The sequence below is a fragment of the Phragmites australis genome, chromosome 18, assembly GCF_958298935.1.
Source record: "Phragmites australis chromosome 18, lpPhrAust1.1, whole genome shotgun sequence".
Lineage (NCBI taxonomy): Eukaryota > Viridiplantae > Streptophyta > Magnoliopsida > Poales > Poaceae > Phragmites > Phragmites australis.
In genome coordinates, this window is record NC_084938.1 from 19,267,264 (window position 1) to 19,338,165 (window position 70,902).

At 40.8% G+C, this 70,902-nt stretch overlaps 5 protein-coding genes and 1 long non-coding RNA gene across 13 annotated transcripts; 4 read left to right on the plus strand and 2 right to left on the minus strand.

Annotated features, from left to right (window-relative positions):
• Window positions 1–3,437: 3,437 nt before the first annotated feature.
• LOC133898478 (uncharacterized) lies at window positions 3,438–6,242 on the minus strand. Its single transcript, XR_009906243.1, has 4 exons — window positions 6,057–6,242; window positions 5,855–5,917; window positions 5,695–5,760; window positions 3,438–3,634 (listed from the first exon to the last, which is right to left on the minus strand). It is a non-coding gene; the product is annotated as an uncharacterized LOC133898478 (long non-coding RNA).
• Window positions 6,243–8,926: 2,684 nt separating this feature from the next.
• On the plus strand, window positions 8,927–13,806 carry LOC133899809 (uncharacterized). 5 transcript variants are annotated; one of them, XM_062340875.1, is made up of 7 exons: window positions 9,245–9,385; window positions 10,418–10,541; window positions 11,006–11,066; window positions 11,167–11,280; window positions 11,736–12,452; window positions 12,541–12,754; window positions 12,840–13,806. In XM_062340875.1, the coding sequence occupies exons 2-7, from the start codon at window positions 10,483–10,485 to the stop codon at window positions 13,370–13,372; spliced, it is 1,698 nt and encodes a 565-aa protein (XP_062196859.1). In that variant the 5' UTR covers window positions 9,245–9,385; window positions 10,418–10,482; the 3' UTR covers window positions 13,373–13,806. The 5 variants fall into 5 exon arrangements, with proteins under 5 accessions (XP_062196858.1, XP_062196859.1, XP_062196862.1 ...); XM_062340876.1 differs by lacking the exon at window positions 9,245–9,385 and adding an exon at window positions 9,901–9,915; XM_062340874.1 differs by lacking the exon at window positions 10,418–10,541 and having other exon boundaries at window positions 8,927–9,385; window positions 10,972–11,066.
• Window positions 13,807–24,193: 10,387 nt separating this feature from the next.
• LOC133898313 (heavy metal-associated isoprenylated plant protein 26-like) lies at window positions 24,194–30,548 on the plus strand. Of its 4 annotated transcripts, XR_009906226.1 has the most exons (8): window positions 24,200–24,500; window positions 24,586–24,667; window positions 24,801–25,097; window positions 27,310–27,432; window positions 28,655–28,800; window positions 28,961–29,000; window positions 29,258–29,849; window positions 29,980–30,218. XR_009906226.1 is itself a non-coding variant. In XM_062338962.1 (3 exons), the coding sequence occupies exons 1-3, from the start codon at window positions 24,489–24,491 to the stop codon at window positions 24,983–24,985; spliced, it is 279 nt and encodes a 92-aa protein (XP_062194946.1). In that variant the 5' UTR covers window positions 24,325–24,488; the 3' UTR covers window positions 24,986–26,005. The 4 variants fall into 4 exon arrangements, 1 of the variants encoding a protein (XP_062194946.1); XR_009906227.1 differs by lacking the exon at window positions 29,980–30,218 and adding an exon at window positions 30,230–30,548 and having other exon boundaries at window positions 24,194–24,500; window positions 28,961–29,849; XR_009906225.1 differs by having other exon boundaries at window positions 24,195–24,500; window positions 28,961–29,849.
• Window positions 30,549–46,344: 15,796 nt separating this feature from the next.
• On the plus strand, window positions 46,345–49,393 carry LOC133899249 (formin-like protein 9). The gene is made up of 4 exons (XM_062340229.1): window positions 46,345–47,922; window positions 48,005–48,195; window positions 48,267–48,502; window positions 48,574–49,393. Exons 1-4 carry the CDS (start codon window positions 46,382–46,384, stop codon window positions 49,288–49,290), a joined length of 2,685 nt encoding a protein of 894 aa, XP_062196213.1. The 5' UTR covers window positions 46,345–46,381; the 3' UTR covers window positions 49,291–49,393.
• Window positions 49,394–49,872: 479 nt separating this feature from the next.
• Window positions 49,873–52,735, minus strand: LOC133899722 (dihydrolipoyllysine-residue acetyltransferase component 4 of pyruvate dehydrogenase complex, chloroplastic-like). The gene is made up of 6 exons (XM_062340771.1): window positions 51,742–52,735; window positions 51,450–51,641; window positions 51,273–51,360; window positions 51,104–51,174; window positions 50,925–51,008; window positions 49,873–50,199 (listed from the first exon to the last, which is right to left on the minus strand). Exons 1-6 carry the CDS (start codon window positions 52,630–52,632, stop codon window positions 50,095–50,097), a joined length of 1,431 nt encoding a protein of 476 aa, XP_062196755.1. The 5' UTR covers window positions 52,633–52,735; the 3' UTR covers window positions 49,873–50,094.
• Window positions 52,736–53,293: 558 nt separating this feature from the next.
• On the plus strand, window positions 53,294–54,047 carry LOC133899802 (NADH-ubiquinone oxidoreductase 20.9 kDa subunit-like). The gene is made up of 2 exons (XM_062340865.1): window positions 53,294–53,549; window positions 53,633–54,047. The coding sequence occupies exons 1-2, from the start codon at window positions 53,396–53,398 to the stop codon at window positions 53,785–53,787; spliced, it is 309 nt and encodes a 102-aa protein (XP_062196849.1). The 5' UTR covers window positions 53,294–53,395; the 3' UTR covers window positions 53,788–54,047.
• The last annotated feature ends 16,855 nt before the right edge of the window (window positions 54,048–70,902 follow it).

Sequence of the window (70,902 nt, forward strand, 5' to 3'; positions counted from 1 at the left end):
CGAATCTTTGGTTCAAAGTTCTAGAGATTTTGATTCAAAATATGGACTTCAAAGCTGTATGGTCCTGTAGTTCATAGTTTAAACTCCCAAGTTCAGAGTCCTTTTATTTAAAGAATCCGATGAAGTGAATAGACGAGGAGGAGGGGAAGTTGCTTAGGGCTAACACAAGTCACACGTACTCTTATGTTAGCGACCTCCCTTTTCCAAAAGTACAACATGGTACTAATTCAACACTTACTTAACTGTAACTAGTAACTAGATTCCAAAGTACTTCTCTCAAATTTCAAGAGTCGTTGGTTGTTGCTAGCTCACTACTGGGCGGTGGCATTGTTGCCAAATTATGAAGTAAAAGGTCAAATTTTCAATCGGAGCTTTTATCCTTGATTCGTGAACACTAAACTATAACCGTCCCATTTGCAATGTTGAGGTGCTGAATCCATACTCTTTAACCCTACCAACCAAAATGGGAATATATTACATATATTAAAGGGTCAAATTTAGAGCGATTATAAGCTACTGGAGACACTGTTTATGCGGGTCTCACATATGTGTGCATATATACGGATACGTATATGTATATGTACATATATATGTACCAATATATATTTATATCTATATATACGTACACATACATGTATATATGTACACATATTTTTTGAAAATTCCAGAAAAATAGCGAAAGGAATAATAGTTATATTGATAAATTGGCTGAATTAATTTAAAATGTACAGTAAAATATCTAAAACTAAAAAAATATATGAAACATGCGACTAATTTATGGGACAAATCAGCAAAGTATAGTTACTCTAGATCTACTCCTAGGAAAAACTGAAAATAAATGAAGAAAATAGATGTGTTTTGTGTTTGATAACTGTGTGTGTTTTCCAATCGGCTTCCATCTCCTTAACTATTTATAGGGAGAGTTTGACTTGACCGTATGAAATAGGACTCTATCCTTAAAACCTATCTAAACATACCTTGTTCAGCCAAAACTACCAAAAGAATCCAAACAGATCTAAAAAAACAAACTCGACTCGGACTCGGACTGAACACCGGGTGGTCTGGCGAGAACAAATTTTAGAGCGTTGGACCATCCGGTGAGTTTATTTGGCCAAAAACCCTAAAACTCACTCTAATGTGCACTGGATATTCCGATGTGTTAAATGTACTCACCGGAGAATATCGTCAAACCAGTATTTGCAGAGAGCAAATTTTCAACAAGAAAACCCACTTGTTCACTCCGGATAGTCTGACGTTCAAGTTGTACTCACCGGAAGCTTGCATCAGACTAATATTTTCATAGAGCAAATTCTTGTGGAAATTTCGCCATTGAGCTGACCGGATGGTCCGGCGCTACCTCGGATCACACAATAGACTATTTTTTGCAGAGATCAATTTTCTCTACGTGATTCAAGCTATAAGTACCGGATAGTCCAGCGTTTGCACCGGAACCATTGCTAGACTATTCTTTATAGAGAGCAATTCTTTTTGCAAGAAATTGACTGAACCTCATCAGATAGTCCGACATTAACTAAATACCTCACCAGACTAATTCTTCCATAAAGCATGTTTTTGGCAAATACTAACCTATAAGCATAGGATAGTCTAGCATTTTCACAGGAGCACTCGCCGAATCAATTTGTACAGAGAGTATATTTCCTACACGAAATTCTCTTCTACTCACTGGATAATCTAGTGATGACACGATCTTAATCACCGGACTATCCGATGTGCACATAAAATCTAGCCATGTCATTTTTTACTATCAACATATGTATAACACAGGTAGAGAATAACCTAAGTCACAAAATATATTCTATCAAGCAGCATATGAAGGGTTGTAGTGAAAAACTATGTGAATAAGATGCAGCAAATTATCCCTTAACGGCTCACTAAAGACTAATCAAAAAATGCCTTTCTCATATACAAAGCTATCAAAATGTAGGGGGGGGGGGGAACCCTGCATCCATGAGTTCATGATGTTTTTGTTGCAGAAAGAAAAGGAGCCCATGGTTTTGCCTTAAGTTTATACTACAAACTTTAGTTTAGCTCTATACCTTATGATATGTGTTATGTCATGTCAATTCTTTGACCATTGCAGCAAATTGTGATATCTTCTGAGAACTTCCCTAGAACTCATGTGCACGAATGGCAGTATCACACCTACATAAAAAGGAAGAATCACATAAAAGTTTCTACCGCCACATATTCGCACCAAAGATGTTTACTCAATGATAACTTTTCTGATTCACTCAGGTGGAGTTTGGATGTAGCACGGGAAAGGGAAATAAAGTAGGACAAAATGTGGTGAGTATGAGATATGATTGTAAGATTTTATTCCATGTTCTTTGTTTGGTTTGACTTGGGATAGGGTTAGAAAAATTAGTTCGAATGATCAAAATACCCTTTCAAAACAAAAAGACAGCCAATGAAGAGCATCATAGTGAAGAGCGATTATGGAATTTCGTATGTTTCTCACCCTATCCCACCCCTGCCCTTGGGTTTTGAATTGTGGGATCCCATCCCTAAACCCCTCTGATTCCCTAACCCTCCATCCAAACAAAATATTTCATTTATTACACCTCTAATTTCCCTTTCCTTGGCCCTATTTCCCACTTGCCAAATGCCATATTAACTCTTAGATTTGGGAATTTTCTTTTCACAATCCTTCCTGTTGAATCACAGTCATAGCTTAGTACATTGATGCACAATCCAACCCTATGCTAAAACTATCTCCAACAACTTCTCTTTCTGAGTCCCGTTCTCTTAGTAAAGGGACTCTTGTTCATTTTAACGCTCTAACGGTTTTCCTTTACGAAAGGATTCTCTCTCTCATTCCTTCTGTCTCGAGATTTTCTCCTTTTCTTTCATGAATCTCTTCGAAAGAAAGTTGTTAAAGATAAGAGAAAATAAAAAGCATGAGAACAGGGAGAGGAACCAGAAAGGGAACGAAATGAAAGAGATATTGTTGAAGATGCTCTAAGACATGGCTGGCAAATGCAGTCTGGATATCCATAAAGTTTTCTCAAATTCCAAGGCCAAAGTTAACCACTCCTATTTTTATACAAAAAATCGTAAAACTACATTTATTTACCAATTTCCTAAAATCTCAATCCCCTTTCCACAAAAACACCCATCCCTCTCCCTCCAATAAAAACACACATACCTCTGTTTACCAAATTGTAAAAGGGACAGTCTACCTATCTTATGATAGATTTTGTAATAAAAAGTATGTCAAATTTTTGAAAGAGTCCGACAATGATCATTACAGGTGCAATAAAAAAATAGAAAACTAGAACCCAATAACATTTACGTGGAGCTTACATAAGAGGAAAAAAGAACTCTAGTTGACTACACTGGTCATACTTGCATAGTTTGTGTGCAAATTTAAATGAGTAGATTAGATTGTAGTTCTCAGAGAGGGGGGGGGGGGGGGGTACACATTGCAAGAGAGAACTACTAAGGGATTGAACCGAAATAACATTGTGATGCTTATAGGTACATCATTGAAAGGAAAAAAACTGAACTACAATGTTCCTGTTGCTTCCCCTAAGCTAATTTTGCTTAGCGTAATCGCAATCATTCACCTTCTTTTCCCCAAAAACTGAGCTGTGGTTCATGTAAACCTAGATGCCTGCAACATGAACAATGAGAAGTCACAGAGACAAAATCACAAAGCAAAAAAGACTAAACAATTTTTGCATATTTTTTTTAGCAAAAATGCAAACAAAAAGTAGAGGCATATGTCGTTCACAATTTGAACTCGAATGATAAGAATATCATCTTGAGAGAACTCATCAACTTAGTTCCAAAACACCACATTTCCATAAACTTGGTCACAAACACACCACATAGGGAGATTTAGAAAAGAAAGAGGCATATAGAGAGAGAAATAACTAGATATATCTTATAAAGAGAGAAAGAGAGAATAGTGTGACAAACACACACAGAGTCAGAGAGAAGCAAAGACAGAGATAAAATAAAGAGAGACATAAAGAAGCAAAGAGAAAGACACAAATAACTAATATAGCGTATAAACACATAGAGAGAGAAACAGAGAAGCAAAGACAGAGAAGAATTAAGCGAAAGATAGCGAAATAGAGAAAAAGGGAGAGAAATAAAGAGATAAAGCAAGTTAGAACAAGAGAGAAACAAAGAGATAAAGAGAGCCAAATATAGAACGGAGAGAGAGAAGCAGAGACAGAGAAGATTTAAACGAGAGATAGAGAAATAGAGAAAAGGGAGAGAAATAAAGAGATAAAGCAAGTTAGAATAAGAGAGAAACAAAGAGATAAAGAGAGAGCCATATATATATATATATATATATATATATATATATATATAGAGAGAGAGAGAGAGAGAGAGAGAGAGAGAGCACGAGAGAAAGAACAAGATAAAGAGAGAAGCAAATATAGAGATAGACATACATAGAGAAAAAGAGAGGTAGAGATAATAGAGACCTACACACATGAACACAAAAGAGAGGGAGAGAGCAATATTCAGTACCTGCTACATAACTGAAAACACACACACAAGCACACATAACTGAGAAGCACACAAACTACGTAACTCACCATAAAGAAGACCTGATATGACACACTGTGTAACTCAATATATAACCTCATTATGTAACTCACACTACATAAAAAAAAACAAAAACTATGTAAGTCACTACATAACTTACAGTAAAAACTACACGTTGTGTAACTGAAGAAGCACTAACAGATAAACAAAATAATCTAAGAGCAAGCACAACTATGCAATTGAAAAAATATAAGTAGATATAGAGAAATGAGAAGGTGGACATAGTGATACATGTAGAAACATGGGAGATAGACCTAGACAAAGCGAACAATATAAACAACACATGAGGAGAGAGAGAGAGAGAGAGAGAGAGAGAGAGAGAGAAGAGAGAGAGAGAGAAGAGAGAGAGAGAGTGAAATAGTCAGGGAGCTATATTTGTGGTGAGGAAATCATCTGGGAGGTGGTTACTGTACAATTGATTCCCAACAACTAATGAAAAGGGTCAGTAATGCAAGTTTTATGTCAATGTTGATGGTTCTTAATCTATGAAAAAAAGTTGTAAGCCTCAAAATCAACTTCAATAACCTAAACAAAAGAAACCAAATGAAGCACCAACATGCAGAAAGTTTGTTAGCTTCTCACTTCTCAAAATAAATATATGTATTATGATGAAAAAAGTATATAGCACCAAAGATCAGTGTAGTAAAAATATTTAGCTTTTAGTTCACAATGAAAAAAGAGCACACATAATTTCATATGGAGTTAGAACGTTGAAACAATCACAAACTTTAGACAAAGACATAAGCCACAGACAATGAATATATATTTTTATTTAGTAGATTGAAAAACAAATCAATAAAGAAATATACAATGCATCATAGACGTGCATGTGATGAATGTTTCAGTGCATCAGATGAAGAACACATAGAAAAAAAAAAGAGTGATATCTCATCAATATATAAATAATTATGGAATACAATACATGGTATTTGTTGGAAAAAAACAACATTCATATCGAGCAATTTCTAGAGCATTCAAAAACACAATTATATGATATATATACTAGGCTGTTCATACTGGAATTAGAAACACCTCACAAGCCATCAGAACACATGAGTGTGATATGAAAAAAGAACCCTAAACAACTATGAAGAACAGATCACCGCTCACCAGTGAGATGCTCGCTCCAACAAGCAAAACAAAATAGCAGCAAGGTCTTGTAACACCACGAGATACCTGCACAAAGATCATAAACACAGCTGTGGAAAATTCATGCAAAAGAAAAGGAGGATCTGACACAAATCTTCATGAAAATGAGAGCGCTACTCACCTAGAAACAGATCTGAACTTCTCGATTCTTGCATCGTGCTCCCTTGCTCCAACTCGACTAACCCTAAAACACAACAAAATGGCACTACAAATCAAACCCTACCCCACATGAGCTCACAAAAATAATTGGAGAAGTGAATGAATCGACAATCAACTTGAGTAGATCATGAGACATAATGGAGCAAACATAGATCAAATCGAACCTTCAGATCACAATTTCTGGATTCCTACACCAGGCCCCCTATGCTCCAATTCGATTGGACCCTAAAGAACACAACAAAATTATACAATGAATCAAATCCTAACCATAGCGAGCACCGAAATAAACAGGTAAATGAACGAATCACCAATCAAATTAAATAGACCAGGGGAACAAATGGAGTAAATAAAAAAAACTTCGAATCGCCGATGCAAGCCGACGGGAAGGGATGGAGATAGCGAACAGTTTGTAGAGAGACAGACAGACAAATTGGGACAGAGAGAGACGTGAGTTACCGCTAGTGGGAGAGAGACGGTTTGCTGTCACATTAAGAGAGAGAATGGGAGAGATGGAAATAGACAACAAGGAATAAAAAAACAAAAAATGGGTCTCTAACCTCCACCCAAGTTATGGTGCATATCCGATGCCCTCCAAAAACACAAAAAATCCATCACAATTCATCAAAACTTAGCACAGATTTAAAAATACATCTAAAGGCTACAAATTAGACATATTTGAAAACAAAAAATCTGTCCATCAATAAATAAATGGACAAAATTAAAAATTAGACAATATATACACCATATATTGCAAAAATAGATAACAAGTTACTGTATTTACAAATTTAGCATATGTATTCGATAACTTATTTACCAAAAACGTAATTTGTCTCCCGTATTCAGCACCTCAGATGCCAAAAATAGACTGTATTCGGCACCTAAGGTGCAGGTGCCGAATACGGTGCATAGTGCCATATTCGGCATCTCACCTACCGAATACAGCTTGTGCAAATGCGCAGCGCGCAAGAAGAATAGGAAGAGAAGCTAGAATTCGCATGAAAAGTAAAGTTTTTATTTAACTCATGATTTTATTTGGGAGTACAAAAATAGTTTAAAAATTCTAAATATTTTCATGAGCAAACTAGAGCTTACTAGCAACACATTTTAATTAGTTTGATCACAAAAGCGTGAGCCAATATTTAATTAAAATTCTCCAAATAAACCATTCTTTATAAAATCTAGAAATTTTTAATGCCTCAAATAAATTCTCAAAAATCTAGAAAAAATCACTAATATTCTTCTCTTATGATGTACTAATTTATAAAAATATTTCCAATACTAGGTTATTTGGTGAAAAAATGAGTTCTTTTGTAATGCTCTATTTATATGCATTTTTGCCATTTCATTTGATATTTTCTTTTTAATTCAATTTGACTGAATTATATGGATTGTATGTCATGTATGACAACGCAAAAGTATGTTTGAATCACACAACAAGTAGTAATTAATAATTTAATGACTTTTGAATTTTAAAAAACAGTTTAATGGATGTCAGCAATGTGAATTTTAGTTCCATAGGCTATCATTGCTTACATCCTTTCACCTAATCAGCATCATATCATGATACTTGTTTTATTTTTTCCGGGTTCTTGGTACAATACAAATCTTGTTCAAGAATGAACAGAAAAGAGAAGTTTCTCCATGGCGAAAAAATAGAAATATCAACTCAAATGTCTTTCTTTTATCGTAAAAACAAGAACAACTTTTGACTTTGCGTTGTTTATTCAACTTTTTTTTGAGGATTTGTTGTTTATTCAACTTTTAAACTACACTTCTTCTCGAGATCTGCTAATTCGCGCGCGAGCCAAGCCTCTCACAATGCTAATAGTCAGTGGAGCATGGCCTCATTGTGTCGGCCCAAGTTTGAGGCGCGGCATCATCTTAATGACAACTTAGGGTCAAGTCTGACCCTTAGCGTGTCATTTTTTCACTAATATTTTTCTCATATGATGCATGACAGGTTAACAACAAATACTAAGATGATAAAATCAAGACACTTAAGAAGCATATAATTTTTGCAATTACGAATATATATTTACATTCATCTTTTCAAAGCATGTAGTAATACAACAAATTTTAATATTTATTAATTAAATATGAAAAATAATATATCTAAAATTTAAACAACCATATAATGAGCATGCAGATGGAGATACTATATCAAGCAAGAAGAGAGAAACAAAGAAGAAATGGAGCACAAATAACAACAAGAAAAGGCTTAATATCAATATGAGAGGTTGCCCAAAGTTTACAGTTTGGCGCCAGAAATAGATTAAATGGAGCATGTTTGAATTAATCTGAGAACAAGGTTTTGTGCATGTTGAATTTGTTTTATTCAAATTGAATTAAAAAGAGAATATCACATAAAATGATAAAAGGCATATAAATGGAGCATTACAAATTCTTAATATTAATATGAGATTCAAGGTTTTGTGCATGTTGAATTTGTTTTATTTAAATTAAATTAAAAAGAGAATATCATATGAAATGATAAAAATGCATATAAATGGAGTTACAAAACAAATCACTTTTTCACCTAATAACCTAGGGTTGGAAACATTTTTATAAATTAGTACATCACATGTGAAGAATATTAGTGATTGTTTTAGATTTTTGAGAATTTATTTGAGGCATTAAAGATTTCTAAAATTTATAAAAGTTAACTTATTTGGAGAATTTTATTAAATATTTTCTCAAGTATTTTTTATCAAACCATTTAAAATAGGTTGCTAGTGAGCTCTAATTTACTTATTAAAATATTTAAATAAAAAACTTCAATTTTCATGCGAATTCTAGCTTCTAGCTTCTCGTGAGCACGACGAACGGGGCATATGCTGTATTCGACATCTCAGTTTTCAGTAAATTAAGTTCCGAACACACACGTTAATTTTATAAATACGATAACATATCGTTTATTTTTATCATATATCGTACATATTTTGTATATTTTTTAATTTTAGTCCAAATAAATAGCAAAATTCTAAAAAAAATTCGCGTTCAGCATCCCATCCCATTTGTCTTTACTTCCCTGTCCGCCCACCCCCTACGCCATTATTCTCTCCGCAAATCTGACCCTCTCCCCTTCCCCTCGTGCGAGCGAGGACTCACCCGACGCGACGCTAGGGTTCCGCGGCGGCGGCGACTGCGGCCATGGACGAGACGGCGGCCCTGGCGGCGGCGAGGGGGAGGTGGATGCAGTGGGAGGAGGTGGTGGTGTCCAACGACCGGGGCCGGCGCCTGGTGCACTACTTCCTCCGCCGCGCCGGCTCGGAGGAGAAGGAGCTGGCGGTGGTGGGGCGGGAGCGGAGCCCGCGGCACATGTCGTACGCCGTGCAGGGGCGGTTCCTGCGCTCGCTTGCGGCCGCCGCGGGGGCGGCGGCGGTTGCGCCGTCTTCGTCCCGGTCGCCCGCGTTGGCTGGGGCGGAGGGCGGCGCTCCGAGGAAGTGGCGGTCGAGGCGGGAGGTCGTGGACTGGCTGTCCTCCCTCGTTTCCGGTAAGATTTGTGTGCTTGGGTTGTATTCCTGGTGATTTTCTGGTAGATTTGGGTGATTTTGTGCGGGGCTCGTGGCGTTTGGTTCTATTTCTAGCTCGATTTGGTGGAGGGGAGGAGGCGATGTTTGCTGCGGTTCCTGTGCGTTTCGTGTTGAATTTTCGCATGTTTTTTTGGTCGGATTTAAGGTGCCAAGACGCTGCTTCCGTCTTTCTGCTCCGCTTCGCAGCCTGCTTGGATGAATTTCAGGCCGTGAAAGGCGAGAGCGTTGGGGGCTCAGGATTCCTTGGCTGATTTGCGTGGTTCCCGTTTTCGAGGTGCATGTTTCGGATTCCTTGGCGGATTCGCGGCTGATTTTTTTATTTTGCTTTGGGCGCGTCTCTTGTTTGTGCGTCACGATGATTTCCCCCAAAAATTGCATTTCGTCTACCATATTTCGCCCGCTTTGGCCGATTTATGAGCAACGTTTCTCGCCGATTTGTTTTCTGCAGGGCCTTGCGGCGGCTAGGTAACTATGGAGGATTAGGTTTAGGGTAAGGAGCACGGATGCTTTACTACCATTTCCTGCTGCGACTAGCTTAATTTGAGCAAGAAAATCGTCCTCTCGTATTATCCCACATTCCCGGTTCTGAAGTAGAAACACGCATTAGTTTCTGTTCTTGCCATGTTGGGTTCGGTTCCTGTCTAGTTTTATTTGGAAGTGGAAGATCTGCTGGATTTCTCTGCTCTGCTGCAGTCTTTTTGTTTCACCAAATTTGCTGGGCCACTGAGGCAGTGCTTGTTGCCATTCTAATGTTTAGAAAGCAGTTGCCTTCTACTTGATTAGACTGGAAGGACATGCTTTCCATCTCCATAGCTAACACTGGAATTCCGGTCTATTTGGTTAGCTTCTGTAGGTTAATTTTCGTTGTTTGTCGAATCGGGTCTAGGTTGCTTTGCGGTTTCCTCTGGAAATGCCTTCAATCTCGTCTGGTTTTGTCTAGTAAAGTAATATTTTGGTTACCTGCGAAACTCATGCCTTCTCCTTTTCCATAGGATTATGGAGAATACAGGTGTGACTCAGTGGAAGCCGCTGCTGGCTTCCTTTGGGCCAATTGGGTATGCTTGCGTTTGGGAATAGAGAAAAACGAAGCAGCAGCGTGAATGTAAATTCAACCAGGTGCCGTTTTGATCTTACCATCCTGTGGCTTTCCAGGACACCTCCATGAAACCAATCCACAATTCAATATATGATGCCTGTTTCAATCGTACGATGAATGTTTCTGTGAAATAAGCTCCGGCTCTTTCAAGCAAGAGTTCTAGTGGAAATGATTTGTATGGCTTGAAGCACCGAGTTCACAATGGGATGAAGGGGCAAAACCGGGCATGTAACATATGTAAAATGAAAAGTTGCTGTAAATTAAATGTGCTACCATCTTCGGCTCGTTCCTTTTCTTTTTCCTTTTTTTTTTGTTTGCTCTTTGCTGTGCTACTTTGTTTGGGTGTAGAGTTGTTTGCTTTGTTCCATACTTAGGTTTCAATTGAAAGCTTGCTTTGACTCAGTTGTTTTCGTCATTTTCTTATTCTTATGGTGAATGCTGCTTTTACAGGTTCTAATCATGGTTCCCCCTCGATGGCTAATAGGTTCAATGGGAATTCATATGATGACAATGATGTTAACTGCACTGAAGTTACTGCTTCGAAGGTACATAATTGTTTTGGGATATAGTCTTGCCTTACTTATGTGTCAAAAATATTTCTGATAACCCCCATTCTCTAATGCGTATTCTCTTATGTCTGTTCAGGATGTTTCGTCTAGGGAATTTTCGAAAGATTTCACATGGGTAGGAACTGCATGGTATTGCCAAAACCGATGGAAGCACTACAAGTCTTTCTCCCGTAGGGGAATTACTATCTCTGTATGTCCACACTCTGCTCACTTTCATGTGTTCACCTGTCAGTATGTGCACCTCTGCACCTTGCCTAATGAAGTAGCAAAGATAGCACGCTGAACTAAATCCATAGAAATGATCACACTTTTGAACACCATACATAGAGGCTGACATAACACAAGCCCTCAGGAAAAAATGCAGTACATTCCTGAATATTATATGGACAGTTTATGACATAGTGGATGGATTTTAATAAAGAAAAGCTATGACATTTTGTAATTGACTTCTTTTACTTATTTAATATACGGTGTTATTCTTGTTTATTCTTTTGTTATTCATACTGTGAGATGACATGGAAGGACTGGTATCATAGAAAGTTGAAAATAAATGAACATGGAATGTCAATATTTGTTACCTACAGCTTGAACTTTTTGAGGTTTAAGTGTTGAACCTTTGTTGATATATTTCTGCTATGTTCATAGGTGCATAGTTTTGTATACATTATGAGTGAAGAGATGAAGAGACTCGTTGCCTATGTGGAGGATCTCTATGAGGATACAAATTCGTACAATATGGTCAAGGTACGATGGTTTGACAAAGTTGACGAGGTTGGTGTTCCATTGCCCATGGATGTCAATGACAGAGAGATTTTCTTTTCCCTTGGTCGTCAAGATCTCAGTGTTGAATGCATTGATGGATTGGCTGCAGTCCTGAGTGCTCAACAATTTGAAAAGTTCAAGAATGGTATCAAATACAGCAATTGGGAACCTTATCTTTGCCGCTGGCAGATTGACAATGATGAGGTCAAGCCTTTTGACATCAGCCAACTGCAAGGGTATTGGAGCCAGGAAGTACTTAGGACCATGTTCAATGCAGCTTCCTCTCTGAAGGTGCGTTTCAGGGTTACTAAAGTTGGGCCCAGTTGTGATGGAGGGCAGAAGAGGAAGCGTGATGAATTCGACAATGATGCTAGTCCACAGAAGTTCCTTTGCTCTGGTGCTTCCGGTTCTGATTTTTTCAAGGATGCTTTGTATGACAACCGTAAACACATATATCCTGGTTGCCATGCTGAAGTTCTGTCGCAAGATAGTGGTATAAGGGGCTGCTGGTTTAGATGTTTGATTTTAAAGAGGCATAGAGATAAAATCAAGGTGCGCTACCTAGATCTCCAGGATGCTGATGACACGGGAAATTTGGAGGTGTTAAGTTCACTCCTCTATTTATTTACGTATGCTCACTACAGTGGATTTTGATTTGATCTGATCTTGATCGAATTTTACTCTGCAGGAGTGGGTCATGCTAACAAGGGTTGCTAAACCTGATCACTTGGGCATACGCTTCATTGGAAGGCCCATGGTTCGCCCACAACGTGTCCAAGACATCAAGGTCCCTTCCATCTTTGATGTTGGAGCCATTGTTGATGCATGGTGGCATGATGGCTGGTGGGAGGGAATTGTATTGCGGCAGGGGAATGACAGACGTCTACAAGTTTATTTTCCAGGTAACTGCACTCCAGATTAGGAGCATGTGTATGCCTCTCAATATTATTGAAGCTTTGTAATTTACTTTTCTGTTATGTATCACAGGAGAAAAGCGAGTGGCTGAATTTGGTGAAGATGATTTGCGGTATTCCCTTGAGTGGGTGGGTAGCAAATGGAATCCTTTGAAGGAAAGAAAAGATATTGCAAACAAACTGTCCTCTACTGCATATTCTGAAGGTGAAGGGTTGATTGGCAAACAAATTTCACATAAAGGTAACCCATCTCCAAAACCAGAATCACAAATGGAGGGCCTTCAATTCCAGAGGTGTGATGACAAATTGTACGTCAGCAAGATCTCTCGTGATCAGAAACGTGTTCTGGCTGATCTCACAAATGATCTGAAGTTTGATAACCTGAAGTGGAGGCCAAGAAAGCGGAGTAGGAGATCTGGCTCAAAAAGGCAGTCAGACACTAGCAGCGGAAGCAGCAGCCAGGAGAGAGACATGGAGTCATCCAGTCCCAGTGGAAGTTTTGTGCAGCTTAATTCTGCGACTGACGAGGAAATATGCAAGAGCAGTGGAGAGCAGCGTTTTATGGGTGTCCCCGTGCAGGTTTCCAATCTGGTGATGTCCAGATGAAAGCTGACTTATATCATTCGAAGGCTAACATGTTTATGCTCTTCCTTTCTGGAGTTCTGCAGCCTCGGTGAGATGTGATTTTGTGCATCCCCAGGATATTGTCACCACCACCTGGATCCAGATCTTGGGAGTTTTGAAAGCATCTGTTCTGATATTGGTAGTTGGGACTAGTTTACTGCTTGTATTTATGACTGACCCGGATAAGTTTTACCTGTTCTCTGTAACATTCTAGGAGTAGATAGGAGCTTTAACGTCCTGTTAAGGAAAGGAAAGAATGGCTGAGTTTTGATTCCAGTTTCTAGAGCTTTTCCTTTTTTGACAATCCAGGTCCCTCCTAAGTTTGTTCCTCCCGTCTTGTAGCTGCAGTGCTTCTTATATAAAGTTGTACTATCCTATACCCGGAGAAATATCATAGTGCTTCTGTTGTTTCTAAATTTTGTGTTTTCCCTATCCAGATATTGTTGAATTCTGTTACCCAACTGCAGTATGCTTATTATGTCCGCTCTGGGTGTTAATGGAATGGTTGTGAATGAAGTGCCTGCAAGTAGGCTTTGTTACGTCCACTGTGTTGACGTTCAATGGTTGGTAATGGCAGGTTTGGCTTTGCTGGTCTTTTTGGTAGTCAATTTTTCTGTTGCAGTTACGGTGAGAAATCGTTTAAGCAGTATTTTAATTAAATGTGAGGATAATTATTTGTTTAATCATGATTAGTTAGAATTTAGTAGTCTCTATACGTGTTTTGCGTTTAAGATCGGAAAATATGCCTTTCTAATATATAATATCATAATAAAGTATAAGAAAGAGTGATTGATTAAATTATATTATAAATTTTTAAACACTTAACTATTCACATAATTTATAATAAAATGAAGTTAGCAGGGTAAAAAATAGATTACTTCATAACTAAAATAGAAAATTCGAAGCGGAAGTTAGGTGAAACTATATGCCTTTAAGGTTTCGATCAAAAACACGTCACACGAGTAATTTGCGCTACTTATTTCCGCTACCTCTATTGGCGGACGTGAAATAACCAAACACGAGCTCATTCTCATCGGTAAAACCTGAAAGAGCAGCGTGAGTACGAAGATACTCACAAGATTTAATCTATAACGGACACATATAAATAACTCGACTTCAATGATTATGCATTGAATCATTAGCAAGTAATATGCCACAAGTTTAAGTAAATTCACATGGTAAGCCACCTTAATACCTATATGTGAGCACCTATACTTAACCACATATCCTTTTGTGCACTATAACCCTCAACTTGCATATAAACGTAAATGGAACCATCTCATAAACATAACTGTAAATCGGACCATTTCAAACCCATCCCATCCAACCATACCACATATCTCACATTCGTAACTCTACAACTACTGCAAATGGATAAAAGTATTGAAGTACCCCGGGTTATCCCTGGTGCTTAAAACCATTATTATACCAGTCCCTGAATCAGTCGCTGGTAAATAAGAGTCTTACAACAGGTATTATCAATGCCATACAACACGAGGGACGGTGAGCATAATCCACCATCCTAATAACACGTACAACACTAAGCCCAAGTGCATTATAAAAAGAGTCCACGACAACAGAGTACACATCAGAGGTAGCATGACGAACACGCCACTCCACATGCAACTTGGGTGCGGACACGACAAGACCTACTCGTTAGTCTCACCGTCTGCTTCGGTGAAGTCTGGGTTGTCCTCTGAAAGCACAAGCAAGGGTGAGTACAAGAGTACTCAACAACTCTCAACCCTTACCCTACAGCAGGGGTACAAATACATGCATAAGAGGATGTTAAGGATAGGCTGTAAGGTTGAATTTTGCAGAAAGCTAAGTTGTACACATGCAGGGTTCAATTTATGTAAAGCAGTTTATGTAAACGATATCGGTAATAAATATGGTTGTTCAAATTTTATTGTTACTGGACACCTCGTTCACAGCAACCCACAGCACACTGCCGGACCTATATTCCAAAACAGGGCATACCTAGCCCACTCACTCACAAGGAGAACACATGCAACCCATGCTAGTTGCTACGACCGAACCATAGTTCGTCCATGACCGTGGACACGACTATTCGAATAGTTTTACCTCTGCAGAGTTGTACACTTTACCCACAAATTGAGCTCGACAACAATCCACCGCCATGGAAGCGCGACTCAACAAAGCCATTACCCACTACAACATTATCTCACTAACCGCCTACGGGAGCTAACCAGGGGTTCATGACCTTTAGCTAGGCCTCCAACCGGGTTGCCAAGTCTGCATCGCCTGTACCTGCTCCATGGTTCCCCGTTGCACGACTGCCTCCAGACGGTAGTAGACTAGCTGGGGGATTTAGACTAAGCCCTGCCCATACAGGGTCGAGTGGTTGTACTGTATAGACTAGGTAGGATGTCACATCAACTCGGTCCTTAAACGAACCAAGGCAAACCCCTTCACATGGAGTCTGCCACACGGGCAGCACTCCTCCCGAAGCCTGTCATACCGACAGCACTCCGGCTCCCTAAGCATTCCCGAAGGAACCCTGATTTGCTCCGATTCTAACCCCAACTCAGGTATTTATCATTATCATCCAACAAGGCTCTACCCATCCATAATCCACACAACACCAACTCCAAGTTTTACACTTTTGAAAAGCTAGATGTGATTAAGCATGAAATAATGGTAAAGGTTATCGTTCCTAAGCATACTAGCACAAGGTGATCGCGTAGGCAAAAGTAAAGTAGCCATGGCGAGACCCTAGGTTTGCCAAGATTAAGCACACAGGATAAACACGAACGGCTGGCTACGCTACATTAGGTTATAGCTAGATCAACAGTTTAAAATATGCCAACTAGTAATACTGTATGCATTTTATCGAAGTAAAACGGTTGCTACGGGTAGTGTTGATAAAATCGGGTTCAATATAGTCAAAGGGAAACGGATTGAGACTTGCTTTCATTGAAGTCCTCGAGGGGGTCCTGCTCGAATTCCTGGGTTCCTGGCACCTGCTCCCCCTCCTCAACGAGATCTTCGGCTTCTAAACGCGACAAACAACCAAGCAAACACACAAATAAAATATAATTAAATTTGGAATAATTATGAAAATAGTATGAAAATGTAGAGCTTGAATTTAGAAGAATATTGGTGGAAGAATCATCAAAATCGGAGTTGAAATGGAGGATTTATGGGCTTCGGAAGTTTGCCGGGAGAATAAAAGAAAAAAAGGGGAATATACTCGGAATATTCTACTGAAATTTGGTTTTTCTGGAAAAAGAGAAGGGGTACTGTTCATAGTGGCCTACCGTGCGGCTGGTTTCCTTGGCTAACGGGCCGGCCAGTAGGCCGAGGCCCAACTTCGGCCTACGGGGAAGGGGGGGGGGGTGAAGGAGACGGCCGGGGAGACGGCGTTAAAGTATTGGGCCCCCCTAGCAGCTTAGCACAGAGAGAGGGGGAAAGACGGGAGGGCGATGGAGGCCTGACGGCACTCTCGGCCGAACAGCCTCGAGCGGTGCCGTCGCTCAAACTCCGACCCGCGGCGGCGGGCTCGTCGGAAGATGGCCGGAACGGCCTTCCAGGCAACCGTTCTCGACGGTTAAGACACTGGGGGAGAGAGGAGGACAAAGGGAAACCATTTTGGGGCTTCTTGAGCTACGACGATGGGTGAAACGTGCTGGCGGTGAGACACCATAGATGTTACTTGCTGAGCTCGCCGTGGTGCATGGTGGAGGTCAGAGGAGATGCGGAAAGGCATAGGGGAGGGGGGCGGAGGAGTGTGAGTGGGTGCTCGGGAATAGCTCCTTGGTGAGGGAGTCGGCTTGGTGGGGGAGATCGAGAGGGAGACTCGGTGCATGGCCGGAGTAGAGAGGGAGCATCGAGGGAGAAGGAGAGGATCCGGTGGCTTGCCTTGGCAGCTTTGGCGAGCGGTGGTGAGGAGTGGCAAGGCTCGAACACGAGTATTTATAGGCGGGAAAAGGCGAGGGCTTGCCGGCAACGGCACGACGGGCAAGGACGACGGCGAGGACGCGCTCCCGAGCTCGGCGCAGGCGGAGTAAATGCTGCCGTAGGCAAGTGGTTCGGAACGGGCAAGCTCGTACGAACGCGTGCGGTGCTTTGGCGCCACGGCAGGGGGCCAGGGGTGAGCAGGCGACACGGTTACATCCGGTGGCCAGCCTCCCCGGGTTCGGTCGCCGATCATTCTGCGGGGGGTCACTTGCACAAGCGGCCTAGGCGAGTGTCCAGTGCACGAGCGTACGCGTACCGGCGTGCGGTCGGTGCTGACCAGGGAAGAAGAAGGGGGGGGGGGGGTGTGCGCTCGGGTTGGGCCGGCGTAATGCTGAGAGAAGGAGAGAGGAGGAAGCCGAGTGGGCTTAAAGAAAAAGGGGCGGCCCAGGGGAGAAGAAATTGGTAGGCCGACTGTGGAGAAGAGATAGTGGGCCGGTCGGGTGGGGAAAGGGAAAAGAAAGAAAGGAAGGTGGGCCAGCTAGGGTGAAAAAGGGAAGTTGGTCCAAAGGGAAGGGGAAAGAGTTTGGGATTTTGAGCTTTTGGAGGAGAATTTGAGATGGTTTTTAAATTATTTTGAAAAGATTTATTTGAAAATTTTTGAAATTCAGTTTGGCCAAAACTGGGATGTTACAAGTATACTCATAACCGAGAGCGCGACAATTCAAATTATTCTTCCACCCTGTAGGGGTACAACTTACCCACACGACTCGAGGACCATTCGACTTGAGTGGCCACACAGGCCTACACAAGGGGGTACTCGTGTCAACCTTTCTCATACCCAGAAGTACCCACTTGCGCAGGCCCCTATGGCATCGGGTTTACCACGAGCGTGTCTTGGACACCTCCGACTACCCACCACCTTGCTTCTCCCTTTTTTCTCTTACGTGTCATAAGGACGCACGACAAGCATCAGCACGATGTATGGTAATTGGCTTATCTTACTATTAGATCAACATGTGGTTAGTATGGAAAATGCTATAGTCAACTGCAACAACGTACGATGCTTAAATGATGCAAGCGATCCATGGCATCCAGGTTCCTCTCCTAAAATACACCGAGGAACTCCTCCGGTGAAGAAGATACCCTTAGCATCGCCCACATCCCACCTCATACTCACAACTCATACAACCCACATCATTATCATTGTGTTTGTAAATAACAAGTAAGCCCTAAGCTCGCAAACAATAGTTGCACCATCGCTCGACTTCTATCGGGGACCTATGTATTTTTAAGTATTTTGAATGACTCTTAAGTTAGACATCAACAAGTTAACAAGGCTACAAGGATATGGATAATCAACAACTCAAGGTAGAGATCATGCAATTTAATATAGATTCTACCCATATGAACCCGACATCGACTCGCTAACCATGCAAAGGTACACAAGCGACAACTTATCAATTTAGACTCAATTCAATTCAAACGAAGGTGCAATATGCTTAGATGCTTGCCTTGCTGATCCGGTGTTTGACTAATACTCCCTGCGCAACACTCTCAGAACTCAGGTAGATTGGCATCGCTTTCACTCGCTTGTACCGTCGGCGCAACACTCTCTAAACGAATCAAGAATGCATTACATAAACACATGAATGATGGAAAAACGTGCAATTGATGCATGCTTGGATAATAATAGAACACCGCGTACCGAAATCATTTACAAAATACCGCCAAATGATTAGGGTCCCAAAGTTTGAAACCTCGGATGAGATAACCTAAGTGCACAAAGCCTTGAAGAGCTGGCGGTCAGACCGACGTGCAAGTGACAGTCAAATCGTGAGCGTGCAGAGAGTTTAGGGCCCTAGTGGTCAAACCAAAGGCATGGTGGTGGTTAGGCCGCTGACCAACAGTCAGACCGGCACTAACGGTGGTATGACTCCTAAATTCAGATATTTTGAACCGACCTACTGGCGGTCAGACCGGACCTAGTGTCAATCAGACCGCTAGACCCTACTGGAAGCACCTTCGTGGGGGTCATCGGTGAGGACTCCAGCGAAATCTTCGATGATGAAGGGCACAAATAAGACAAAGGGAATGCATTCTATGATTGTTCAAATGACATTCACGATATGAACACGTAAAACCCCTAAAATGAGATCTAGACCTAGTATTCACCAGGGTTTCATGATGAAAATTGAAACGTCAATCACCTAGGGCTAGGAAACGACGGGAAAATGGTAGGAGGATGTTTACCTCAGTGTAGAGAAACTTTGTATTGGATCAGAATCCTCCAGGGAAGTTTCGATCCACCGATTGGACTCCCAGAGGGTGAATGAACTCGTGGAGAAAGAAACGGTGAGGAAACCCCTTCGTCTAAGAGGAAAGGGGGAAGAAGCTCAAGGAAGTCCTTTGGAGAGCTCGTGAGAGTTCCCACCATTGATCTCCGGTTGTCAAACACATCGAGCGGATATCATCTTCTCTCTCTAGGGTTTGGGGAGGGAGGGAGTGAGAGAGTGAAATGAGAAAGGGAGGGAGAGATAGAGACCGGTTGACCACTTAAGGGGCAGCTTTGCTGCGCTCTAGTGGTTAGTCTGCGAGAAGTGTCAGTCAGACCGCGGGAAGCCCACGTGGCAAGCCTACGTAGTTGTCCACCTGGCGGTCAAACCGCAGTTGAGCCCAATCAGACCGCGAGAAGGGTTTTTGCTGAATTTTATTCTAATCCCCTTCTTTTCTTTCTTCTTTCTTTTCTTCTTTTCTGTAAGGTATTTAGGGTCTTCCTATCTCTCACTATATCATTTTCACTCCTAAAATATCCAAAATAATAACTAATCACATAAAACATAACCCCATAATGATTATGCAGGCTTAGTCCCGTAATTAGCATTTTGGAATGTGACAAACATCCCCCCCTTAAAAAGAATATCATCCAGAGATTCAACAAACTCAGGAAGAAGGTGACGGCGGTGGAATGGGAAAGACTTCTCCACAAATGGAAATGAACCTCGTCAAAATTCATCGAGGGAAAGAAAAGACAACTATTGGACCCTCATAAGAGCAGGCGGTCAGATTGCAGCTAGTCTCGGCCAGACTGCGGCTCGGTTAGACCGTCAAAATGATGATAGGACCGAAATCTATACAAAAAGTTTTGGGCTCTAAATGACTCTGACGATCAGACTGACAAACCAACAACAGTCAGACCGCAAGGAGTATGTTCTCCTGGTTCGAAAGGTTTCTAAGTGCAATCCTTTGGGAACACACTTTCCATTCAATATGGTGATAACTATAGACATGTGACATGCTCCAATTATGCAAAATTACAATGACATTTACAAGTTCTCTAAAAGTTCAGAATATTCGGAGCGGATTTTATGCTCATGCTCCTAAGTTGCTTTATCCTCGGTGTGGTTGCTCTATTGGACTTTGATGAATTTAATAGAGTGCCGTCGAGTCTTGAGTTCCGCTTCATCCAAGATTCGAATTGGTCGCTCGTAATATGAGATATCCGGTTGCAATTCTTGATTTGCATCTTCAATGACTTTGGTTGGAACTCAAAGGCATTTCTTTAGTTGCGAGATATAAAACACATTGTGAACGACGGAGAGGGACGAAGGCAAGTCCAATTTGCAGGCCACCTCTCCACGCCGAACAATGATTTGGAAAGACCCTACATAACAAGGCGCCAACTTCCCTCGGACTTGAAAGCATCAAACCCCTTTAAGAGGTGATACCTTTAGATATACAAAGTCCATAATATCAAACACATGTTCTAATCGACGGTGGTCCACATAGCTCTTCTGTCGGGACTGAGCCATGAGGAGACATTTGCGAATAGCCCGAACAAGCTCTTCTGCCTATTTGACCAAATCTGGGCCTAGAAAGCCCTTTCACTGGATTCAGATCAATTCAACGACGTTTGGCATTTTCGGCCATAGAGAGCTTCAAACGATAACATTTCAATGCTCGACTGATAACTGTTGTTGTAGGAGAACTCGGCAAATGACAAGTGAATTTCCCACTTCTTCCTATATGTGAGAGCACAAGCTCGCAACATATCTTTTAGAACCTGATTTACCCTCTTGATTTCACCATCGGTTTGAGGGTGGTAGGCGGTACTATGGAAGAGCCCGGTTCCCATAGCTTCATGAAGTCTCCTTTATAAATATGAGATAAACTGAGTGCCTCGATCGGAGATGATCTTCTTTGGAATCCCATCAAGGCAAATAATTCGAGTGAGGTATAACTCCGCATATTGCTTGACTGAATACATGATCTTGACAGGAAAGAAATGAGCGGACTTTATCAATCGGTCCATAATTACCCAGATTGAGTCATATCCATGAGAGGTCTTTGGCAATCTGGTAATGAAGTCCATTAAGATATTCTCCTACTTTTAGGAGGGAATAAGCCATGGTTGGAGCGTATCGACGGGTTTAAGATGTTCGGCCTTTACTCTTTAATAGACGTTACACTCAGTAACATATCGAGCGATTTCTCGCTTCATGCGAGTCCATCAGAATCTTGGCTTGAGGTCTTGGTACATCTTAATACTTCTCGAATGAATGGATAGCAAAGAATCATGAGCTTCATCCAGAATCTTCTTCCTCGGTTCCTCAACCTTCGGAACAACTAATCTCTTCTCAAACCATAGGACACCCTGATCATTTTCAGAAAAAGCATGTGTTCTTGCCTTCCTTCATTTTCTCTCGTATTCGGGCCATGCCATTGTCATCCTTTTAAGCTTCTTTGATCTCATCCTTTAAATTGTTCTTATACCCTGCAGGGGTACAACTTTACCCACACGACTTGAAGACCATTCGATTTAGTGACCGCACAGGCCCACACAAGGGGTACTCGTGTGAACCTTGCTCATACTCAAAACTACCCACTTGCACATGCCCCTATGGGACTAGGGTTACCATAAGCGTGTCCCGGACACCTCCGGCTCCTTGCCACCTTGCTTCTCCTTTTTTTTCTCTTACGCGTCATAAGGACGCACGACAAGCGTCAGCACGGCGTATGGTAATCGGCTTATCTTATCATTAGATCAACATGTGGTTAGTATGGAAAGTGCTAGAGTTAACTGCAACAATTGCTCGACTTCTACCAGGGATCTATGCATTGCTAAGCATTTTGAATAACTCTTAAGTTAGATATCGTCAAGGTTAACAAGGCTACAAAGATATAGATAATCAACAACTCAAGGTAGAGGTAATGCAATTCAATATAGGTTCTACCCATATGAACCCGATATTGACTCACTAACCATGCAAAGGTACATAAGTGACAATTTATCAATTTAGACTCCATTCAATTCAAACAAAGATGCAATATGCTTAGATGCTTATCTTGCTGCTCCGGTGTTTGACTAATACTCCTGGCGCAACAGTCATAGAACTCAAGTAGATTAGCGTCACATTCATTCGCTTGGACCGTCAGCGCAATGCTCTCTAAACGAATCAAGAATGCATTGCATAAACAAATGAACGATGGAAAAAATATGCAAATGATGCATGCTTGGATAATAATAGAGCACCGATTTTAAAAATATTTGCAAAATTCCTCCAAATGATTAGGGTTTCAAATTTTGAAACCTCGGATGAGATAACCTAAGTGCACAAAGCCTTGAAGAGCTAGCGGTCAGACCGATGTGAAAGTGGCGGTCAGATCGATGTGCAAGTGGCGGTCAGACAGCGAGCATGCAGAGAGTTTAGGGCCCTGGCAGTCAAACCGAATGCATGGTGGCTATCAAACCGCCGATCAACGGTCAGACCGGCCATAACAGCAATCTAACTCTTAAATTCAGATATTTTGAACCGACCTATTAGCGGTCAGACCGGCCCTAGTGACGGTCAGACCGCCAGACCCTGCCGATAGCACCTTCGTGGGGTTGTCGGCGATGACTCTAGTGAATCCTTTGACGACGAAGGGCACCAAAATACTCCATAGGACTAAGGGAACGTTTTCTATGATTGTTCGGACGACATACATGGTCAAAACACATAAAACTCTAAAAATGAGATCTAAACCTAGTATTCATCAGGTTTTCACTGCGAAAATCGAAACGACGATCGCCTAGGGCTAGGAAATGATGGGAAAATGGCAAGGGGATGTTTACCTTGGTGTAGAGGAACTTTGTATTAGATCGAAATCCTCCAGGGAAGTTTTGATCCACCGATTGGACTTTTGGAGGATGAATGAACTCGCGAAGGAAGAAACGGCGAGGAAACCCCTCCGACGGAGAGGGAAGGGGAAAAAAGCTCAGGGAAGTTCTTCGGGGAGCTCATGAGAGTTCCCACCGTCGATCTCCGGTCGTTGGACGCGTCGAGCGGATCTCACATTCTCTCTCTAGGGTTTAGGGAGGGGGGGGGAGTGAGAGAGTGAGGGAGAGATAGAGACTAGTCGACCACTTAGGGGGCGCTTTTGCTGCGCTCTAGTGGTTAGACCGTGAGAAGGGCCGGTCAGACCTCGGGAAACCCACGTGGCAGGCCTACGTGGCTGTTCAACTGGCGATTAGATTGCGGTTGAGCCCGATCAGACCACAAGAAGGGTTTTTACTAAATTTTATTCTAATTTCTCTATCTTTTCTTTTTTCTTTCTTCTCTTCTTTTCTCTAAGGTATTTAGGGTCTTCCTATCTCTTACTATACTATTTTGATTCCTAAAATATTCAAAATAATAACTAATTGTATAAAATATACCGCTATGATGATTATATATATGCTTAGTTCTATAATTAGCATTTTAGAATGTGAAACTGGTAACTGATAAGTTACCATTTTCTCCGCACCGTGCTAATGTTCAACATTGCACTTTGAAGATTCCGATCGTGCTGTCTGATTATGCTATGCGCAAGAGTCCACCTTGACGGAGCCCGTGTCCAAAGCATCCTCATGGGGCAAGAGGATAGGCTAGGGAGCTAGGAAAAGGACCACCATTGGTGCCAGCCAGCCTTCGTCCTTGGACCAGAATCCGATTCCAGCAACCTCGACAACGCAAAAGCAACGCGTCAATCCGAATCCTCTTGACCCCACCTGCCACCATGTGCCCCTCTCCCCTCGCAAACTTCTATTTCTACTTACGCTTCTCTACCTTTGCCGGAGGATGAACCCTTGCACTCCACCTTCCTCTCCGGCGAGACGAAAGCCGACGGCGCCACCACCGGCTATTGAGCATTGGGATTCATGAGCGACAAGGTAACGTTGACGATCAACGTGACAACGCTTTGTGCTGCTAGGAATATACTTGTCGGAGTGACTGGGGTTTCTCTTGTGCTTGCAGTTCTACTGCATGACCCTTAGGATGAACATCGACTGCAACGGGTGCTACCAGAGGATCAGGAGAGCTCTCCTCCACATGCAAGGTCAGCTGAAAAAACAAAGCCGCAAGCATCACCGCCTCTCTCTCTTTAGTAATCCAAGCTCCAGAAAATTATGCTTGGGCATGCATGATCGAGTGACCAAACAACAGCGACTCTGTTTGTGGCATGTGTGAAGACCTGGAGAGCCACCTGATCGACCGGAAGCAGCACCGGTTGAGCGTCTGCGGCGCCTTCGTGCCGCAGGACGTCGCCATTAAGCTCCGGAAGAGGACAAACCGCCGCGTCGAGATACTCGAGATCAAGGAGGTCGACGCCGGAGCCGACCCAGCGGCGCCGAGCGGCGGCAGCCACCAGCCCTGAAGGAGTCCCGCAGGACAACCTTCCAGACCGTGTTGGCGTTGCCTGATCAAACTTCAGCTCTCATGACTTGAAGACGTCAGTCCTGAGAAGTCGAAGCAAAGCTGAGCTGCTGGTAAGGAGCCCATCTCATGTAAATGCCTAAATAGTCTCGAGTCTCATATCAATAAGAAGAGTCAGCTCCTCTGAGCAAAAATGTAGTCTAGCTACTATTCATATCGCCGGAAGGTTTCAGATTTCAGAGCGTCTGTAATTGTTAGTGATAGGCATCTGTGGTGCTTCCTCTCTTTATGAATATATGACAGTCCCTAATTAGTAACTTTAACCATCAATCTTCGTACGAATACGTGTTACTAAAATGCATAAAAATATTATGTTTCAAAGTCGCATCGAATTTTAAAGTGCTACTTTTTCATGCCACCTCTCTAAATTGTTTCCTCGACATTAGGAGTCAACCTAGACCCTGACCACTCCCCGAAGAGATCCTCTAATTGCGCATGATGTCGCCGCTGACACGTGAGTTAACTTTTAATGAGTTCCGGTGACATCACCCTGTGTAATTAAGTCAGAGAAACCGCGTCCGATCACTTGTAACTGACAGCTCTGAAAGACACCGTTCAATTCACACCCATTGTTTGTTCCGTTCTTCCTAATCAACTTGCGACAGATACATCGTGGCTGGTAGGAAGCGTTCATTCACGCTGATAAGTTTTTTTGGTGGCTCACCGATTCCTTTTCACTCTCACAGCCTATTTTTGGCCATAGTGCACGGTCTTCACCTCGGAGTAAAGCGCATACAACATGAACATTACTACGTGACGGTCGATTGAAATTTCGTTCTGTCTCACACAACGGCGTGTCCATGCGATCGTGTCGTGATTCGTGCGTTTTTTAAAACCGAGCCTGGATCGTTTTATGTGTTATTGGGCCTGCCACATGCTATTGGATTTGGACCCAACACATATTAGGTGTGCCATTTCGACTTCCTGTTTCATCAAGACTTCGAGAGAGGGAGAGAGAGACAGAGAGCAAGGTGGAGGCAATTTCTTCCGCGGCAACAACGATTTTCAGGCAGCGGAGCCCCGGTGGTGGTTTTATTCTTTGTATTTGGTCAATCTCCTTGTTCCTCTCTTGCGCATGCAATAGGCTGTCGTGTGCTCTATTCAGTGGCAATTCCCCCCCTAACGCTTCATTTTTCGTTCGATTTGTTGTCCGTGCATGTGTTATTCGGTTCAAATTGGTTGATACGCTATGTAGGGTGCTTTCTTCTTATCAGTTGGATTCAATTTTCTATGATTTAATCTAGTTTCTTTGGATTTTGGTTGGCTAGGGTTTGGTCATTCTGTTCCCCATTTGCTTTGTGCGTTACTAGTGAATGATTAAGCAGTATAATGTGGATTATGCTTTGTGTGTTAGTAGTGAATAATGGATTATGCAGCCTGATTTGGGCAGTTAACAGTGGTAATGAGGCTACTTTGTTTCGGCTATTTGTTGTTGTTGTTGTGGTGGTGGTGGTCGATATTATTTATATCTTTTGTTATGCTGATGGTTATGGATAAAGATACGCGAAACATGTTATTTACATCCTTTCATTAGTAAGTGTTTGGAGATAGAGGTGTAGGTTATGCCTAGTATGTTGAGGTTTTGTACCTGGTGATGTGATTGTTTTTGGTTGGTGGTTCCATTTCTGTTATTTGGAGAAGAGATTGTCTTTGGTTGGTGGTTCTATTTCTGTTATTTGGAGAAGATATCGACTGCACAGAATGCATATGCGTTAGTAGTTCTCGAACATGATCGTGCAGTTGGGTTGAATGGTGTGTTAAACTATACAGCTTTTGCTTAGACTTCATGGTTTGGAATTTGGACCACCACCATTAGTCTTGCAGTATCTCCATCAATGCATCTATCGTGTCTTTTTCTTATATACATTTTGCAAATAGTTCTTATTATGTGAAATGGTCATGGATTGATGAGACTCTATGTTGGAAAGAATCTTTGTGTTTGCTATGGAATAATAAATTGGTAGCAATGCTAGAAAAGATGTTTATCATTAATTGATTCTCTTGCTATGGATAAAATGATAAATGTTACTGATAAGCAGATTACACTCATATTATGTAGTACTGCTTAAAGAGTTATTTTCTTCCTCAAATAGTGGAATTTTTTTTGTTATTTGATCAAATCAGTTCACTTTCTTGTTACAAAATCATGGAATTATATGACAGTGAGTTGAGTATAGTTATCTGTATTTTTATATGAAAGAAAATATTTGTCAGGTTCTTGTATTTGTTTCATATATTCCTATACTTGTTCCATATGTTTGTTAGGTTCTGAATCATGGATGATGATGAAGATATTTTTCTAATAATGAATCTGTTCATAGCAATGAAGAAAGTGAGGTTGAGCTGAATTCTAAAGAAGATAACTTAGAGATAAGTGCCAATAGCAAGGTAACTTATATAAACTGTCTTTTGCATATTTTTTTTAAAAAAAATTTGTTTAAAAATTCTTGCTTTGAATGTTGTTATTTTTGTTTAGGCCGTATGTTCCTTAGAAGATTATTTTGATGACGATAAGCTTTTTAAGAGTTCCAAAATTATGAGACATGTATTTGTATCTGTTTCTTAGCTTAATATGCAATCAATTCAAGATATGTTGAGTTTTAAATTTGTAGTTGTGAAAATAAATATTTATCAAAACATAGATACAAGAGTAGTTAAATTGACTAATACTTTTTGTTTTAAATTTGCAAATGTCAAAATCAATTGAGTCTAATATTGGACATCTAGGTTTACGGTCTCGTAGTAAAGCTGAAACAAGGTTTTCCAAAGGAATTTCTGCAGCTGGTTGCAGTAAAGCTGTCAGTAGATGTAACCATTCATATTTTAGGGACATTATTTTGTCTCTATACTAGCATAGGAGAGATGTTGTGGATGATTTTGGTTTTACTTTTCTTCTTGAATATGATGGTTGTCCTGTTCTTAGAAACTTTGTTCAATGGATAGCAGATCAAGTTGATATCAAATGTTTAGATATTTGTCCTGGTGATAAGGTTTCTCCTTTATCTGTCCATAAGGCCTTGGGTCTCCCAATAGGTGGTCGAGATATTAGAGAAACTAGAGAATTTGGAAAAGCTTATTTTCTGACAAAAATGAAAGAAACTAACATTCCTCTAATTAAGTCATTTGGGTCCAAGATACTATCAAAAGAGGAGGTGGCTGATGATCAATTTTTCTGATATTTCATGGTTGTGGCATTATCGACATTTTTATGTCCCAATTCGAGCATGAAACCAAGTCCAAAGTACTTCAGTCCATCACTGATGTTCCCACTGCAAGGGAATGAAACTGGTCAAAATTTGTGTACGAAAGGTTATTCGATTCTATCAAGAAGTACATGAATAAGAAGAGAAAAACCTTGGGTGGTTGTATATACTTCTTTGATGTATGTGTTCCGCAGACCCTTTGTATTTTAATCTTTTTACATCTATCTTTGATCATTCTGTCTTCTCATACTACTCTAGATTAAATGTATTAGGGTGCAGTATGGTAGTATCACATTGCAATCATGCATTTCTTGTTTAGTATTTTTCTTATTACTAAGTTTTTATTTTTGTTATCATAACATATTATAATCAACTTTAACTGTCGTTCATTACTGGTTTCATTGTAGTTGACTATCTTTATTTCCTTCAATTTGGGTCTCAAATGCAAGCAATTCCTCCTACTCTACCAAGAAGAAGAGTTTGGAAAGGTTCAATAATCAAGAAATGCAGCTCTTATGATCATGTTTCTCAGAATACTTTTGGAAAGCGTCCAGTGAGTCTATGACTTTTAACCATTAACTATTATTGCTGTCCATTAGTTTGTTATGTAGTACTGTATAAAATTTAATCTATTTATAATATTTGGATGTTAAATCTATTGAAGATACTTGCTATGCTCCTGTTTTACTACCTGATCAAGTTGCTTCTTTTAGGTAATCCCTCAATACAAGATTTGGGTACTTACCAGATAATGTAAGCTAGCATTACCTTTGTCATTTTCAGTTTTGCTAAATTCGAGATATGATTATTCTTAATACTTACTGTTGTAGTAGTTTACAAAAATAAGTATTAAATTGCATGTTTGCCTTTTAATAATTGCTATTATTGTTATGTGCAAATCTATTATATTAAGTGTGCAATTTTATTTTTTTGTTTCCTATCTTTTTGAACTCTATATTTCTAGATATTCTTAAGTACTTGTTTCATACAATATTTTATTCTGTTTTTAGGTGAGAGATGATTTATGTGGGTTGTACGAAGGTTTTTGTGATAATGTGTTTCATCCCTCATACCATGGTCCTGATCAACTTGTTTTTGCTATGTTCCAGTACCTTCATGATTCTAGTGTTAATGTACCTTCTAACTCTAAACATGTTCCTGATAATTTCAATAATTGGCATTCAAATATTAATGATGATGCTAATTAGAATGAGAATTTGCCAAATGATAATTTGAACAAAGATGTAGTGCAAGAGCAAGAAGCAACAGCTACTGAAGTGCTTTCATCTAATGACACATATGCTCAATCTGATGCTAATAATGTTGCTTCTCAAGCTACTGTCATAATTCCTTAAGATAACACTACATCTAAAGGTATCTGTTTCAGTTCATTTGTTTCTTGTTTACAACTCTTTGAAATCAATTTACTAATCTTTATTTTTTTATATAACTTATTTAGATTTAGGTAAAGTTTCTATTCCAAAAAAGAATAGTAAAAGGCAATGTTTGAGTCCTCAGTCTTCAGAATTTGTTGCTTCTAGAACTCAACATCGACTTTCTCAAAGACTTGGGAAATCACCTTTGAGCCAGCCTGTCAATAAGGTTTGTGATGTTGATTCATTTTGAATTTCATTATGTCTATGTAGTGTATATGTCCATGTGAATTTCAATATAATCCTTTTGGTTCTGTTCATTTAGTGAAATTTATTTACGAATTGTTTTTCCCCTGTAGCTTAGTGGCAAGGAGAATCCAGTTGTTGTTGAAGAGGCAATTGTTGGAGTCTCAAAAGTTCCCAAAAAGCGTCAAACTATTAAAGAAGCATTAGATGAAGTTGATAGGATGCATGATGAATATAATTGTGCTAAAAAAACAAATGTTGATGCAACTAAAATTGTAAATCATTTTCTGAAATTTTACACTAATTTGTATATATGTTATTTTTTCTTTTTGTTACCATAAGGTGCCTCTTCTTTATTGTCAGATTTCTAAGAAGACTAAGATTAAACAAAGTTGTGCGGCTCCTGTTGCAAATAAGTCTGGATGTGATGAAATTTGTGAAATGTCTAAGTCTGTATCTGCCAAAAATAACATGTCTTCTACTTTGAGAAATGAGATTGCCCATGATTCTCCAATTGCAAATGTTCATGTTATTGATAACGTTGAAGTCTGTATCTGCCAGAAATGACATGTCTGTATCACAAATGTTGTTTTCATGTTAGCTATTATATGTGTATTCTTATTTAATTTTTTAATCTTCATGATAATGATAAGGTTGAAGTAGCAGCATATGAGATTGATGTATCCAAATATGGTTCCCGAAACAAGGCCATTACTTATGATTTGGGAGATAAGGGTTAGATTTGTATTTCACTCGCTTATTTTGAAGTCAACATTTTCTTCTTTTACCTGCATTTCAGTTCTCATTTTTGTTTGTACTTGATGTTGACTAGAGGGGGTGAATAGTCGTTTCTGAAAATTAAAACTTTGCAGTGGATTAGACAGTGTTCGGAAACTTCGGCTCAATCCGGATACTCCGGGTTCCGGAGTATCCGAGTTCATCCGCATTGTCCAGACTATACAGGAACTCGAAATCAAAGTAAATCTAAGCAAGTCTAATTTGGTCTACGAGTTACCACAGGCTCTATAAGATGTATATGCTCATTTTCAACAACAATCTGCACTCAAATACTCACAAGTAACAATATTGTGGCAAATCCTCAAATATCAATTTGAATGAGTAAAGTGTAAGAATGTAAATCGAGACAAGATTTGTTCCCGAAGTTCGGCCATCTCACAAAGAAGTGCCTACGTCTCCATTGAGGAGCTCACAAAGAGCCAGGTCTTTTTCAACCCTATCCTCACCCAAGCGACCACAAAGATTGAGCTAGGGTTCTTACTCAAATCACAGGTAATACAAACTTCCCGTGAAACTCCACAAAGATTGGGTGCTCTACGGGTGACTTCTTGCCGTCTAGAAGCACGAAGCTTCAAGATTAAAGAATGCAAATCACAACTTGGCAAGAACTCAAATGCTCAAAGATTTGCTTTTTGCTCTCTTACTCTAGATTTCACTCCCCAAACCCTAACTCTAAAATCTTGCAAAGATCAAGCACTAGAAGGGTTTGGGAGAGCTATTGAATGCTCTTAAGAAGGTTTGTTCGTAAGTAGCTCAGCAGCATTAAATGGAGGGGGTGAAGATGTATTTATACCCTTCCCCCAAAAACTAGTCGTTATAGTGCTTTTTAGACAAACCCGAGTAGCACAGAAACACACGCACCTACCTTGTCATAAACTAGCCGTTAGACTGACCCGGAGTATCCAGGTTCACCCGGAGACTTCGGGTAACACTTGAGAAAACGGCCAAGAAACCAGTCCGGAGGATGCCCGGAGGGTCTGGTAGCATCAGGACTCGGAGACTCCGGACCAACTCGGAGACTCCAACTTTAGCACCTTCGACAAACAGAGACTCTTTCTCGGAGTCTCACTCGGAGACTCCGGGATACTGACAACATCCGGAGTATCCGAGCTAACCCGGAAACTCTGAGCTTAGGCTTTTAAGCAAGACAGAGACTCTTTCTCGGAGTCTCACTCGGAAACTCCGGGACACGAACAAAGTTCAGAGTATCCGGGCTAACCTGGAGACTCCGTGCTCAGGCTTTAAGCCAGTCAGAGACCTTCTCTCAGAGTCTTACTCGGAGACTCCGAAACACTAACAGAATCCAGAGTATCCGGGCTAACCCAGAAACTCCGGGCTCAGACAACTCTGTCCTTTTCTCAGTGTCCGTGAGTGATTATGTCTCTCAAATTTTTGGTTCTAAAAAAAATTCTTTGAGCATTGAGACACTAGCAAGACTATCAAAATGCTTCCCTCTTAATAGTACGGCATTCCTAAACTCAAATTCAAAAAAAATAATAATTAAGAACTTTATGAATATGAAATGTGCCTGGAGTGTAGAAGTTATTGCCCAATTATATGCTACACTTTCTTATGATCATGAAGAGAATCAGACCATGTTCTGGATGATAGAAGGAGAGAAATATAGAATCTCATATCAAACCTTTACTCACATCTTTGGTTTCGACGTTCATGACTTGCACAACTCCAAGATACATAATGAGAATTAGTTATCACCAAATAATATAGACTTTATGTATTTGGATCGAGGAAGGGTGATACATGGCACAACAACAGGGATGAAGCCCTACTACAAATATTTGAACATTCTATTTTGGCTCACATTAAATCCAAAAGGAGGTGATGCCACAAATGTTCAAGGAATCTCAAGAAACCTTCTAGCTCGGATGTCTAATGTGGGCGAACCTTTCAGTGTGATAGACTTTGTTTGGGAGGAAATCCATGCTACCTCATATACTCCTAATAAAAGTTGTGCATATGCGCCCTATATCATGTATATGATTGAAAGGGTAACCAAGAAAAACTTCTTCAAGTAGGTGAAGCACGAACCTTGTCGGATGAGAATTGTGAGCGCTCGGTCATCTCCTCCACCTGTAGCTCACAGTGCACAACGAATGGCTCCCCAGCGTGTTCCATCCACTCGGGGCTCTCAATCTTTTATCAAGAGTGCAATCAAGGCAATATTTTGAGTCTGCACTCACAGTGCCACTCAGATCTGAGAGACCAAAATTAGGATGAGGAAAATTGAAGCAAGGCAGAAGGAAATTCACACTCACCTTGGTATTCATCCACCTTGCTCTCCAATTATCAATGAAGAAGAAGCTAGTGAGCCAGAATTCGAGAACCCTTGGGCTTGGTATGATGAAGCCCAAACAACTGCTGAGGGTCCCTCTCATGCTCAAGATGATGAGGAGACCGATGACGACGAGGAGATAGAAGAAGCCAAAGCATTCTCTTCGGACAATGGCAATGAAGACAGATCCGATGATGGTGGCGATGATGACTATGAGGAGGACAATGGCTAATTCTTTATTCTGCTTCTCTTTCTTTTTGGTGCTTGATGCCAAAGGGGGAGAGAAATCCCATGTGCTCTATCTATCTTCTTTCTCAATTCCTTCATAGTTTCCGTGGGTTAATTGAGACATATGTAATAATTGTATTGAACTATGTGGTGTGCTTGGAGTAGAACCTTTTAAATTCATAAGACTATATTTGTGCTAGTGTGATCCAATGAGTTGGTTGATGTAATCTTTTCTTAGATTTTGTGAAATATCATGTCATATGCATCACGTATATAAAATGTTCACTCACTTTGCACTACATGAAATCTAAGATATAGGGGGAAACTCTCGCAAAATTTCTTTAAATATGTGCATTTGATCTAAATTTTGTAATTTCAAGACAATGCACACATTTAGGGGGAGCTCATCAAATATATTAAAATTCAAAACCTTTAAATTCTATTATATTTTATAAGCTTTAATCGGGTTGTCATCAATCACCAAAAAGAGGGAGATTGAAAGTGCATCTAGGCCCCTTGTGGGTTTTGGCTAATTGATGACAAACGATTAAGGGACTGATGGGTTTATCAAGTTTATGAACAGGTTTTAGTCCTGTTGAAAAAGGTTAAAAGAAGTCAATGTCCCTCAAAAAGAAAGGAGAAGCGACATGAAAAAGCTCATAGAGTTCAATTCATTTTTATTTTGAAATTGAGTTTAGGAATGTTGTACTATAAAGAGGGATGCTCTTTATAGTCTTGGTAGTGTCTTAGTGCTCCAAGTATTTTGTGAAAACCAATTTTGAGAGACACCATCACTCACAAACACCTGGAAAATAGGGCAGAGTTATCTGGTTTCGGAGTCTCCGGGTTGGTTCGGAAACTCCGGACTCTGTTAGGTAACCCGGAGTCTCTGAGAAGAGCTCTTGGTTTGGCTTTATTTCTGAGCCCAGAGTCTCCGGGTTTAGTCTAGAGTCTGAACTCCGGACTATGCAAGTGTTCTAGAGCCTCCGAGTGAGACTCCGAGAGAGTCTCGGTTTCGCTTTAATTCTAAGCCCAGAGTTTCCGAGTTAGTCCGGATACTCCGGATGCTGTTAAGTCCCGGAGTCTCCGAGTGAGACTATGAGAAAGGCTCTCGGTTAACCATGGTTTTTTAGCCAGAGTCTCCGATTTGGTCCGTAGTCTTCGAGTGCTGATGCTTCTGGACCTTCCGAGCATCCTCCGAACCAGTGTTCTAGCCAGTTTTTTTTTCTCAAAGTGTTACCTGGAGTCTCCGGGTGAACCCAGATACTCCGGGTCAGTGTAACGGATAGTTCTGACAGGTTAGGTGCGTGAGTTTCTGTGCTACCCGGAGACTTCGAGTCTGTCTGAATAGCACAGTAACGGCTAGTTTTTGGGGGAAGGGTATAAATACCTCTTCACCCCTTTCATTTATTGCTGCTGAACCACCAGTGCACAAACACTCTCTAGGGCATTCAATAGCCATCCCAAACCCCTCTAGTGCCTAATCTTTGCTAATATTTGTGAGTTTGGTTTGGGGAGTGAGATTTGGAGCAAGAGAGCAACAAGAAAATCTTTGAGCATTTTGAGTTCTTGACAAGCTGCAATTTGCAATCTTTTTCTCTTGAAGCTTTGTACTTCTAGACGGCAAGAGGTCACCTGTAGAGCACCCAATCGTTGTGGAGTGCCACGGGGAGTTTGTATCACCCACGAATTAAGTAAGAACCCTAGCTCGATCTTTGTGGTCGCTTGGGTTAGGATATGGTTGAAAAAGACCCGGCTCTTTGTGAGCTCCTCAACGGAGACGTAGGCACTTCTTTGTGAGGTGGCTGAACTTCGGAAACAAATCTTATTTCTATTTAATTTCTTGCAAGTTATTCGTTCAAATTGTTGTTTGAGGATTTGCCTCAATATTGTTGCTCGCGAGTATTTGAGTGCATGATTATTGTTGAGAAGAACATATCCATCTTATAGATACAGTGGTAACTTGTAGACTTCAGTAGATTCACTTAAACTTACTTTGCTTTCGAGTTCCTGTATAGGTCGGATAATCCGGGTGAACTCGGATACTCCGGAACCCAGAGTATCTGAATTGAGCCGGAGTCTCCAGACACTGTCTGATCCGTTGCTGAGTTTTAAATTCCAGAAACAACTATTCACCCCCCTCTATTCGACATTATGAACATTCACCACGACCTCCTATTTATAGGGTGGTACGTAGCTTAGTATATAAGTTATCATGATGTACAAATATCTAGGACCTGACTGAATTACTAGACCTTATCCCGGATAACTACTTTTTACCCTACATAGAAGATAAATATCTAACGTGGTAACTATTGTGGTGCCTGAGGGGTGAGCCGGTCGCCAATTACGACTCGACGCTGCTCTGCCGGGGGTGTCAGGACGACTTTCATCGCACTGGAGTGTCAGGATAAGCACCACTTGCACCGGCATTAATCACCCGTCACTTCGCGTTAGGTTGGCTGCAGGGGGGTCCTTTCTTCCTTAGTATTATCTCCGGAGACCTGCTGCATCTTTAGGCTTCAGAAGCCGCACAGGCACTAGAGGGGTGGTCTAAAGGGGACCGCAGCCTCCAGGGGCCATACCTCCTGCTGAGAGTCCAAGGGTCGAAGGCTCTAGAGGGGTTTGTTGTAGATCCGAGTTTTGGGAAGACCACATACGTACTGGAAAGGTGGCCCGAAGGGGTCCGTAGCCTCCGGAAGTCGGGCCACCTGCTGAGGGTCTAGAGACCGAAGGGTCTAGAGGGACCTTTGATAGCAACCTTCAACCATTGTCCTCAGGCTGGTCTATTTTGCCCCCAACACTTTCTATACTAGACATTTCATAGAGTTTTTCACTTTGTTTAATTCAGAGATGATGCTGGCATTTTCATCATGAAATTCTTGGAGCTTTGGGAACCATTAGTCAATGTTAATGAAAAATTTTCTCAATCAGACATACCAAACATTCATATCAAGTACATAAATGAGATGATTTTCCAAGATTTTAATACTAAGCATGGTGTCATTGATTTAGTGAAGCGATATGATTATGAGGTATTGATGTTTGATTAACAACATGAATTTACCTATTTTAACCATCTATATGAATTTTGTTGTAAATGAACGTATTTAATTTTTTGCAGGTTTATGCTAACTATTTCCAAGACAAGTCGATGTAATGAATTTAGTCATTTCTTTGGAGAAGTTGTTTAGATTTTGATGAAATGGTCAATGACCCTATTTTGTAATGAATACTACGCTTATTTGGTTGTAAATATGTTGTTCTGGTGTTGTGATGGACTGATGGTTGGTACTAGTCATATACTTATTTAGATTTTGATGCAATTTCTAATGATTCTATTTTGTACTGAATATTATGATTATCTATTTTGTACTTTATCAATTTTACTTTTTGTTGATGACTTGTAATTATCCGTTTCTGTTATAATTAGTTTCAAACTTCCTCAATGTCATTTTTAGTTACTAACCGGATGCAGAGATTTGTTGGCTTGCATATACTCGAGCACATGCACATATTGGTGACATCTTGTCAAGGTGATGCTATTTTGTCCGGTTCATAGGCTTTTTTTTTTGGCTAGTTATGGTTCAATTTTTACTAGGATTTTGAGGTTGTAAGTAGTTTTGTTCTAACTTTGTAAATGCCTTATCTGCTAGACGTTGCCTATGTTTTGGCTAGGTGATAAGGCAAAAATCTAATCTAGTAGTGTATTCTATCATTGCTTTGAATCATTGACATAACTTGCAAAATCTATGAGTACTGGAAAAATCCACAATAGTATAAATATATTTTTATGCTTCATTACATCTAGTACATAAATGGTTCATCTAAATTTTTTCTTGGGCTGTAATCTTCCTTTTGTTTGCTGGTCCTTTAATGCTCATGGTTGTTCTGTACCCTCCTGCAAATCAAATTAATGTAGCTTAGTATGCTTTCTATGCTATGTACTAAATCAAATACTCTTAGTTATTTACCTTTATTAGTGGTTGTTGTTTTTCTTTTCTTCAGTTTTTTTGGTACATGTGGTAGGTGTAGCTTGTCACAAGTTTTTATATTATGGTCGTCATCTTGGCAATGTCTGCAGTAAATTTTGTTTTGTTCTCATAATCTCTGGTAATCTGACATTCCTTCTAACAATTGCTGGTCTTCCATTTTTTATCATAATCTGGGTCCTGAATCTCGATGGTAGGTTATGAAATGACTGTTGCTGGGCCAGCAGAATTGATGGTAGGTTCTGGTATTTCTTCTTCATCTATCATTTCATTCAACTTCCTTTCCAATCTTTGAGTTTCTTGTAGCAAAAATCTGAATTTTTCCATTGATTTTGATCCATCATATGTAATTACACATAGTTTTCTCACCAATATGTTGAACCTGAGCTAGCTGCTAGTTAATTCTATTTCTGGTAAAATTGTTTGTCCATTGTCTTCTTTTCTCTCCTTTAGTCTCCATATATTTATGAAATATTTGTCATCCAACATATATATGTTCAAGTTTCGTAACACTTTCAAGACATGGGAGCACAATAGTCCATCCTTCTGGAACTTGCAGCATATGTAGCTGTAATCCTTCTGAGACAATTGCAACGTCACTATAAACTTTCTTGTTCTGAAATCTTTTTCTCTGTTCTGTGTTGCTTTGAAAACTGCATATCTACTGTTTTTCTCTATTTCTTCACATATATATGTAGTAGCCAGTTTAATTTCTTGCTAGAATTTGAAGAATATTTTCCTGTTCAACAACCTTGCAACTTGTTTCTCAAACTTATATCCTGACACGAGGAACAACATTGTTCTCCTTGTATTGCAATCTTAAGTCCTCTGGTTCTTCTCAGTTGTAGCTGCTATTCTTTTGAATTCATGCATAAACCTCATAACGTTGTATGTAGGTCCGACCTCCAATTTGAATAATGTGTTTGTGCCCCTCACTTCTAGCTGTTGAGTTGACAAATGGATAGAACTCCTTCTTGAAGTAGACAAGTACAAAGTTTTCTCTAATTTTCCACATCTCCTCCATATACTTGAAACCTATGACATCATATTTTCTTGTAAAATCTATATATAAGGCTTCAAATTCTTATTTTGTCAAAGAATTCCTTAGTGTATTAAACAAATCATCATGTAGATATTTATTTTTTTCATTACAAATGCCCTTCCTCCTCTTTCTTCAGCTTTCTTAGATATGTGAAAGTAACAATTCCGATGATTTGTGTTTGGGAAGTTGTTTTTTATAGCAAACCCTCTTTGCTTGATCTTGGTCTTTTATTATAGATTTTGGATGCTTCCCTCCCATGCATTCCAAGAATTTTAAAAATAGCCACTCAAATGTTGGAATTGTCTCGTCTTGCAGGAATGCACAATCGAACAGGCAGTAGTCTCCATGGTTAGTCACTCCAACAAAAGTTGCAAACTTGAGGTTATACTTGTTTGTGTTGTATGTTGTATCGAAGCTTATGGAATCACCATACTCACTATAGTACCTTCTGCTATTTTCATTTGCCCAAAATATATTTCTCACTTTATTTTTGTCATCAAAGTTAAAAGTGTAACATAACATCGGGTCTTTAGCCTACATTCTTGAAAACCATTGCATCACTTGTGCCATATCATTATCTGATGTTTCTTTCCTAATATTTATCTTGAGGTTGCTGGCATGTTTCTTGTCATATGGTGTCGTTACCCCTCTAATACAAGACAAGATAGCCATTATCTTCCTACCTTGCAAGTTCACTTCACTGAATGTTCTCACAAGTTTCTTTTCCGTATCAGTCATTTTTGTCTATAAGCACAAACAATTCTTTTGATATTTAGCTGCAAAAGGGTGGTTTGGGACTGGTTTTGGTATCAATGGTGTTGCATTCTCTCTTTTTACCTTTCCGCAATATCTGAACACATGTAGCTTCATAAATGTTTTGATCTATAGTTTTTCTTCCAAACATGTTACACTTGTAGGTCCTCCTTGTTATTTATCATAGTTTGGAACTTTCTTGTCTTGACAAGGGTATGTTGACCATTTTACTATAGAAAATCCTATTATGAATGCATATTCATTGTATAAACTATGTGCCTCTTTGTTCGTTTTAAAGGTCATACCTAACTGATCGACATGTTTGCTTGCATGTTCTTGTGATAACCTTTCTGCTGCTGCAATGCTTTAGCTTTCTAGTTCTAAAGTCTGCACTTCATCTGATTCATTGCCTGTTTCTGAGTCACTTTCCTCATTTCTTGGTTCTTCTCCCTCATTGTGATATATCCTTTCTTCATTTTCTAATCCATAAATCTACTCAGCTGCTGCTTCTGATGAAACATAGTCACTATATATTTCTTCTATAAGTGAATATATTTGGTGAAAGTTTTTGTTCATTTTATGTAGGCAATCAACTTGCAACTGCAATTGCTCATCAATTTTGCTGGTTGTAATGTAAAAATTATTTTCGTGTAATAAAGGTAAAAATTCAAAAAATATGTCAACTTATAGATCATACTGCTTTTGTCTCATACTATTTGAATTTATACACCAGATTATCTAACCTCATAGGCAATTGGTTCTGGTAGTAGTTGCATGTAGCTGCCAGTCATTGGTATATCAAGCTACAAAAGATAAGTAATTCACTTATAAGTTTAAATTACCTTTGTTAGTTGTATGCTGCCACTTATTGTTTATAATTAATTTTGCAAAAGGGCAGTATAACTTGTTGATCCTTGTGACTGTATTATCTCACCATTTGAATTACTTGTTCCCTAATTTGTAAAAGTGTTATTACTTATTTTAGGGGATATTTTTTAACACATATATATCATAAAAAATTGCTTATTACATTTATAAAAATTGTACTTGGGAGATACTGCAATTAGTAACTATGAAATGTGCAATTAGTATTTTTTTTATGTTACCTATGAAGAAATAGTTGTCATCATTTGTCCATAGTTGAAACTCTGAGTGCTATGCACTTAAATTGTATTATCACTTGTCTGATATACATCAATAATTCACACTAATTGACCCTGCAAGTATAAGGACAAAATACTGCTGGTTATACTAAATGTTGAAGCGGTTACTTTCATACATTCTGCTGTACATGCACCTCCTTTTTGAAAGTTTATGTCCAGCCCTCCCTACAGATAATTTGACAAGTACGATTCTATCAGGAATTTTTTTAAGTTCTGTGTATTGTATTTTGTTAGGGTTTTTTGTTTGGCATGCTCTAGAAAGTTGTTTATGTTCTAACTATAGAAAAAACTATTTTCTTGTACACCAATTACTTGTGTTGTTCTATTTTTTTGTCAGTGTATGTAGTTCAGTTTAAGCATCATCATGAGCACTCTGAAAACTGAATACAATAATATAGCATGATACTTCAGTTTTGCAGGGAGAAGACAAACAAGAGGATGATCTGTTGTGGAATATTGTTGCAGAATTGTAGATGAGAATGATCAGGTACTGCATATTTATTTTTTTTCTATGTTTGTAGATCAGTGGAGTTTCAGTTTATATTGTACCTGTCATGTCTAAATCTAACACCAAGATCTGTCTAGATCAATAATTCTAGTTATCTACTACTTACATCAGCAAGTTCCTAGTTTCAGTTTCTTTTTTTGATAAAATTTGCTTATTACATTTATAAAAATTACACTTGGAAGACACTGCAATTAGTAACTATTGAACTTGCAATTAGTTTTTTTTATCTTACCTCTGAAGAAGTTGTTATCATTTGTCTATAGTTGAAACTCTGAGTGCTTTGCACTTCTATTCTTTTATCACTTGTCTAAGATATCTACATAACCTTTTGAGGGGTTATTTGACATAATTCTTGAGAGTTTGATTATTTCAATGAGCAAGTTGCATAACTTGGTTGTTGCAATTCGTATAGAACAATAAGTGTAAATAGTGGAATCTGACATCACATGTTTAATTCTATTTTTTAGCTTATTGAGAATGTAATGACAAAACAACAATATGTACTACTGAATCATTTGAGTCCCATTTTTCAGCCAATCAGTGTAAGTTGTTATCCGCAAAACTTGATTTGTAAGTTTTTTGATAATAGCTTATTCAAGAAATTACAAAAAACTTACTAGTTAGATTTACTTTGTACATGTCCATAATTGGTGTTATAGAAATTATCCTGAGTGTCAATTGAAATTATATTTTGACCCAACCCCCATAAGTTTGAAATGTTTATTATACATCAATAATTCACATCAATTGATCTTACAATTTTAAGAAAAAAGTATTGTTGTTTATACTAAATGCTAAAGCAATTACCTTCATACACTCTGATGTAGTTGCACCTCCTTTTTGAATATTTATGTCCGATCCTCCCTACAGATATCATGTCATACATCATATCTATTGTAGACTACCTAAATGACTGAATAATATCTAAAACTAATTGATAACACTATTGTAAGATCTAACATGAGAAAATTAGTTGAATCTGACTAAATAATGACTAGAACAGATAGAATATTTGTAGATCTTTTTAGATCAGTAATACTACTTAGCTACTACTCACATTGGCAACTTCCTAGTTTCAGTCAATTGTGATTCAATGAAACATTGCAGAATTTGCTCATTGTAGGCAGGTGACATAATTGATTCTTTTGTATGTATGTTTTGCAGTATGTGGTTCTTCTATGCTGATTTCATTCATATATGCATTATAGTGTACATTTTTCATATATTTATGCATTCAGTTTGTTCATCAATTGGACTAACTGTGATGCATGCATTTAGTTTGTACAACAACTTTGTGTGCATTGCATTCTGTCAGACATGCACTTGCTACTTACATGACCAAGTTTCTAGTTTGTTTAACTCATTTGATTTTGTTGTTTGTACAGATTTATGGTTAGCAATTTGTCAAACTATTGTCTCTACATGAATCATAGATCAAAGAACGGTTCATCAGACAAAGTTTTTCATGAGAAAAAGAAGAAATCTGTGGAGTTCATGTGAAGAAGCAAAAAATTTGAGATCAGGCAATATACCTTCCTGCACGTTGGATATTCCTGGTTTTTCTTCTTCTTCATCCCCAATCTTCCATATATTCAATTTCTTCTCTTCTTGTATGTGCTCGTTTCTTCTTCGTTGTTGATCGATCTGGTTCAAGAGGGACGAGTCGGGCGCATCCCTGGTTCTTTCTTGCAGATCGGGCTAAAGGTATTCTAGTCTTTTTGCAGTAATTGAGCTTCCATCTATTTCAATTGGACTTTTAATTGAGATCCGTTGTTGGGCTTTTATCATTTAGTGTTCTGGAGTGGAAAGTTTTGCTAGGCTCATGAAACACATCTAGTCTGCAATCTTGCTAGGCTTCAGCGTCGTTGACTCATTTGGGCAAGGAAGCAGTTTGAGGAGTAGTTGAAATGATAAGGAGGTTGTCATGTCTCCAGTATGGTATGGTGTAATATGGGACGGTTGGTTTACTGCGCCCTCTCTCATAAACACGGTTACCAATCAGCACGCCTCAATCTTCACACCAGCCCTTTGCCTTCCTTTTGCTCTAGCCCTTTGCCTTCTTCTTTCTATTTATTTCTCCCCCTCTCTCATTTCTCTGTGCTAATTTCGTTGCCCATAGCAGAGAGGTATGAAAGTGTTCTTATTTCATGTTCATATCATGTTCTTGTTCTTCTGTTGTTATTTGTAGTGTTCTTATTGTTGTTGGGGTTTTGTTACTTGTGCTAATCTGATAGGTACTACACTTTTCTAAAATTTCCATGTTGAATCACAGTACATAAATATGTTGATGTGTTTTGACAATATGTTGTGTTTTTCTCTTTTGTCCATATATCTTCACTTCCATACCAAATCCAGTGAAGCAGTCACATTTTCTTGTTTAGGTATGATCTATACTGAATTTCTTATAGTATTTGCATTGTCTTTTTTATTGCTATTTCCTGTATAAGTAAGTAAATCTCATATGGAACATCAAATTTGTTCTCTTTTGTATATCTCTTTTGCAGAAGTAATGAAATGCATGTTGATTATGTGCAGTACGATTACATATATTATGTATATGAAATCATACTGCACATAATATATACACACACACATATATTATGTGCGGAAAATATAATCAAATTCCTGCACATAATATATGTATTATGTGCAGTATGATTACAATACAAAATTCATGAATTTACATAGCACCTTTGATTAGTATATATATACTATTGGTTTATTGGTTTATATATGTCTTTCTATTTTATATTATGTCAAGTATGTTGTGTTCTAATATTGTTGTTGCCTCACTGTTATTGAAATGACTAGAAGTTTATGGTTTGTGTATTTTGTTGTTACTTGAAAATTTTGAAATGATTTGTGCGTCCACTTTACAGCAAGATGTCTCATGTTGGTCCTCCGTCTAGTGCTCTGGATGTTTTGAGGCGCACTAGGGTGAGCCGTCTGGTGACTCGCTACCTTGTCCTTGTTGAAGGACCTCAGGACCGTCTTCTTGGAGTTTCTGGCAATCAAGTTGATCCAAACAAGTGGATGATTGTTGTTGCTATTGTTATTTTTTCTAGTCCCAACTACAACTTCAACATCGCAATTGACTCTAGGAGTAGCAGATGCTTTATTCTCTGTGAGACTTATGCTGATGCTAATTATCTACACCGCCATTTGTTCTTTGTCAATGAGACTGCCAATCATGAAGAGCCTTGTGACACAGTGTTTTCAACCGTGTGCTCAACCTCAACATCTACCATGAGTCTCATGATGAGGGCCTTCAGATGACTATCAAGCTTGTCAACTAGGCTTGTCGTTGATTGTTGATGATGTTGCAGTGGACCCTGCAAAGTTATCCTGTTATCTTAAGTTATATAGCTTATGTCATCATAACTTCATATTATTAAATGTCTGGTTTATGTTAAACCTCTTTAAGTTATGTTTTGTAATATTAAGTTATCAACTATGTGTTTCAATATGAACATATTATGTGCTATATATTCTATTCTATTTATTGTTCTTTCAGAAGCCATCAAGTGAAAACAAGTCTATTTTGTTCATATTAGACTTGTTTCATTTTTTAAAAGGCAATATTTTTGATTCATTTGAATTGCCTTACATTATTTGACCTTTAATTGAATGATTTTTTTGTTAGCCCGTCAATAAGGTTTGTGATGTCACTATTATTTGGTTTGTGATGTTGACTGTTAGTTGTCTTTTGTTTAAAGGATTTTGCTGAATTCTTCTGAGAAGATGAATTTGTTCTCTTGTATATTAGTTACTTGTCTTGTTCATCAATTTTCATAACAATATTTGCAGTTCAGTGTATATAACAACAAGATCTGTGTAGATCAGTAATAGTGACATCAAGAAGCTTCTAGTTTCAGTCACTTGTGATTTAGTGAAACATTGTAGAATTTGGTCATTGTGAATTAGTTCATCAATTTGCAGTATATGTTTCTTCTGTGTTGATTTCATTCATATAACTACATAAAAAGCTAAAAAACGTATTTGTTTTTTAGCTTTTTACGCAGTTAGTTCAAGATATTTATGCATTTAGTTTGTACAACAACTTTATATCTATTGCATTCAGTCACATATGCAATGCATTGTACAAATTTCAGTTGGACATTGCTGTTGTTATTTACATGACCAAGTTTCTAGTTTTTTTTGTTTATACAGAGTTGTTACCTTACAGAATGATTTGTTTTGTCAGCCTTTAATTGTCTTAGATTTCTCTTTCATTTCTCGTGAAAATTATTCCGGTCCTAGAAATATGATATTTAGTAAATAATTTTTGGAGACCAGAATATGATATTTGGCAAACAGTTTACCTAGGTCTTTTAGATTTATTAATCTGGGTCTTTTAGTCAAAATGGACCTTATTTGGTACACACATGATCCGCTTCTCAGGTGGACAGCTCAGTTTCTAATTTTGGGGCTAAAATGGCTTTATTTTCTAGGCCCAAACCAACTATGTATAAGGTCTATTCAATTGCAGACCCGTCAAAGTCTACTAACAACTTACCGGAACCGCTTCGCATGCCCATTTAACTATTTAACAAATTCATTGGCGAGCCCAATAACAAGAACAAACTTTGCCGTGCCTAATAACCAAAAGAGATGGATTTTGACGGGTTGGATAATAATAAGAGAGATTTTAGCGGACCCAATAACAAGAAGACATAGATTTTGATAGACCCGATAACAACAACAAACAAATATCACAGATCTGACCGTTGGGTGTTTATCCAACGGCCAGAACAGTTGACTGAAACAGATATCTATTTTCAGCCAACTAAAAAATAGTCGGCCCCGTACAACACTGGCTCTCAACCAACCCTTCCAATTGGAAACAAGGACGAAAGCATACAAAAACCCTTAGGGTACTTATGCACTGCCATCACATAACAATTTGGAAAAGGTTAAAAGAAAGTCAGGAAGATTTTTAGAACTTCACACAAGCCCGCTTTCGAAACAAGTATCCGTCCTTTCAAGGCATCCAGATGGAGAAGATAAGTTCTGCAGACGTAAAAGCAGGGCCATTAGGTTTGGAGTGCATCCTCCGGAAGGCCAGGCAACCCCAACCATACAAAAGGTTCCACAGATCCACACTCAATTTAACGACATAACATAACAGAACTAGAAGTTAATAACAGATTCGGCACAGAAGAAGTCGACAACAGATCCAAGCACCCACGACAATGGTGCGTTACAAGGACCATCATATGACCGATGATACCGCGAAATTGACATCATGATATCAGGAAATTGTTGCGCCAATCAGCACCGTGAACGATGTTTCTGTCCTTAACGATGTCGTTTGATCACCACAGATTTGATGCCCACCAAACGATAGCACCGGAGCAGGATGCTGGTGAGTGAGCCAGATGTAAAAAGAGTAAGGCATGGTAGTGTACAACTGTAGGTAACATACCTGTCAAGAAGCCAAAGTAGCTGCCGCTAACTCTTGGCAGGCACCAGCTACGGTCAGGGGTTTCTTGGAGTGGGATTGAAGCCTGCAGAGGTGGATGGGGAGCAGAGAACGAACTGACCTGTTGCTGCCTTACGGCTCAGACAGCAAATGTGATCGCACAGGCACACACCATTGTTATGAGCTCTAACTGCCGTCCTGTGCCTCCTTTTGTGGCAACCAGTGAGATGCCTCCTTTTGTGGCAACCAGTGAGAGGTCGTCGTGCGGCTAGCCGGCTGTGCGAGGAGGGCTTCCTCTTCTGCTGGCTGAGTAGAGATGGGTTCGGCGATGAAGTGCGTCTTGCTCCTCTTCTCTGTCTCCCTTGTGCTCCTTCTGCTCAACTTTGAGGTCCTGGAGGGGGCTCTCCGTCTAGCAGGCCGCCGCGACAGGGAGGTTGGTGTTGCGGTGGTAACCCTTGATGTCGGTTCCAGTTCTCTCTCTAGGTTCAGGATGTTGATGGGCTTGAGTCATCATCGGTCGCGACACCGGAGGCATCAACAAAGTTCAGATGCTCCAGCTCCAGCTCCAGCTCCGGCACCAGCACCAGCACCAGCGTTGGCTCATGAAGTGACATCAGCAGCTCCTGCTCCTGTTCCCTATATGAAGCACAGAAGAATGCCACTCAAAAGCCACAATCACATTGCCCCGGCAAGAAGCGTGGCACGCAAATTGGGAGGTGGAGGTCAAAGCAGGCTTCCGAAAGCTGTCATTGTTGCCCTGGCTGTGATTGGAGCATGTCTACTTGTGCTTGGAGTCACCATAGCAGCAGTCTCAGTCAGGAGATCGAAGAAGTTTCGGAAGGGCTGTTCAAAACCATTCAAAGTATTTTGCAATGGATCAAGGGCTCAAAGGTCACCTTGTGCTACCAGGAAGGTTAGTTCCCATCCTAGCCCAGATCTGCTTTACCTAAGTTCTGTTGTGCAATGCCAAGAGAACTATCCAATCCACAAAGAATCTTCAGAATCTAAGAGCTTATCCATTCTTACCACTCCCGCAGAATTAATCGTAAGTGATTATACTGTGAAAAACAACAGCAACTTGCAGTCTGATGAAGCCGAGTCTTTCCACTCCGTACCTTGTTCCCGTTCATCAAGTGGCTCAATTACAGAGTTACCACTGAAACTTTGTGATAAAAGTTTGACAGACCCATCTCCCTCTTCTCCACACGTGGATAACTCACCATCTGGTTCATCATATCAGTCACTTTCACCAGATTTTGAATCTCACTTCTCTCCAAAGAGTCTGACTTTCACCGCTCCCACAACTTTCCGTGAGTGTAACACTTTGCACTGTTTCCCAGAAAAATCAGATGCAGAGAGAATTGAAGTAAACTATCAAGAGACAGCAAAAACAATTGCTGCTTCTGAATCAATGGCACATCCTGAAGCTCCAAAAGTAGGCCAACTCAATTCAAAGTTCAAGAAACCACCATCTGAACACAATTCTACTTGCCATTATACAGATACCGCACCCTCCAGAACAAACGCAACATTCAGTGTGTCAAACGCAGAAGTCAATTTGGATTCTAAGAAATCCTCAAAGAGTTCAGCTGAAGGGCAAAATTTCCAATCGTCCTGTGCAACGAATGTACCAAAATCTCCAGCGCCACCTCCACCACCAAAAAAACCTCCTCCAATTTTCAAAGGACAGAACTCTGGCCAGCCTCCACTCCCACCTCCATTACCACTTCCGCTACAAGTAGGTAAAGACGGGTTACCCCTTCCAAGGTTGAAACCTTTGCACTGGGACAAAGTAAGGGCAGCTCCAAACCGCACTATGGTGTGGAATGACATTCAATCAAGTTCCTTCGAGTTTGAGTAAGGCAATCGAATGATCCCCATTACTAGATTGGCCCCACATTCCCTACTATTACATCTAACAATAGCCTATATTATGCAGGTTTGATGAGCAGATGATCAAGTCTTTGTTTGCATACAACTTTCAAGGCCCAGCAAAAAATGAGGACGCCAAGAGCAAGACTCTATCTACCAGCAAACATGTTATTGAACATCACAAACTTCAAAATACTACCATATTGTTGAAGGCTTTAAATGCTAGCACCGAACAAGTTTGCAGTTCTATAACGAAAGGTAGCTTGGATTTAAATTTATTAAGTAAACGATGACCAGATGAACTTACCCTCATGTCTGGAATATTCCAGGTACTGGATTATCTGTGCAACAACTGGAAGCACTGGTCAAGATGAAACCAACCAAGGAAGAGGAGGAAAAATTACTGGATTATGATGGGGACATCAACATGTTGGATCCAGCGGAGAACTTTGTCAAGGCGCTACTAATCATACCAGTGGCTTTTTCAAGAATTGAGACAATGCTGTACAAGGAAACTTTTGATGATGAAGTTGCTCATCTTAGAATGTCCTTTTCAATGCTTAATGTAAGTGAATTCATTTTGAATAACTTACAATTTAGGAGTACTCTGTTGAAACTACTTCTATTGTTTACTAGGGAGCCTGCAGTGAGCTCAGGTCCAGCAAACTATTCTTCAGATTACTTGAAGCAGTACTCAAGACAGGAAACAGGATGAATGTTGGAACAATAAGAGGGGGCGCAAGTGCTTTTAGACTGGACGCACTGCTGAAACTGGCAGATATACGTGGAGCTGATGGGAAAACAACCCTCCTGCACTTTGTTGTTCAAGAGATGGCTCGATCACAAGGATTAAAAGCTTTGGATAAGCTCAATGAAACACCCAAATCTTGTCATGCCACACCAACAGAACGCGAAGAGTATTGGGAAATGGGTACAGAATTCGTGTCTGAGTTATGTAACGAGCTTGGCAACGTCAAGAAGGTAGCAAGCATAGACTTGGATACCCTGAAAAGCTCAATCTCAAATCTATCACATGGGCTGGCTCAACTGAGAAAGCTAGTTGAGGACCTTTCCAGCAGTGACAAGAACCAAAACTTCCTGCAGTGCATGACATCATTCCAAGCTTATGCAGAGAATACCATGCACGAACTCAAAGTTGGAGAAGCTCAGGTCCTACTGCGTGTCAGGGAACTCACAGAGTATTATCATGGAGAGGTTAGCAAGGATGAGTCCAACTTGCTCCACATATTTGTCATCATGAGAGATTTTCTTGGTTTGCTGGATAGGGTGTGCCGAGAGATGAGGGCCTCAAAGCACAATCAACCTCTGAACCTAGTCCTCCCCCTCAGGTGAATAGTTTTCTGTCCAGACTTCAGATCAACCAATTGAAGTTAACGAAATGATGTTTGTGTGACTGTGTGTATAGTTATCTTAGCTTGAGATCAGTTGGCACTGACAAAGTAACAATAGACAGTTTGTGTATGCGCTGAGTGATTTTTTATTGGAGTGTATATGCAGAGTGTACTAGAATGATGATGGTATTGTATTGGATGGGTTTTTAGTTTGTTGAATATACTCACAACTTAACAGTGAACACCTTATATGTCTTGCACAGTCCTATAACTACTGGCCGTTGCTAAATACATATTCCCGTATGTTTAGCCAATAAGCTGGAAAAATTCCAAACTCCAGACAGCTTGCCATTACACTAAAAAAGGATCTACATATTGGCCTATATTGAGCTTTTCCTTTTTTTTATTTATCGTCAGGATTGAAGCAAATATACTGAGGAATTTACCCCCAGATATTCCGAGGGAACTTTGGATTTCTAACAACTTGCAATTCAGGGAAAAGATCTAACCTTCCACTATATAAATGGAAGGGGGATATAAAGCATAATGTGGAGAATAAGATCAAACAATTATTAGAAAACTATTCTACAATTATAATTTATTGCTCTCCAAAATTTCCAATGTATCAACAGTATAATCTCTCCAACAACATTGAAAATATTGAGAAATAAAGATCAGTACAAATAGCTCAGGCAACATCCTGTTGAGAGCTCAATGATACAAAATTGGAGACCACCGACAGGACTCCAAACAGAATCAGGTGAACGACGACCACATATATAACCTCATAACACTTCAAGAAATCTTACAAAGTTAAGCCCTCAGGATCCTCAATGATCTTTGCAAAAGTTTGCAGGAATGCTGCCAAATCAGCACCATATACAATCCTGTGATCAGCAGTGACATTGACCTGAAGAAAAAAGGTTGGGCCAACTTAGCTCTGTGCAAACTTGTTAAACCTGAGATAGGAAAGATTGACTTTTCTATGATAGTGTTTAGCTCTCTACAAAATTTCAGGCAGCACACTCTTAACCCTATGCCCATTATGCCATAGACTTGTGGCGAACGATATGTTCACCACAAGAACTATGGCTTACTGCACTTTTGGCACAAAGTTGTGGCAAAACATGGACCAACCAAACAGGTTCTAAATGGCAGCACTAGTGACATCTCCACATAAAAGTATCACCCGTAACATGAATGAATACTTAAACGCCTGTTTGGGATGCAGGAAGCAGTTAAATTCCCATAGGAATATGAAGTTTTTCCATCATACCAAACAGGGCCTGCAGATGTAAGTTGTGGTGCTTGCTACTGATGAACTATATATTTTTCCATTGCAAAGATTTATCTTAGGACAGTAAATCTAATATCTATATGATTTAGACAGTACCAGTGAATAATATCTACTGATTATAGTCAACAGCTGTAACGATAGTGATATTATCCGACATCTTATCTTAACTATTGCATCAAATCATGTAATGCACTCCAGATGATGAACTGTATCACACAACAGAAGTTCATTGAACATCTAGTAAAAACTTTTAGGGTATAGCACATTAATATTTCTTACACCTGAAAACATTTATATGTAAATAGCTGATGTTCAAAACAATCAGATGCACGACTAACCAGCATTTTGCTCTTGACACTAAAGAAACCATCTTTATCAGCCACCACTGTAAGTTTCGAGGCTCCAACAGCCATTATAGCTCCCTGCATTCATACACACTCAAATATCAGTTTTCATGAATCAGTAAAGCAATCATATCATAATTCGGTATTAACTAGGCAATAGAATGTAAGCCCACCTGGCCGGGTGGAAGAATTGCATCAAATCGATCTACACCAAACATTCCCAGGTTGGACAGTGTAAACGTCCCTGCAAAACATGAAATCTTCAGGTAAGCACAATGTTCATGAACATCATAGGTTTTGCAACAGCAATTAACACACTATACAACACAATAAGTTCCATACCGGAGCTGTACTCATTTGGTTGGAGCTGTTTTGCACGTGCCTTTTTGACTAGATCCTTCCAGTTTTGCGAGAGCAAGTATATATCCAGCTGCATTGTGCCATTTCACAAGCTGTTTAGTGAACGTGCTAGCTACAGCTCCTAACTGAAACCACATTTATCACAAAGATAGTATATACCTTGTCAGCATCCTGCAGGACGGGTGTAATAAGGCCACCATCAATGGCGACAGCCACTGCAATGTTGATGTTACTGTTGTAAGTGAAGCTCTTTCCATCCCTGCAGCTAGCGTTGACAACAGGGTGCTGCGCGAGTGCCATGGCCGCAGCCTTCGCCAGCAGCACCGTCATTGTCACTCCCTTTGGCTTAACCTAACAAAATCAAATCAACCCGATAATCAACAAGCAGGCCAAAAAACAGAAGACAATCACGGGAAGTTAAGCACTGCCCTAAATCCTCCAAATTCAGCACCTTTTCATACAGATCATCGAGCTTATCAGTTACGATGGGATACCCAACCCGGAATGCTGGCACCGCCAGGCTCTCCATCATGTTCTTGCTCACCGCGGCCTGCATGGTAGTGAATGGAACAACGGTCGCACCAGGCACCGGCGGGAGCACTGCCGCCTGAGGTACCGCGGCCACTGCCGGCGCAGAAGCAGGTGGCGGTGCAGCAGCAGCAGGAGAAACCTTTGGCTTCGGCTGGATGCCGGCGGCTGCCTCAACATCTGCCGGCGTAATTCGACCGTACGGCCCGGTGCCAGTCACCTTGGTAATGTCCACCCTGTGCTGCTTTGCCAGCTTCTTAGCCTGCGGCGTGGCAATGCCCTTGGTCCCCGCGGCCAACGGCGCGGGAGCAGCAACCGGAGCCTCTGCCGCAGGCGGCGGCGGAGGGGGCGGCGTCCCGGCGGCATCCGCCGAAGGAGGCGGCGCCTGCTGCGGTTGCCCCCCCTTGGCGAGCTCCTGGGCCTTGGCGACGGCGAGGGACACCTCCTCCTCGGACTCCGCGAGCAGAGCGATGGGCGCCCCGACCGGAGCGGACTCCCCGGCGGGGACGAGGACGGCGGCCACGATGCCGTCGTGGAACGTCTCGACGTCCATGTCGGCCTTGTCGGACTCAACGACGACAACGGCGTCGCCCTTGCTGACGCGGTCACCCTCGGCGGCGGTCCAGGAGACGATCTTGCCCTCCGTCATGGTGGAGCTCAGCGCCGGCATGAAGATCTCCCGGATCCTGGCGCGCACCACCATCCGCCCGCGACGTTGCCTGCCGCGCGCGGCCGCCGCCGGTGCCACCGCGGCGCGGAGCCGCGCCGCCACTGTGGAGGCGGAGAGCGAGAAGGGTGCAGGGGACGCTGCCATTGGAGCGCTCGAGGTCGGAGTCGGAGGCGGGGTTTGGCCGATTGGGTCTATGGGTGAGGGGAGCGAGGTGACTCGAGCAAGGGCGGAGAAAGCGAGGTGAAGGGGACTTTGGAAACTCCGGATTTTTTATTTTTATTTTCAAATTTAGTAAATTTAGGTGGCTATTTGAAAAAAATTAGTAATTATAGGCGTTTGTCGCGGTTAAAAAAGCGAGGTCGTCTTTTCAACTAACGCTATGTTAAAAAAATTAAAAATATAACATCCCTTTGATCTTAAAATTCATAATATTATATAAATTATTATAAAAATTTTAAAAATAAATTATGATGTAAAAGATGTTATCATCTAGCTCTTATAAAATTTTTAACTCAAAAAATTACTGATACGTTGAGAAAAAGATTAAGATTTATTTTTTTAACATATCATTCATTGTAAGGGTGACAGTATGTGATAGATGTGTATTCGTGTTATCTTTTTAAATAGACAACTAAATTTAAAATATTAAAATAAAAAATCGGAAACTCTGACGATGCATTCCTGGGTCAGGCCCTACGTCACTTACAACGATGGGCTTCAATGGGCCCGCCAATGTACGAAATGATGGGCTTGGCCCAAATAAGCTCATAGCAGTGGGCCCACCACTAGTCACGCTGAGGAGGACACAGCTCTCGCATCCAGCTTCTCCTCGCGACCAAATCTGCCGCCGCTGCCGCAGCCGCCGGAGCCAGCACCGGACGAGGGATCCCCGCCGCCGCCGGGCGCGATGAACACGGACATCACCGCGTCGACGAAGCCGGAGTACCCGGTGGTGGACCGAAACCCGGCCTTCACGAAGGTGGTCGGCAACTTCTCGGCGCTCGACTACGTCCGCCTCTCCACCATCTCCGCCGTCTCCGTCACCGTCGGCTACCTCTCCGGTTCGCTCCCCACCCCCCTCCTAAACTCTATTTCTCATCTCGCCCCCCTTGGAAAGCTCAAACCCCCCATGCTCGTGGTGCAGGGATCAAGCCGGGGATCCGCGGGCCGTCGATGGTGACGGGCGGGCTCATCGGGGTCATGGGAGGGTTCATGTACGCCTACCAGAACTCCGCCGGACGCCTCATGGGCTTCTTCCCCAACGACGCCGAGGTCGCGCGCTACAAGTACAAGCTGTAGTGAGAATTTAGCTTCATTCCGCCTCTCTTATCGCAAGCGTTACAACTTTACCTTTCCTGACCTTGTTTTAGCTTCAGTTCTTGATCTGGGCACTGTACGCCTTGGTTGAATAAATGTGGCATGTTGTTGCACAGTTGTGAGGATTTGATGGTACCATTTGCCTCCTCTTGTTATGATTCGGTGAGAATTTGGTCGCCGTTACGGCAAACGTATGTATTTGAAAACGGATTGTGCTGTGGAACTTGGTAATTGTTGTGTCATTTTGGATGTTAGCCTATCAGGATTTGGGAGTGTGATTTTCATAGCCTCAAGTAATAAGCTCCATCAAAGAGCGTTTAAATAATTTGTATGTATGGGGAATTACCTGGTGTCACCCATATGATAGCTTGTGATTTTTTTGCGTATACATCTTCAAGAATTTTTAGGGTAGGAGGATAGATGGCAGTATTTTCAGTGTTCACTAATCCAGGAAATACATAATTTGCTCTGAAAATTGATCTGATACACCTGGTATTAGTACTTTTGGCAGCTATGCTTCCATATATTTTGAGAGGATGTGAAACAAAGTCAGATATTCACCTTGGTTTAATTCACCTTTTTTTGTGATTCACTAACAAATCAGCGCTGCAAATTTCTGGTATGTGTCATTCTATGACATAACATAGGCACCTTATGTTTGTGTTGCTGTATTCTTTCTCTTCTTGGTCAGAAAGAGACAAAATGGAATTTTACTAGCCGTATGGCGCTTTAAACAAGCCACAACAACTTACCAGATAACTCTCTTGATTGAGTTGTACTTTGAGAGTTTCCATGGTCATATTGAAGCTCAAGTGATGCCTCACTATAGATAGTAGGTTTCAATTATAGAGAAATCTTTTGGTTTGATTATATGTCTAGGCTGCTTAGCTGTCTGCCTCATACTAGAATGAATTAATGAAGATGTTCGGGTTTAATATTGAGAGAAGTCCTAGCTTTGGAGATATGTCTAAATTGCTCAGCTGCCTGCCTCAAGAATGATACTAAGATTATGTAGTTAAGACTTAAGAGCAGTTAACAATTTGTGTTACTTTTTGTTGTCCCCTTAGTTGATGACCTTCAAGTTTATGTCTTCTTAAAAAAAATAGATTTACCTTATCTAGCTGCATGCTTCCATCAAAAGTTATGTCATGGTCTCGTGTATTTGTAATTCATGTTTGGCATAAATTGCATAAACTACAGGAGTTGCCAAATACAAGGTTCTGTTCCTCCTTTCGTTATCTTCTTTCTTTCCCTCTTGTTTGGCATACTTGAACTGGATTTTTGACTTTTCGTACACCACTACTAGCATAACCCACAGAAAACACTTTCAACATTCCACTTTACCTGAGCAGTGAGCACTGTGACACCGTTGGTCAATTATTGAGTTTCTGCTAGTACATCATGGAGCCTCCATAAATTGAGAGCTTATGACCTCCTATCCAATCCTCTACTGGATGGACATATTTGAAGAAAATTAGCAGAAATATGTGGTTGGGGCATGCAATTAGGCAGCCTGAACGTTTGTGTAGGCTCTGCTCTCTGCAGGATCAACGACCACAGTGACCAGTAAGGTCATGCTGGATGTCCACATAAGGACGACTCTCTTAGACCAACTGAGACAATTCTTACAAAAGGAACACCTTGTTCCAGTAGGATTTTTCAGGCTTCACTATAGACTACAAAACATGGATAATGTTCCTCACAGAATAACATGAGTATTGTGTTGAACTGTTAACCTACGTGCCTTAGTTTGTTGGGTGCATTTTTCTTCTTATAGGGTGCATCTGAGCTTTACAACCCAGGGCAGGATGCATTTCTCATGCTTCTGAGTCAATATATTTCCGGATCATAGATCCATATCAGGCCCGAATGAGAAATTTGATTACATCTTCAGATACACTAATAAATCTGTTCAGAATCCGAGTCATATATTTCCAGGCTGAATCTGAAATAAAAACAGATCTACAAGATGCGCCAGATGATTCAGAAATTTAAGGGGGGGTGGGGGGGTGGAGTAATTTGATGCTCTGGCGTGCAACATTTTCAGATGTACTGCTGTTGGTTGTCCACCCCTGTTTGTTATAACTTCTGCATAGAACCTAACCAAATGGGATTTTACTCATCGATGTAACAGATGAACTAGAAATAGATGTATGACTGCCAAATACCGACCAGAGTCTATTGGTTTTGGTCATGCAGATTCCATGATTAGGTTTTTCATATAGTTTGGCTGAATGCCACCCAGAAAGCAAGGCAATTTCGTAATTCATAGTCATAATGAAATAAAGGGCACAGAGGAAGCGAGGGATATATTACACAAAACATCTTAAATTGCTTATTGTTGGGTATGCATCTATCTCGAGTAAAGTACGGTTAGCTAGGATTGATATATGTTGGCTGCTGAATCTGCTTCGATGAAGCTGTTGTGTTCATAGTATTCCATTTCCAATTTTTGGTGCAGCATTTCTGTGGATTAGCTAGGATTGATATTTGTTGGCTGCTGAATCTGCTTCGATGAAGCTGTTGTGTTCATAGTATTCCATTTCCAGTTTTTGGTGCTGCATTTCTGTGGGTTCTCAGGCCAACTCCAGCAGAATCTGCAAATCCAGTGCTACAGTATTTTTTGCGGACTACTGTAGCGCCAGAAATCTTCTCTGTCCGGTGATACAGTACCGCACAGTACTGCTACAGTGTTGCGGACAGAGAGTATGGAGCTGCATTTTTGCCGGGTTACTGTACCAGTACTGGAGTCCTTTATGCCCTTTACGATCGGAAGATTTGAACTTATAGTTCTGTCTACAAGGACACGCTCCAGTTCTCTTCCTTCTTTTGCTGCTTCAGTTTAGAAGTCAGCCTACATTGTACTGACATTCTTGCACTTCTAATCATGCTAAAGTGGTTTTGTAAGAATTACGCAAGAAATACGCTTTTACTCCAGTGCTATCGCTGTAGATTTCTGATGAGCTGGTGGCATCAAAAGTTTAAAATTGTTGCAAGTGAATAATGACCTGTCAGCATAACAATGTACACGGGATGACTGAGAACAGATTTCAATACGTAATGCTTCCCTAGGTGATGCACTTCATAAGTGAACCAGACTGACAGATGTTCTGCTACTGCTTACGTTGCTTTGTTGCAAACATTGCTAGTGCACCTGCATTTTTCGAAGACGGAGAGCAGCAGTGGCAAATTTCTAAACCGACAAAATTGCATTGTCATGTATCTATCTAACGAACCCTTTTCTCTCTATGCATCAGCATTGGCCCATATATGTTGTTTTTGCTTGCTCTTTGCTATTTCAACAGTTAGCCTCGACGGCCCTGTGCACTTGGATCGTCCTGACATCCTAACAGCACCAAAACTTTTGTATAAGATAATGCCATATAAACTCTAGTTTCCAGTACAGCTGTTTACCTAAAATGAGGGAGTTAAGATAAGGCGTTTAACGCAATTGGCCATGGTTGGGAAGCCCAGCTGGGTGGGCTGGGCTAGGTTGGATCACCGATAGTTATGGAGAGATAAGTGTAAACTCTGCATGTACCGGTACAATTATTGTAATTCTTCTAGGATATTCCAAGAATATCCTCGCAAACAGGGCCACTTCTGTAATATAGACCGGAGTGATTAGTGTATGTCTATAAATACCCAAACCCCTTTAGTGTAAGGGATCAATGAATTTCAGTTCCATCATACACTCATCAAATGTGTTGTGATCCTAGTACAATCACAACTCTAGTTTCCAATAGAACTATTTACCTAAAATGAGGGAGCTAAGATAAGGTGTTTAACGCAACTGCCTGTGGTTGGGTTGGGCTAGGCTGGATCATCCAGGCCCAACAACCCAAGTACTTATTCGCGTAGCCTTATTCTCACGAGCCGTTTATTTTCTTTTCGATATGGTCACGGGCCATTCTACACATCCACGATCCTTCTAGCACATGGTGGGCCTCGTGGCACGCAGGAGGGCTCACTGGCGTCGAAAACAACAACAGCTGTTTGAAACTGCCCATGGGAGGGATGTGAATTTTTTAAAATCCGAAAATTGCAAAAATATCCGTTCATTTTAAAAATTTGTAATTCTATATTTATATAGCCCGTTAGAAGGCTGTCATTTGGAAGGATGCTATAATTTTTTAGAATATTTCATAACTATTTTGATAATGTTTTTAATTTTAAGAGTATTGGAACGCTGTATTTTTATTTTTTTTAAATCTGTCGCATGTTGGAAGGCATGTTGGAAGGGGGCATGACATATATATTTGTAACTTTCGGATTTAAAAAATATAAAAAGGTCGGATACAGGAGGCCCTCGAGGTGCTCCCTAATAGGCCGAGTCCCACTTGGGAGAGACCGTGGGCTTTTGCTTCTTGGATGGTAGAGGAGGTGGCGGGCTGTCGGCCCGAACCTCGCCTAAGGATAAATTCTCCATGGGCCGGCAAAACAAACAGCGCGGCGGCGTAGGCAACACCGGCCGGCAGCGGCGGGGAAGGCGGCCGAGATCGGTCGGTCCAGGCGAGCAACTCCCTTGTTCTTCGTTACATAGAGGAGCGTGAACACTAACCCGCTAGGAAGATCTCCCTCGCCGATGTCGTCTTACCAAGAACCATCACCCACGCACCCCTGTTCGACGAAACGCTCCCGAGGGCGCCTGCCGGGCTGGCCGGGTCGGCGAGGGCGGCTGGTCAGCTGCTGGCCGCCGCGAGGTGCGCGCTGATCCATTCCTGCGGCAGACGCACCTGGAGGACAGGCAGCTGTGCTGTGCCGACTGTCATGTTCCCGCCGAGCTGACGTGGACGCGCGGTCTGGGTGCCGACTGCAATGTTCCCGCTGAGCGTGTGGTCTCGGTCACTCGGTGCCGACAGATTAAGGTAGGTTTTTTTAAACCTCCTCTGGCATTTTTCTACTTTGATCTGCTCACTTTTGATGCCAACTTGATCTGTATTTTTGCCCATCTCGTACATTGCATTGCCGACTAGAAAAGGCGCAGCTGATACAATGCCGATGCCGTCTTCAGAAACTGAGTACACGAAGATGCCCACCTAACTTTATCCCTCCGTCCATCTCTATAAGACGTATTTTGATTTGAAAAAGTCAAATTTTGATTAACAATTAATCAAAGTATATATATGTTTAGAGTACAAAGATTAGTATTTCAAAATACTTTAATATAATGTTAATTTTGTAGCAATTAATAACATATCATAAAAGAAATTCATAGTCAAAATACACTCTCGAAGACTTTTTCAAGTCAAAATACGCCTTATAGAGATGGACGGAGGGAGCAGTTATTTAAGCACAAATCTCGAGTATAAGGATAGCATTTGGTGTCTTAGCTGTAGCCCTTGCTAGCAACCTACCCCAGTTGTTACGTCCACTTCAGTTAATTACTTCACTGGTCAAGTATATCAGATATTGTATAGCATCACAAATCTTACCAGGGAAACAAGGGACGGGGATGGGGGAGTTTCTAGTGATGCAACTTGCAAATCAGAACCTTGTTAGTTTCTTCAATTCATCCAAAAAATTTGCTTCGGAATGACCATCGTGAAATGCACATCTTTATCCCAGTTGGGTGATGTATGAGATAATGAATATAAAGGGGATTTCGTTTCAAAAAAATGGAGATAAAGGGGAAGCATTGTTCAGAGAATTCTGAAGAAACCTAGCAATGCCATCTCATATCAACTCAGGAGAAACTTTCAACCATGTGTGACCATTAACCACTTGCTATTGCTCGTACTTTGTATTTCCCCTAAAGTTAAGATTTTTTATTAACATATTGTCAAAAAGCTCTCCTCCTTTGCTTAAATAAAGGTGAGGACATGGAATGTTTTGGGAGGACCAAACAGTCTCTCACATCACCAATAATGCACCATATAAAATTCGTACAATCTATTGAGTTGCCCCCGTATTAACACAGCCTCGGACATTTGCATCAGGCGCGTGACGTGGCTGCAGATAATTATATAAGCCTGTTGTTGTTGCCATCTCAGTTTGCACTGCTAAATATAGCGATATGTCTACCTGCCTTTACACCCGCAACTTTTATAGTTTATGTAAAGCAGTACTGAGAACACTTGCAATGGACCAAGCATTGGGTTAGACCACCAATTTGATGATGAACTAAACTACTCTTGATTCAACTTTCTGAAGCTGAGAGGTTGAAAACCCATAGGAAATGTTTGCTAGTTAGCCTTGGTTCTTTTTCTACCGATCCTATATTTGTGACGCTTCATATATTCCAATCAAGTTGCTGTCAGGTAAATAATATTTGTTTTGATCTTAGGCAACTAGTGCGAGAAAGATCTGATTATATGAACCTAATAAGGGAAGCAAATAGAAACTTAATATGTCAGATTCTATGCGTGTAATTTGAATAATTCATCTCAGGGGCTAGAGCTACCGCTTGAGTTTTATAGTTATACACTGGTGCAATTGATGTCTCCTTTCCCTTCCTTTTCCTTTGTGAAATAATAATAAAGGGCATTTGAGATCAGATCATCAGATCAATATTTTTATTCTTTTTTTAGAAAAAAGAAAGTTGAAGCATTGCTGTTGGGATCCTGTAATCTGCTTTTGTTATCATACACTGATGTTGGACGTATCTCATTGATAGAAAGGAACACCTAGGTCGCTGGTAGAAGGGACATCACGAAGTGTTTATTGGTGCATCATTAGGATTTTGGTCATCTTTCTCGAATTAATTTTATTGGTGAATTGGTCCACATACGCAATTCGACCTTTGCATGCAAACCGATGGTAGTTCAACTACTAAGGCATTGTCTGGCTTCCTACGGTAAACACCAATCTTGCAAACTCTAGCATCCTTCTTGCATGTTCATGCTTTCCACAACTATCCACTACTCTGAAAATGAAAAACTCAATCTACTGATTACACCATTTCAATCAAACTCTTTTGAATGACACTGCAACAAGTCCCAATGCACTACGAGGGGACAGGACTACTCAATAATTGACAGTCTGTCCGTAGCAGCAGGCATTAGTAAAGTGCATATGATGCAACTGCACCGTTGGACTTAGACGGTCAAATTGCAGCTTTGCACTAATACACTCTAATCAACGTTTTCCTTTTCTAACGAAGCTGATCGAGATCCAGACACTTGTGATGAAAAACACAGCATGGGAGGGTGAGACCAGTTGAAGGGCAGCTCGACAGGCAGAATCAAGTGGCAAAAAGATTCGAGGCCTGGTGTCCCGCGCACGCAGCTTCGACGAAGCTGCGGCCAACCCAACCAGTCAAGTAAACAAATGCAGGGCCATTTGCGAAGTATAGGTACATGCATTACATATATGTGATTGTTATTGTTGAGAAAAATATGAATTTTTAATGTTTCTAGGGTTTTCTCTTTCTCACTTGGGCCGGCCCGCTCATTTGTTTGGGCAGCCCCGGCCCATGCGGGTGGGGTGATGTCCTTGCCTTTAGTCCGGCTAGGGTAGGAGGAGGAGAAGAGATCGAGAGCACCAAGGAGGGAGGAGCGGCGGCGCATGGGAGGTGGTGGTGCAACTACCCTCTGCTTCCTTTGGGTAGGGGTTTGGATGGTGTTGTCATCCCCTATATGGTGGAGGTCGGCTCCTTATCTCGAGGGGCGGATAGAAATATGATTTTCTCCCTTTTTCCCATCTCCTCCCCACAGTCTTTCTTTGAGTTGCTTCGTTGATCTGATATTGAGCCAAGTTGAACTAGGTTTTGGTGGTCAAAGCCCCGCTGTTTGGGAGATTGATTGGTGGAGGTGATGTGTTGGTGCTCCGCAGAGCTGTATTAGCCAAGGCTCGCCCGTATTGCAGTGGTGGTACGGTTGAGACGTTGTATCTTCGTCTTCCTCTCATCGGCGGCAACTAGTGGGTAATCAGATTTCTAGGACAGCGGCTGTGAAGCCGTTCCTTGCCTCGCTTATTGACTCATTTGATTATTTATCACTGTGAGTATTTAAGCTTTTCCTCTCTTTGTATGTTCTGGACTGCACATATGCTCGATGATGATTAGAGGGTATAAGATTGGGCATGTTCGTTGAGTACACTAGTATATAATCTGTAGCTTCTCTTGTTGGTTGAATCTGTTGGTTCCTAGAGCTGTTCAGTGTGTATGCTATTTCAATTCCGGTATACCGAGATACACGTGATATTTGGTTCCCAGATTATGCCTGTTAATCCATTCCTGGATTGGTGCTGCAGTGATATTTCAATACACATAATGTTTCTGTCACAAGATGGATCGATAGTTCAATTTTGCAATCACTGTCTTTAGCAATTTTGTGGTTCCTTTCCATCTCTGTCTCGGCTGGTTTTACCTTCACTATGCCGACTTGGTGTATTTTGGTTTGGACTGCAGTACTGCCCAGGATAGCTTTTCAGAACTTGAGAAGTTAGGTATGATTATAATTTGCTAGCTGATATCTTAAGGACATTGTCCAATTTATAAAAAATTTGTTAGGACAATTAGGGGGCAGGATCGTACAGGTCCTAGGGCCCATTGTCATTCTATTTCTGAGAGTAAGTTTACAAAAGTCTTTTGAGTGCAATTCAGTTCATACAGTGCACATGTTCTCTGTTACTGTTGATACAAAATCTCTATTATTATGTTTGTTGTTAAGCTCTTGTTTTGATACTTTTGAAATAATAGTAATGCTCATATTATCGTATTACATACAACCGTTATTACCAATTTAAAATGTTCAAACTCTTACTACCAATTAACCATGACTGGGAGCTAATTGTTTTCTGGTAGTGGTAGGTAATTGTTTTCTGCTCTATCAGGCACACAATACAAGTCCGTTGACAAAACAAAAGGGTATTAAAGGCCACAGGATTTTATTAGTTATGTGCACACAAAAGACCATACATTGGGAGATACATGCACAAAATAGATTTAAAAAGAGCTGCCCATCTGTATGTCAGGGCCTGTTTGCGATGATTAGTAATGGCATTCTTACTGAAAATTGTGTACCCAAACCAAGCATGAATTAAAACATTATACTCATTTTAAACGAGGTAGCGTACAAGCAGAGCAAAGCTACTCCGTGCAAGTGGGAGTGTTTTTTTGGTCTGCAAATGCAAAGTGACATTTCCTGCCACTAATCAAATTTATAATCACTCCCTAGTTATTCTGACTTGGTTGGTCACCACTGCCTCTTCTCATTGCCTGGCCTCTGCCCGTTCGGCTATAAAAGTAGACTCAGTCTCGTCCTGTCTTTGAACCAGCAAAGCTCTGTGCTCCCCTTCCTCTAGGGCTAGAAGATATGAGAGATCAGGCGTGCTGTGGAACAATCGCTATGGCATGGGATTAAAGATCTGATCCATATACCCAGGTAGCTAGTCGAACCAACTTAGTAAGATAAATTTTAATCTTGGAACCATTTCTGATCTTGTCATGCATGGAGGATATATAGTTCGTACAATGATCCGGTCGCCTCGCCTGTATCTTTCAGCTTTGCTTTTCAAAGTTTGTCTTAATCTCTTAGATCTCTTGGCACAGCAAGAGATTGCATGCACAGAAGACCTTTTAGTTTTGGTCCCCTAGATCTCTTCTTCTTCTTCTTCTTCTTCTTCATTTTTTCCATTATTTGATATCAGTATGTTGATCCTTGTGGAACATAGAATTACAAAAGTCAACACAGATCTTGTTATGGCTGAGTATATGTGTTTACACAGGCTTTCCTGGAGGCAGCTCGAGGGGGAGTGATCTGAGTTCGAGCCCCGGTGCTCCCACCCCGCGGAGGCGCTGGTGCAGCTCCTGTGCAGCTGTGTGAGTGTGGGCCTTCTCTTTAAAAAAAAGTGTTTACACGGGCTTATATCTCATGCTAGCTACCTGCTAACCTTACTTTTCTTTTCCAAAATCTTGTCGGTTCAAATACTATATGCTGATTGTTTGCAGCTTAGGTTCTTTTTGGATACATGAACACTGGATCTGCTGAAGATCTCTACAGAAAGTTTCTTATAATGTGTCACAAAGAGATGACATTACAACGTACATGGGACCTTAATTGAAGGGGGTTTAAAGTTGACAATTACAATCATTGTGTGTGTGTGCATATTTCCATGGTGGTGGGCTATGTTGGTGAACACTTGAATGTGCATATTTTCACTGTGGTGATAACATGGAGAATAGTATATAATATTTCTTATGAGCAATAGTTAATATTTTATTGAACTAATCATCATGTGTTCTTTTGTAGGTTTTGCATTTGGGGGCAGCAAGCTAGAGGTGACAACTGCATAACGTGCGAGAAACTCGTAAGATTTATTGGCGAGCAGTGCAAAAAAAGTTGTCAACTGTCATGAGAATTTTCAGATTAATTAGACAGATAGGTTATCATCTATTATTAGCCTATTAACATTGTCCTGTCAACTAGGAAATAATCTTAAGGGAAATCTAAAATGTTATCAGCAGGAAGGGGTTTAAGTGAAGAGTTAAAATAAATTATCTTTGTGGATAAACTTTCTTATCCATGATCATAGTCTCCTTTCTAGGCTATTTTTTCACTTAGGATTTCAAATGTCTTGAGCATTAGCATTTGCTCTCCTTGCATTGCAAAGTAACTTACTTTGTGTTCACTTCACAAGCTAGTGAATATTCATAAAAGATATACATTAGGTGGAGTCAGTATACACATGAAGCCTTCCTCTTATTTTTCTTGTACATGGTGAACTTACCTTGGTCCTTGGCATAGAGGTGCTTTGATATGTGATAGTATTGGTAAACAAGTGAAGCAAATCATCTGATTAACCGCAGCATCGATGGTGCAAAATGACTCATGTTACTTACACCAGGAGTGCTTAGTTAATATCCCATGTTGAAATAAATCAATCCAGTATACACTTCTTCAGCTGAGTATCAATAATCTCATTGATTTCCATGGGGTACTCGAAGCCATGCAAATAGTCTACATCTGTACTTGAAAACTACTATATATGTTGGATTTCATGCAGTTCTAAAGGTATTCTCAAGGGAGTGCATTCATTTGGCATCTGGATAATTGTTCCAATTCCTATGACTTATTTGGTGTAGGTTGGATGATGGTCATGCCAATGATTTTGCCGCAAGTTATGCAGTTGCTGCCTCAAGCTTACTGCCTCCCTTTGCCAAACCAGAAGGAATAAGATGAAGAAAGCCCGATTGTAGGAGATCTTCCATAGCTATGTATCTTAGGTTTAGCATTAGAGATCAAAGAATAGAAAGAATTCAAGAAGGCAATGTACAATCTATGAGTTTCTTGCAGAAAGGTAGCTAGCTATAGCTGCCCATGTACGGTTAAGTTGTTTTCTGTTGCCGGATAAGAAATGTCCTTGTTGCTGTGTTCTGCATTATCGTTCCGATCTTTTGTGCTCTATATGAGTAGATAAGTGACGCTCTAGAGCGGGATAGTAACTATATATAGAGATTATATTTTGGGGCTCGTTGATATCTAAAATGTAACTTATTTGTGACTGAAAATAGTACAGAAAGAGTAAAGCATCCAAATAGTGAATCTTGTGCCCTCAGCTGCATAACGACGGCAAGTATCTTAGAATGTTGTATACTTGGTTCTATTTTATTTTTTTTTAAATGCATTAGAGATTATAAGTTGCCTCCACTCGAGGACTCGTAAAATTCACTACTGTAACTAAAACTATAAGTTGCCTTCACTCGTGGACTCGTAAAATTCACTACTGTGACTAGAACTTATAGTTTTATGGAATTCACTCCAACCTAAATTTAAGTGGTGTAGGGATCGGTGATGTCATACAGGGGGTAAATTATGATATTTAAAAATTTTAATGGCTCTAAAAATTTACAAGATAAACATATATCAATTTCTATCTAAATGTGCTCAAAATTTATCTAGTGTACCTACTCTACCGTTCAAATGGTTTATAACCTACTATAGAAAGGGAAATTGCAAATATGTAAGTGCGAAAATATAAATAAGATAGATAGAGCAAACTCGGTACAAAATGATTTTATTCCGTGGTATCGATAATACACAAGCCACCACTAATCCACGTTGAAGATCCACAAAGGATATGCTCCCGGTCGCCAAGACTCTTCCGGTCACGGCTCTTGAGGTACCAAGCCACCAAGGTAAGGCCTCAAGCACGATGCACCATCAAGCCATCAAGGCAAGGCCTCATCACTAACCTCTCTTCCGGTCACTTGTACGCCGTTTTCACCTTGGAACTTGAGCCACCAGTAAGGGTCTCCCATCCCTGTACAAGTTTCTTGTCACCGCTCCACATCAAGTCGGAGAGTCAACAAGCTTGAGCCACCAAGGCCCAACGTGTCAGTGAATCACCAAAACTCTAAGGTGCCGGTGTACCTCTAGGTACACGGTAGAATCACTCCTTGATCTACTCTCTAGACGACAACACGTAGCACAACTCTCTCTAGGCCTATTAGCACTAATCCCTCTCTAATCTTGTGCTTAATTGCCTTGGATGATCACTTTAAGCACTTTAATGGCTTGGATGTCTTCTCATGTGTATATGAGGTTCTCTAGACTCTAGCCCCTTCAAATGACCGAGTGAAGGGGTATTTATAGTCTAAAACCTGCTAACTAGTCATTACCCCAACGGTTCAAATTCTCTGTATCACTACTGCAGAACCCTCTATCACTGCTGGCTCGAAAACCCCCTTCACTTCCAATTTTGGAGCCGGCAGTGGGTAATGGACAATGATAGTCGAGGACTATCACTGCCAGCGTGAAGGACCAGCAGTGAAAGATGTTTTCACTGCCGACTGAAGGCTCTAGCCGGCAGTGATGCGTGGAAATCACTGTTCACTGGCGGTTTCAGTCGGTAGTGATTCCCAATGCATCACTGCTGGCTGGAACCTTCAATCGATAGTGTTTTACCTCTCCAGGCTCCCTATCCTCCCTCTCTATGTCCTCTCTGTCCTCCCTCTCTCTCCTCGATCTCTCCATCTCTCTCCCTCTCAATACATGCATACAATGAGACATATTTAATGTGAATCAATAATAAAGGTACATTCATTAATACATAGTAATTCATGTCATACAATGAAGTGCTGGGCATCGACAAACACACATATATACATAATAGTTCTCACATGTCACCCCCCGAAAAGTCGGTCGAGTTGAGCCAGTCCAGTATCCCTCTACCTCTCCCACGATGAGGACAGCGTCTCCGCACGGATGACTGATACCGTGTGTATGTCCAGGGACACCGGGGGGCGATGGTGGTGGAGCGAAGGATCCGACCATGCCTGATTGACCGCACTGTCATATATGCTCCAGGCTCGCTGACGTGTCAAAGATGTCAAAGTCGGACGCTTGAACACCACTACGATTTGAGCCTTCGACCTCCTCCGTAGCGCACTGAAGGGGCCACCTCTTGTGCTCATCCACAGCACATTGACGGGCCAGCCTCTCATCCTCCTCCTCCTAGGCACGCTTATAGGACACTGCTTCTTGCTCCTCCGCAGCGCATAGCTGACGGGCCAGCCTCTCATCCTCCTCCTCCTGGGCATGCTTACGGGCCTCTGCTTCTTGCTCCTCCTTTGAAGGCCATTCTATCGAAGAGTCATCTAATGGTACCAACTTTGAAAGCCGGTCAAAGGCCACAACAGGATCCTCTGAACCAGGTGCACTAACACCGGGTGCACTTCTACCATGGCTTCTTCGAGGCGATGGCTGGGGAGGTGGACTTCTTCTAGGAGATGGCTGAGGAGAGGGGGATCTTCGAGGCGACGGCGACCCGGGGTGTCGTGGAGAGTAAAGGTTCTCGGTATCTACCCCTGGTGGAAACACTATATAGGCCTTCTCCCACGCAATGAATGTGTGCTCGTTCTCTTCTACAGTGTTCGCCTCCTCCTCTGCGAGGTAGTCCACTTTAATATGACGGTACTGGTCAACTGCCTCATCTACTTTGACCACGGTGAAAATGTTCATGGGAGCCACGAGGATAAGCCACACTGGAAAGCACCTTGATGGTAATATTTCTAGCACCAATATGTAGTTCACACAGTGTCCATGCTGTGATGAGGTCCACGGGATAAGTGATGGGGTCAGCTCCCGGAACTCCCGTGGATGCATAGCTACTCCGATGACCACCGGGGCTGGAGCGTGCAACATTAGGAGACGCTGTTGGTCGTTCTAGTTCACTCACAATGGCGCCCCGTTGAGGCATGAGGGCCTGTTGTACTACTTATGCTATCTTTTTTTCTGTATGTTCCCTCTCCTTTTATAGTGCTTGTTCAAGCATTTTCATTATCCTAGCTTATTGTACCTCTCATTCTGCATCCCGCTCTGCTTGTGATCTTTTTTGGCTCTTGTAACTGTCGATGTCGCTTGAGAATCCATATTTCGAACCCATCACCCCAACACCTTTTGTGCGACTACTATGCTTCTTGTTTCCCAATGCCAAGGTGAGCTCGTCCCTGTTTGGCTTGAAAGAGCCTTGTGCAGACTGCTCGTGGACTTTTGCAAGTTTTTTTTAAGAGTTTGCGTCACTTCCTAGTCTTGGTAGGTCGTAAAGCATAAGCTTCCGTCAGACGAATAACAAGCACCCCTCCCAAGAAGGAAGCACGACGATCGTTTGATCTAGCCCTCCATCTCAGGTATGACACCTCTCTCTCATAGTTCATCTAGCTGTTGTTGTCACTACCGTTCTTTCCTCACGTACCCACGACTGCCGACTTTGTGGGGGTAGAGGTTCTTCTTTGAGTTTGCTTTGTTCACCTCACTCAACCTTTGTGCTTCTTATGACAACTTGTACTCTGCAAAGGCTTGCAAATAATCTTTCAATTGCGGCTATTTGCTGAAATTTAGCGTTGTACCTTTCTACACATAGGTTATGTTCAGTGTATCCTTCCAATTCTTAAATGAAAGATCCATAATCATTAGCGTCTTACGCTTAACTACGTCCATAGCTATCTATACAGGGAACTCGAACCTCTCTGATATCTTAGGCCACATGATGTCGTTCTTGATTGAATCAGGAACCACGTGCGGATCACCTCGTTCGCTAGTCCACAATCTGTAGCTGATGGGCACGTGATCCTTAATAGCTATCCCACATACTAACTTGTATAGCTCTAGAACTCTCTCTAGTCCAATTGGCTTCCCTGCTGGTGAGACCTTCATGATCACAAATCGTCTCGTATACATCTTCGAGGGACCTCGAGCATGCCGCTTCTAGGATTGCTCATTGTTGTGACCCTCAGGAGCATCGAGCATCTGCGCATAAGCGAAAAAAATATTAAGAACCTATACAATAATATATCGAATAGATGCATTCTTCTACTTACGAATTACCTTATCGCCTCCACAGGTTTCTGTTTGGTCCAGATTGAGGTAGTGGCTTGGGCTACCTTCTTTAATGTTTGATGGCGACACTACAACTCCTTCTGGCACTTGGGCCGGATTGGTGGTTGGTGGTGCCATCACTTTCTGGAAGTTCTGCATACGATGACGATGAGCGGTTGAGTATTCTATATATAGAGAGCTGAGGAAGGAGGGAGTAGATATAAAGCTTACTAGGAGGGAGAGAGGTTGTCGAAAGAGAGATAACCATAAAGGAGTCAATAGATAGAATGCATACACATACAGTATTGTAATTGAGTACGATATGACCACATTTAACAAAAAGAAGTCACATCTTACATAGCAAAATAAACACAAATATTCACAAAGGTACTGACAAGTGACACATTGATCTTACAAGTCACATCATCTTACATAGCAAGATAATGATTACAACAAGAACTAGGATTACGATATTTTTACACGTTAAATCAAATTTCTCCTTATTTTCAAAGGTAGCCAATTTTAGCTCAACCTGGATGTCTTGACTATTATATGCCGCAATAGGTTCCTGTTTGGACTTGTGTAATAACCATCCCAGTCGAGCTTTGCATTCATATGTATGGCCTTCAATTTCATCATTTGCAAAAAGAAAAACAAGTATGAAAACAGTGCAATTTTTAATACAACACATAACATGAGTAAAAAAGAAATACGACCTTAGTGTACAATAAGAACTGGACAGTAGGTGTATAAAAGTGCTCTCAGAAAATGAATAACAATTAGCACCAGGAAATCAAGGTCCTGCACCCTAATTGTTCTATTGAGTATATCAATGACAGACAATTTACTAAGTTCTCATCTAGTTATTAGAACTTGGACAGAATTCTTAAAAAACACACAATATCATTATGGATAGTGTTGTTATACCAAATCAGAGAGTATAGATTCTGAAAAGGATAAGCAATTTCCTGCTGAGACAGAAATAGAGACTGAACAGCAGGATTGAAACAAGTAATGATAGAACAAAAATGATGAATCAACTTCCTTATCCAGAATCTGATATGCTAATCAATCTCTAAACTTATAGCAACACACCATCCAGGGATCAAATTATAATAGGTAGCCCACTGCAAAGACAACACAAGAAATATGTCTCGATATACAAGTACAGACCAGCAAGAACCATCAACAAGTCTCACCAGGGCCTACAACAAATATCAGACAACTAGAGAATCACAGGTCTAAACTATTCTACTCAGTAAATTGCCCAATCTTAGTGTATCAATTCATCATCGAGCAAAGGGAATATATACCAGTACTGTCCAGAATAGAAGAGGGAAAATACTCACAAGCATCATTTGAACACACAAAAGAACCAAGACAGCATTTGTTCTTATCATTTGAACACACAAAAGGATCGAGACAGCATATCTGTTCTTATCATTTGAACACACAAAAAGACCACAAGCAGCATCTGTTCTTATCATTTGAACACAAAAAAGGACCGAGAAATCATATCTATTCTTATCATTTGAACACACAAAAGGACCACAAGCAGCATCTATTCTTATCATTTTAACACACAAAAGGACCAACACACAAGCATATATTCTTATCATTTGAACACACAAGTAGCCGGTCATGAATCAGTACGAACTTGTGCTGAAACCCTAGGAACCGGAGGGGAGAAGGAGACGGAGGGGGAGCTAGGAGGCCTACCTCGACGTCAGGGTGGTTGTCCATGGCAACGATGGTGGTGGATGAGGGTGCAGGGCATGGCAGCTCGGTTCCTCAACGTCAGGGTGCTCGTCGGGGTGGAGGCGATGGGCTCCTCAAC

Coding starts and splice junctions, on each gene's coding strand:
- LOC133899722 (XM_062340771.1), bottom strand. CDS start 52,632: ATGGCAGCGTCCCCTGCACCCTTCTCGCTCTCCGCCTCCACAGTGGCG. Junction 51,642..51,741: donor TCGATGATCTGTATGAAAAG/GTGCTGAATTTG, acceptor TGATTTTGTTAG/GTTAAGCCAAAGGGAGTGAC. Junction 51,361..51,449: donor TCCTGCAGGATGCTGACAAG/GTATATACTATC, acceptor GGCACAATGCAG/CTGGATATATACTTGCTCTC.
- LOC133899809 (XM_062340874.1), top strand. CDS start 9,043: ATGGACGAGACGGCGGCCCTGGCGGCGGCGAGGGGGAGGTGGATGCAG. Junction 11,067..11,166: donor CTGAAGTTACTGCTTCGAAG/GTACATAATTGT, acceptor ATGTCTGTTCAG/GATGTTTCGTCTAGGGAATT. Junction 12,755..12,839: donor TCTACAAGTTTATTTTCCAG/GTAACTGCACTC, acceptor TATGTATCACAG/GAGAAAAGCGAGTGGCTGAA.
- LOC133898313 (XM_062338962.1), top strand. Junction 24,668..24,800: donor AGCTCTCCTCCACATGCAAG/GTCAGCTGAAAA, acceptor GCATGTGTGAAG/ACCTGGAGAGCCACCTGATC.
- LOC133899249 (XM_062340229.1), top strand. CDS start 46,382: ATGGGTTCGGCGATGAAGTGCGTCTTGCTCCTCTTCTCTGTCTCCCTT. Junction 47,923..48,004: donor TCAAGTTCCTTCGAGTTTGA/GTAAGGCAATCG, acceptor TATATTATGCAG/GTTTGATGAGCAGATGATCA. Junction 48,503..48,573: donor TGTCCTTTTCAATGCTTAAT/GTAAGTGAATTC, acceptor ATTGTTTACTAG/GGAGCCTGCAGTGAGCTCAG.
- LOC133899802 (XM_062340865.1), top strand. CDS start 53,396: ATGAACACGGACATCACCGCGTCGACGAAGCCGGAGTACCCGGTGGTG. Junction 53,550..53,632: donor CACCGTCGGCTACCTCTCCG/GTTCGCTCCCCA, acceptor CTCGTGGTGCAG/GGATCAAGCCGGGGATCCGC.